At 60.5% G+C, this 66,081-nt stretch overlaps 1 protein-coding gene across 2 annotated transcripts; it reads right to left on the bottom strand.

Annotated features, from left to right (window-relative positions):
• Positions 1-27,502: 27,502 nt before the first annotated feature.
• Positions 27,503-65,320, bottom strand: FGR (FGR proto-oncogene, Src family tyrosine kinase). 2 transcript variants are annotated; one of them, XM_067543281.1, is made up of 13 exons: positions 65,101-65,320; positions 42,952-43,012; positions 39,602-39,873; positions 38,507-38,608; positions 37,849-37,947; positions 36,557-36,660; positions 36,049-36,198; positions 34,566-34,730; positions 32,450-32,629; positions 31,991-32,067; positions 31,528-31,681; positions 30,944-31,075; positions 27,503-30,388 (listed from the first exon to the last, which is right to left on the bottom strand). In XM_067543281.1, the coding sequence occupies exons 3-13, from the start codon at positions 39,859-39,861 to the stop codon at positions 30,180-30,182; spliced, it is 1,632 nt and encodes a 543-aa protein (XP_067399382.1). In that variant the 5' UTR covers positions 39,862-39,873; positions 42,952-43,012; positions 65,101-65,320; the 3' UTR covers positions 27,503-30,179. The 2 variants fall into 2 exon arrangements, with proteins under 2 accessions (XP_067399382.1, XP_067399381.1); XM_067543280.1 differs by lacking the exons at positions 34,566-34,730; positions 39,602-39,873; positions 42,952-43,012; positions 65,101-65,320 and adding an exon at positions 33,304-33,459 and having other exon boundaries at positions 38,507-38,729.
• Positions 65,321-66,081: the final 761 nt, after the last annotated feature.

Here is a 66,081-nt window from a genome sequence, read left to right as displayed (position 1 = left end):
TTCCGTACGTCTCGAGTGGCTGCGGTCTCAGGCAGGCTGAGGTCACGAACCAGGACCACTTCTCAACACGGGGCCTTTAGCGCTTCCGTCCATGGCGAGGGACAACACACACGAATGCACACCAACACCAGGCCTGGAAACAGGGACATGCCCAGCAGTGCCTGCACCCCATCCATCGCTGTTCCTAGGGAGACAACTCTCTGCAGCCTCCCCCCGCCCATCTTCCCGGAGATGCATAAGGGGCTAACGGGAACTCAACTCACCACGGGCCTTGTTTCCCTCTTCCAGACTAGTGCTGTGTCAGCAGCCTCAATGCGGGGCTAGGTTGCCACCTTGTGGCTGGTTTGGCTGGCCGTGGCCAGCCCTCCCCTGCTCCTGACTTCGAGCACAGGTCAGTCGCACAATAAACTTTTGCATAAGATCCAGGATTTTAGTTTAATCTTTACCGGCGCTGCAGGGATCCTTCCATCTGTAAACCTTAAAGGAAATGGACTAGAAAACCGGGCTGGAACAGCGAGACGTCCTATGGCCTAGCAGTACAGCCATGCTCCGCCATACATGTGGTACTAAAGTGAGAACATGCACAAGGGTAATTATCTGTATGCACTGTATTTATCTTATTATATTTATAGACAGGCTTGCAGGACTGGCCTCCTGAGATACACACCTCATTTGTAGCAATGTATCTGCAAACCTATTTTGTTCCTGCTCGAAAAGAACCCTCCATCGCATCTGATCACGAGTGGGGTTAGGGCAGGTGGCAAGAGCCAGGTTTCTGTGGCCAGGGGCGGGTGGGTTCAGGGCCCGGAAGGATTCTGTAGCAACAATAATCATCAGAGGGGCCAGGATTTTAACTGGATTATTGCAGACGTTTGTGGAAGCCTACAAGTCTGAAAAGCAGGAAATCGCGGTGGTCGGTTTGATTCAATTCCCGTGAGGTCCATGGTAACTCAATCCTTGAAACGTCCAGATCTGGACATCTGGCTGCACTGCTGGGCTCTGGGTGTCACAGAGGGGCGTGGGTTCGCCCAGCATATGCTATCAACGTGCCTGTCTCTAAAACACTGACTGTGGGTGTGAGAGAAATCTGAATGTGTCTGTGAGAGCATATGCACCATAGGCAGAGACTTAGGGGGCCTGATTCTCATCAGACATGCTGGCGTAAATCAGGAGGAAAACCACTGAATGCAAGAGAGTGGCATAAGCTGTGAATCGGGCCTGTTGGCATGTTGTCCTTTCTGCATGGGGAAGGCCTTGGCTTTGCTCCTTTCTCCCCTGGGTTCTCTGGATCAGGGAAACAGCTCCCCCTGGTCCACCCAGAAGCCAGCACCGATAGGGCAGACTCAGACAGCACTTGTGCCTCGGCCAGGAGTCACATCAGGAAACTTTGACAGGTGTCAGAAGAATGACAGGATTTTAGGACATTAATAACCAGACCTTTCTTGTGGTGTCAGGGGGGAGGAGAGGACTGGTAGAGGAGATCACAGGAGATTACATTTGTTATATTATAGGAACACAGGAATTGGCCTTCCACCTGAGACCAATGATTCACTGATCCTGGTATCCCATCCCCCAGTGACTGATCCCAGCTTCATCAGAAGGATCCCCACTTATAAAAAGGTATAGAATAACTTGCTCCTGGAGGAAGTTTCTTCCTGACCCCAGGCCAAAGCTCATACCCTGAAGCATGAGGGTTTGTGCCTTACATATTTTACCCTAGCTAATGTAACTGCAGCTATTCTCATCTGGAGAAATGGTTAATCCTCTCCTGAAACCTAAATTCCATGCTCAGTCTTATGTGGCTGGGAGTTCCCCAAGCTAATCACGTAAAAACAAACAATTTCCTTTTATCAGATGAAAAGGCAACAAATGTGTCATTGGGCGTCCCCTTGTTGCTGCTGGGTAAACAGGAGTGCCCAGGTTACCTTCTCCATAGTCATTTGTCCCCTCTCTACACTGAACAGCCCTGCTTTTTCACTTGCGATCCTTCCTGTGGCTCTAATCACTTTTGTTGCCCTTTCGCTGGCTAATGCTGCATTGTGTAACACACAGGACACCTTAAAACAACAGGCCTGTGCCCACTGATGCTTCCCGGGGGGGGGAGTTCCACATGGTGACAATACAGACGTGATCACATGCCAAGGGGTGGGTTTTGGAGAATGACTGTCAACCTTGTCAGGAGGGCAAAACGCCATCCCCTGCCCCAAAGCCCAGTTCTACACCTCCATTGTCAGACTTCCCGGCAGAAGGAAGGAATCGTCCCGCAGCAAGAGCTGTGGCCCTCCCTCCCAGTCCCTAGCCCATGTGTCTTGTGCCCACATACACCAATGTGGTTTGGAGCAAACGGCGAGCAAAGCATCACGGAGGCTTTTCAATAATTCATCAGCTTCTTAACGTGCAAATCCCTCCGCTGAGCCGGTGGGCCTGATTCGCCTCTAAATCCTGCTGCGCCGCACCCACCGCCTTAGGGAGCTGGGCTGCAGCCACGGGGCGCGCGGCCATGAGCAGCAGCTGCTGAAAGAAGCAGCGGGTGCATTTGTACCCATGAGAAAGAGGACGGCCTAGTGGTTACGGCGCGGCGAGGGGGCGGGGATGACGCAGAGCTCTAGGCTCAAATCCCAGCTCTGGCCCAGACTTTGTGTGGGTGACCCTTGCCAAGTCACTGCACCCCTCTGGGGCTCAGTTTCCCCTTTGTAAAACGAGGATAACAACAGTTCCTTTCTCCCGCCTTGTGCCCCTCCTGACTCTTTGGATAGCGAGCAGGGATCCCAAGGTGAATGCACCACATCTGGCACACCGGGGCCCCGATGCCAGGGGCGTGGGCCGCTCAGCGCCGCTTTAACACAAACAAGCAGCGAGGACTCGTTTTTGCCGGCTCATCCTTAGGAAAGTCTAGCTCTGAGGGAGGGAAGATGTCCAGCGCCCGCACTGCAGCACAACCTCCCCAGACCTGCCGCTTTCCCAGAAGAGCAGGTAATTGATCAAATGCAGCATGAAACACGGAGCGAAGCTGGAGCAGAGCTGCAGGGGTAATGCATTTTAAACCTGCCATTGGGGGCCCCTGCCTTTCCGGTGCAGACCCGAGTGCGTACCTTACACCACACACACGCTTCCTTCGAGGCTCTGCCAAGATGAGTCGCTCTCCAGCATGGCTGGATCAAAATCTGCAGGTTCCCCAGTTAGCTGACACCCTCCCTCCCAAGATATTTCTGCCCTCTGACCGCGCCTGCTTTTCCAGGTCGCACGGTTGCCTGCGTATGTCACAGCAGAGCGCGTTCCATCACGGCTCGCACCCAGCTGTCCCGGGGAGCACGCTGCATAGCGCTGACCGCTGCACCCGGCTCGTCTGCATTTCTCTGAGCCCGGAGCGGGGTGTGTGTGTGTGTGTGTGTGTGTGTGTGTGTGTGTGTGTGCGCGCGCAGGAGCCCGTTCCCGGAGGGGCGCAGCCTGCACCCATGCCGACGGGAGGGTGGCATGAAAGGTCACAGGGCTCCGAAGCCCCTTCGTGCTGGTTAAACACCTCAGCTCCCCTTTGGTCAGCGCCAGCAGAGCGCGCCGCAAAGGGCTGGGCTGCTAGCGGCCACTTCAGTTTGATTCCTGCCCCCTTCGCTCCCACCCGTCCACGTCCCGCGACTGCCAGATCTACCTCAGACCTGCTCGGCGCCAGGAAAAACTCCCCTTTCCTGCCTGGCCCATTTGCCAGCCTGACTCAGACCAATGCGGGAAGGGGGTAGAACAGGACACCGGGCCAGCAGCAAAGACTCTCCCACGCCCCCATCCCAAGGGAGTTTTCTTTGTCATTTAGAGGCTCTCTGCTCCCGCCAACATGCTCAGCATGGCCTACGAGCCAGCCCTCCTGTAGCAGGCTGGGGAGGGCAGACTCCTCTCCTCACCTGATTGCTGCGTCTGGAGAGTTTCCCTCAAGACCCTCCTCCAGCTGTCACTCCTCAGCCCCCCTCTGCTCACCTGTGGGCAACCTTAACAGAGGGGTTAACCCTGAGAGTGCGGGTGACCTGGCAGGGCCTCTGCCACCCTTCCAGCTAGCCTGGAATCCTGCCTCTGGCAGCAGCCAAGGAGACTTGAAGGGAAAGCAAAACAGCCAACTAAGAGCGCCATGCTGCACCTGGGGGAGGCGGCATTCCTTCCTGACCCAGGGAGCAGGCGCTGGATGCCCTGAAGCCTGAGAGTGGCTTCCTGCCTACTTATAGAATTCCCCAGGCCTTCCCCATGGTTCCTGCTGCACGTGCCTCTGAACTCTCACTCCCACAGCTCCGCTCCTGCCCACGGAGCTCCCCAGTGGCAACTGCCCTGGCTGCAGCAGGTCGGCCCACCCCCCAAACCCAAGATCCCAGTGGTCCCTTCAGGTGGCTGCTCCCTGCTGGGACAGGCCTGGAGGGTAACGTGTAGGGCAGAGGGGATCAGAAACACTCAGACACACCTCGCTCGGGAGTCTCCCTCTAACACAGTAGCCGTGTTGCTCTGCTCCATGCCGGCGGGGCTTCCAGCCACGGCCACACGCCCTCCCATAGCCCAGCAGAAGCCGCCTTTGCCAGCAGAAGCTCCTTGCTTCAGTCCCTGCACCAGGAGCTGGCTCCCCTATTAGCATCAGTGAGGCGAGCAAACACCCCGGTGCCCCCCAGCTGTGCCGAGTGACTAATCCCCAGCGTGACGCGGTGATAGCCCGGCAGACACAGGATGAGCCGCGTGCATGGAGCCAGACCTGGGGACTCGGCTTCCGAGCCTCATTATTGGGCCTCCACTCCCTTCCCTTCCCCAGCACGGTGCGGCGGCTCTGCTGCAGATGACACTTTAATGAAAGCAGAAGGGAAATCAAGAGCCTAAGCGTGAGATTTGCAGCCTGTTGTTCAAGTCCGTGCTGCTCTCTCTCAACCCCCCCAGCCCCCCTCCCATCGAGCTCTCTGCGCCGTAGCTGCCGTTCAGAGATAGGGTAGTCTAGGGCACAGGAGGCAGGACAGCTGACCTTGGGCAAGTCTGTGCCTCAGTTTCCTCTTTGGCTATTTGCATTGTAAGCTCTGCGCGGCAGGTTTGTCCAGCATCTCGTCAATAATAAAGAGGGAGCTGTCAGTCACCCACTCAGCTGCCCCTCTGTATTCAATTTTCATAGCCACCCTGCCCTGCAACCTACCCTCCCTGGAGGGCAGTGCCCCATGAGAGCTCAGGCAACAACACGTGGGGCTGGTATCCATAACTAGGGAGCAGATTCGGCGAGGACCTTCTGACACTGCTCCCCACCACAACCTGGAGGACTTGCATGGCGCTTCCTGGAGTCCTCTGCCCTGCTCATTCGGTCCTGGCATCAAGCGTGGCTATGCCAGGTTTCTGGGCCACGCAGCAGCAGCTGGTGCAGGGGATGCTAGGGCTCAGAGAGGAGCTGAGGAGCTCTTTAATCAATAAGGAGCCCGGGGGTTGAGGGAGTCGCCCTGCGACCGTGGCAAGAGATCACCAGGCCTTAGCAGAAGTCTCCTGTCACGCGAGCTGTGTGGGTCTCCGCTCTGCGCGTGCCGGCAGCTCAGAGTGTGGCGACTTTCCTCCAGGACAGCGGTGACCCCCTGGGCGTCCGTGGCAACGTCCGTCTGTCCATCCCGGGATCCCAAAGCCTTCTGCACACTGCACTGAATCTAGCCTCCCAGCCCCTGTTTTACAGGTGGGGATCTTCAAAAGTCCAGCTCCGCAAAGAGATTTAGGTGCCTAACGCCCGTTGATTTCATTAGGATTTAGACGTCTAAATACCTTTACAAAGCTGGCCCCAGGTGCCTGGCCCAAGATCGCCCAGTGAGTCGGGGAAGAGACCCATAAGTCAGAGCCATGGGGAGTGGGGAGCCGGGTACCAGGAAGAGGGGTACATAAGAGGGGGAGGGCGCCTTTCTATAGCAGTGATTCCAACATGGCCTACTAGTGAGACACACAGCGGGGCCAGGGACAGATTTCAGGGGGTCCTTGGCCAAAGGGATTCCCCGGGGCCCTTCATTCCCAGCAGCCCCTCCCCAGAGCGTGGCGGCCACACCGGCGCTTGGGAGGACCCCCCGAGCGACACCAGGCAGTGCAGCCTGCGTGTGCAGGAGCCAGAGAACCACAGGGTGTGGGTGTGCCCGGGAGCCCCAGCCTCTCGGCTTTGCAGCTCCGCACCTAGCCCCAGCCCAGCAAGACAGGAGCTGGCCCACTGACCAATCGCCCCAGCCGTGAGTCGGCAGAGTGGGGGACGGAGAACTCGGTGCCTGGGACGGCCCCCCTCCAACGTTTGTGCCCGGCTCACAGGGGCCAGGTCACAGTTTTAGGAAGCAAGAGACGCCAGCCTTCTCCCTGCTTTCCGGGAGCAGGGTGGGCAGGTGGTCCAGGGGAAGGGCAGCTGGCTTGTCCCAGGAGCCCTACGTCACACCGTCCTCCCTGGGAGCTAGCGCTGATAACACCGAGCCCACCAGGGGCCTTTGAACTGGAGACTCGTCAGAGCTAAAGGCAGAAGCTGCAATCCTGTGAGCTACCAAATCAAGCGCCCTAGGGAGGAGCAGGAGTGGACACAGCCCCTCTTCTGTGGCCCAACTTCTAGCGCGGGATAAAGGCACCCTCCCGGCATGTGCCACCCCTCTTAGCAGGCAGCACTGCCCTTGGTAACCCAGCCTGGTGTCTGAACCCACCACCCACCAGAGAGTGCCCCACGCACTGGTCCGTCTGGGGGCTGAAGCTGGAGCAAGCGGAGGGAAATACAGCCAGAACCGGGGGCGTGGGGTGAGGCTCAGTAAACAAGACACAAACAAGCATCGCCCGGGAGCCTCCTCCAGAGAGCTGGGCGCAGACAGGGAGGCTGCATTAGCCCGGCAGCCAACTCCCTGACATGGTCTCCTGGCTCAGACCCGCACCAGACTACAGATCCCAGGAAGCAAAGTTCAAGTCAAAAATAGCCTCCCTTCCCCTCCCCCCTCGCTTTCCCGAGGCAGAGCTGGCCTGCCACCTCGCACAGCCTGTGCTAGGAGAGAAAAACAACCTGGCTCCCCCCTGTTCCCCTACCAGCACCGGCGAGCCGGATCGGCCAAGTTCATTCCTCTTTTCAGCCAGACCTCTTTTTCCACTTCCCCCATTGCTACATTTTCTTCCCCGCCTCCCCCCCCCAACCCAAACTCATTCTATTCCTCCCTTTCTATCTTCCTCTGCCAGAAAAGAAACAGCCTTTAAATGAGAAAGTCTCTTTGAGGAATCTCTCACAGATCCTGTCTTTGGTGTCGAGAGAGAGAGCGTGCTCAGGAGGGACTCCAGGGAAACCCTCCTGGCAAAACTATTTGGCAATCGGGAGGGGGCCCAGGCCTGGAGGAGGGACCAGGGACCTAGACACATACTTAGCCTGACTTTAGCCCAAGTTACATCTCTGGGGTAAATTCTCCTCTCCGTTACGCCAGCGCTATCCAGCAAAGGAATTAAAGCGAGGGGTGAAAGCCCCTCTGGGTGGGGGAAGCATGTGTCATGCCAGATTAACCCAGTGCAGAGAGGAAGGATGGCCTTGGGGTTAAAGCAGTGAGTTAAACATGGAGAAGCTGAGGGTTGAATTTTTTACTCTGTCCCAGCCTCCCTGCATGACCCCCAACAAGTCACTGAATCACTCTGGTGCTCGGTTCCCCACCTGTGCAGAGGAGAGAACAATCCTTTTCTCCCCCCTTCTGTCAGCGCATGGAGACATCATCTGTACAGCTCCGAGCACAGTAGAGTCCTGCTCTCTTGGGGTCTCTAGGCACCACGGTTATAATAATCACCCTCTGCCATGGCACAGCCAAGGAGCGAAATTCACATATCCTAGACATGAGAGAGAGCAACTCAGAGACTCTCCCCGCCCCCCCGTCCAGTCCATTTCTCCAGGGGCCAATGCAGCATCGCTCCCTTCAGTAGATTTTCTGATGCTTTATCCACTGAGTTCTGATTTCCCACGTGAAGGTGCCTCCATCAGAGCCCATCCCCCTGCTGTTACTGATCTTCCCCTTCCTTAGTTTCATCCCTTGGAGCAGCCTAAGCAGTTCCACTCCCTCCTGGTTTTCAACATCCCTGCTCCCTTCCCACGCCTGGCATTGCACTCAGCTGGGTGCTGCAGTTTTTATTCCTTCATCTGCCCCCCTGGGCTCCCTCCAGCCCCTCAGGCAGTGTTATTGCTTGCCTTGGGACCCTCCCACAAAATCCAGGAGCTGAGCCCCGGGAAATCTGTCCCCGTCTCTCATTCTGCCTGGTCACCAGGTGCCCAGAATTAACTCTGCCTCTGGGCCCTGGTTGACAAGGAGCTCAGCCCTGTGTCAGTGAGGGCAGGGGAACATGAAGGCAGTGGAGTGTCCCTGGGAGGAGGGGAAAAGAGAGGAGGTGCTAAGAGTTCTCACCTGCTGGGAGGAAGAAACACAGAGCCTGCAGCAGCCAGATGCAAAGGAACAGCTCTAGGGCAGCTGGTTGTGCCCCTTCCCCGCCCCCAGATTTAAAGGGCCAGCTGGCAGAAGCCCATGCTGGGAAAGGTCCCTCTAAGAGAGTGACCCCTGAGTGGAGACTTCTCTGGCATCCAAGCAATTGCATGGAAAACAGCTCCCAGGGAAAGGGGTTTTTCCCTTTGGGAGATGCAGAGGGAAGAGGCCTCGAGCAGGGGCCCTGTGTGGTTTAGCTGGTTCCACCTCTGTGCTTGGATTAGGTCTCTCTCACAGAGCCAGCTGCTTCTCGAACATCATCTGTTTCCCATGCTCACCTTCCTTCCCACCCCCAGCAGCGGGCACGTGGCAAAGAAAAATGGAGGGACACGCAGGAGAAACACTGGATTAGGTCCACACCCGAGGCTGTAGCTGCTCATTGGCTCCGTCCACACTTGGGGGAGGCGGGGGTGTGATTCCCGGCTCCGTGCAGACATACCCAGGCTGAGCTCTCACGCCACGTATGCTAGCGTTAGCCGCAGCACTTTGAACAGCCGCAGGGGCTGGCTGCCCCACGTACATACCCACCCCCAGCGTCCGGGCGGGCTTGCACTCAGGGCAGCGGTGACTGGTTAGCACAGCTGTGCTGCTATTTTTTGCACCGGCGCTGGGGGAGAGATAGCGGAGGTCTCCGTGAGCTGGGAATCGCACCCCCAGCTCCATGTATGGACACAGCCTTAGGACAGGTTCATGGGCGTTGCGTGACCGTGATGTAACCCCCCGAGGCCCACTGGATTGGCTCAGGGTCGAGCTGGCTTCGTGCTGGGAAGCTCCCCCAGGGATGCTTGCCTGAGCCCACCCTGTGTCTGGAAGGCATTTGGAACACAGGCACCGCCAGGCCAGTCAGCTCAGTGGTCCACCCTGCCGCGGCCGGGGCCGGCTGCTTCAGAGAAAGGTGCAAGAAAATTCTCCCTGCAGTTCTGGGATACTCTGTCCCCAGGGAAGATTGTTCCCTGACCCACACTTAGGGGCTGGCTCATGCTCCTTTAGCCTTCCACTGGGGGTTGCTTATTTGTGCCCCTTCTAATGCAGGTTCACACCCCTGCCTGAGGGCAGCAGCTGGCCCCCTGCACGATGGCTAATTAAAGGGGTGGCCGGGGGTGCCGTTGCCAGCCAGGGCCCTGCCACGGCTGTGCTGGGCGTCAGGGACTGCACCTCACTTCCTCCCACCTGACCACTAGTCATTTGGCCTCATGCCAGGGGGCTTTCCTCTCCTGACCCCAGCCAGGTTATTCACCGCGTCTCCCCTTCCAGGGCCATAAAAAGAGACCAGGAGTGCAGTGACCCTAGCAAAGGGCTGACAGCCCCGGCCCATTACACAGTCCTGCTTTCTTTGCACCAAGGGGTTTTACTCCCCCCCCCCTTTGCTAGGGAGGGCAGGGGACCCCAGCCAGTCCTCTGGGTTCCAGCCCAGGGACCTGCATTTTGCAGCTGGGACCAGGTTCCTCACAGTCCCTACCTGCCTTCCCTCACCTTATAAGACATTTTCCAGACTCACTTTGCCCAACTTCCTAGACCTCTCCTCACCACGCTGCTGCTTCAGGAGTCCCTCCAAGCACCCCCTTTGCTCTGCAGCCTTCTTATCCCCCTCCTTGGGGCTGGGCCAGCAATTAGCCGCAGCAAGCCCCTTAGTGGCCAGGGCAGGCTGGGGTCTATACACACCATCACAGGGAGGCACAGCACCATCATAATCCCCACGGAGCGGCATGCCCACACCAGCCACGCTGCTTTACCCCACATCCCCACTGGCACCATGCATGGCAGCAGTTTGGCTGCCTGGACCCCTACCGGGGCTGGAAGCCCTGGATTGTGGGAGGCTTTGATAGGCTGCCTCCGCAGTGACTGGTGCATTGGGGGCATTTGCACCATTGTCTGGTGCTGTTACACCAGCAGTTCCTGTTCAGGCCAGCACTGCCGGGGGCTGGCTCTGGCTGGCACACCGGTGAGCTTGGCGGGAAGCAAATGCAATCCAAAAGGCGATGGTACCCCCGTAGGGGAGGGAGTGGTCAGGGCACAGATGCGCTAAGGGCAGCGCACAGCGGTGTTAAGTCGTCACTCCTGGTTCCATCCACACTGGGATAACAGACCCACAGCACAGCTGCAGCCAGCCTGGGGTCAGCTGCTTTGGGCTCGCAGGGTCCCAGAGCTCAGGCTCCAGCCTGCGCCCGAATGTCGTCTACACAGCGATTTTTCAGCCCTGGAGCCTGAGCTCGAGTCAGCGGCTCCAGGCCAGTCGTGGGTCTTTCATCCCTATGTAGACGTACCCTCAGTGCTGAGGGTGCTGCCAGAAACCGCCTCGTTCTGCGTCCACTTCCAACTAGCCCCGTGAGCCGCATCACAACCCAGCCCCGCCCAGACTCAATGTCTGGGAAGCTCAGCCCTTAAAGGCACAGCGCCCCCGTCTGATGCAGGCGGTGGGTAGCAGGCTTTCTCTCCCTAGTGTAGATGGGAGCCTGCCTGTAAAGGGCAAGCCAATCACACCGGGGAAAGGTGACTCACCGGCCAGAGCGATGTGAGGGGAGTACTAATTAGCCGAGCAGCCGTGTGGAGCGTGGCGGTGGGAGGCAGAGGGTAAAGTGATGCCGTTGCAGGGAGAAGCTCTCTAACAGAGACCGTGCAGAGCACAGTGCCAGCCAGTCCACAGAGCTCGTGACGCCTTTCTCCTCAGCGTCACCCAGAGGCGTGCACGAGGGGGGGCAAGCTGGGACACTCCCCCTCCCCCCCCAATAATTGGCGGGGGGACCGAACTCCTCCAGCCCCAGGGCCACGGCAGGGGCACAGAACGTGCCCCTCCACAAGGGGGTCACATTTTTATTCCTGCGCACGCCCCTCGCGTCCCCGCACCCATCCTTGGGCTGGCAGCAGGACTGCAAAGGACCTGACCCCAGTTGGCTCCCCCTGCCTCTGCGGCTCAGCGTTTTTCCTGGCAAGCTACCGGTGCAGGCGCCTTTGAAAAGCTGGCTCCTAACCAGCCAGCGAGGAGAGAGGGGAAGGGTCGAAGAAGGGCACCTGGGACGATGTGGGACAAGGTGGCGGAGAGCCTTGAGACTACGCCTCAGGAGGTGAATAGAAGGGGATCCGATGCCTGCAGAGCAAAGGAGAGGCTCCTGGGTGGGGGTCCCACGGGATAAAACGCTTCAAGGAGATAGTGGCAGGGGCAGAGACAATGACATGGCACATGGAGCAGACAGGATGCAGGGCGCCTGAGTCGGGCAGGGCAGGGGATGAGGCTTTCCCAGGTCCATCGGGAGCTCAGGCGCACACCAGGATCTCAAAGAGCTTGGCAAATATTAACAGATTAACTCCCCTGCGCACCCTCTGCTAGGGAGCTAAGGCGCCTTCCTCCCCGCCCCCCACCCCACTTTGCAGATGGCAGAGAGGGAGAGGAAGCAGCTTGCTGACGTCACGCGGCGAATCCAGGAATAGCACCTGGCCCTCCTGAGTCCCAGCCCTGCTGCTCTAACCACTGGATATCGCTCCCTTCCTGGGAGCTATGGCAAAGCCGACGGAGGGGCGATGAGCGGCGCTCAGGGGGAACGGCGTGCAGGGTCTCCCCTGCCTGAGGCAGAGGGCCGGACTGGGTGCCCCCAAGAGAGGCTGTCTGAGGAAGCAGTAAGCACGCGACACTTCTGATCAGGCGCGAGGGCTGCCCCTGGGAATACAGGAATGGAAGCAAACAGCAGCCGGTTCGCTGCAGTGTCCTTTTGGAAGGCAGCTAACCGCGTTCGATTTCACAGCTCCAGCCTCCAGGCCCAATCAGCAGGCCTGTCGTTAACATAAAATCAATCCCCCAAACAGCAGTGCTTGTCTGCAGTCTGGTCCCGGGGCTGGATTGGAAGCCATGCCAGTTCCACGTGTTTACACCAAACCCTTTGATCCGCTCCTGTCTCCATCGGGGACTCGGAATGGGCTGGCCCCAGGCCGTGCGGCAGGGACGCCGGCAGCAGGTTGGCGTTAACGCTGCAGCCGGCAGGCAGAGAGAGGGTCCTGGAGACAGCACAGATCTTCCTGCCAGCCACAACCCATTTGGCGTGGGTGGAGATAGATGGCCGGGTGCCTGGTGACTGCAGGGCAGGCGCATGTTCCGAGTGGGGCCGCATGAGAGCAAGGTCAAGGCGTGCCTGCATTCCACCGCCTGCGCGATTGCTCTGCCGCGTGCTATTTTAGCGTTTGATATCACTCCGGTTGCTATCCGTATTACAGTAGAGCCTATCAGAGCCTCGTGCTAGGTGCTGTACAGAGCGTGCAGTCTAAATAGACAAGCCAGACCAAAGAAAGTCTATTATCCCTATTGGAATCTGCGGCAGACCCAGGAATTGAACGTAGCTCTCCTGAGTCCCAGAGCAGTGGCCAGGGCTTGTTTGCATGCAGAGTTGCACTGATTTAACTAAGGGTGCGATTTTAACCGGGTTCAGTCCAATCGGTGCAAACCCCTGTGCGCACACTCAGATTTCAGGCTTGCTTGAATTTCGTTTAGGCCAATAGGAACAGCTTGAAACTAAACTGAACTAAGCTGCTTCAACTGAAATCAGAGCGTCCACCCAGGAATTTACATTGGCTTAACTAAGCAGGTGTAACTTACAGCGGTGCCAGTGCTTGTGTAGGCCGCTAGAGGCTGGCTAGCTTTTGAATGCTTGCATGGCCAGCCCCATTCCTCCTCCTAGCCAGGCCAGTTGATGGCTTTGCATGATTTATTCCTGTTGAAGTGAGTTTCGTCGGGTGAAAGGTGCCGAACTCACAGCCCTGGAGAGTGAGGGTCAGATTCAAGTTTCTGTTGCAGGGTGTGAATCCGCAGCGTCACGGATGCCGGTGGAGACACGCTGAATCCAGCCTGCTCTGGGTGAGAGCAGGAGCCGGCCCAGAAAGTAGAACTTTAAAGCAGAAACGCAGCTGAGGTAAGCCCGGCTCTCTGGGCCGACTGGTCCTTTGGCCAGAAGCTAAATAAGCTACAACTAGCCTTTCTGGTTCAGCTCCCACCTTCCCCCCAGCCCCATTGGGACCACCCCAGAGATCCCAGAATGCATCAGGCTGTGCCATCACAGAGCTGCGGAGAGATTTCTGCCGCTTGCAATGTCCCATCCTGCGATTTCTCCCGGGACCCCAGAAATACCCAGAGAATTTCCTGGAACAAATGTCTACGTGTGTTTCCGGGCTGGGAGGCTGCTTGATGGGAGCGCTCGGCCCCCCAGCCGGCGAGGGCTGTGTAATCTCTCCTTCCCTACGTTGGAGGGAAGCTCTTTGGAGCACGTATTTGTACAGTGCCTGGCACAGCAGGGCTGGGGCCTTTAGCCGCTACCGCAACAGAGAGCCACAATCATTCAGGATGGTCTCCTTCATGCCGCGCAGCTCGCACTGAAGTGTGCTGTTGTGGAAGTTGGACCCCTACCTCTCACGGGGGCAGCTGATCGTGCGAAGTGCAGGGACTACGGAGAATCAGACCCCGCGAGCAGGCACTGCATCTCCAGCTGGCGCTCAGCCGCCGGCGGTGTCAGGCCCTTTGCTCACGGAGTTGACGTTTCGCTGGCGTCCCCTTCCCAAAGTACCTCCGCACTGACCTGGAACGACCTGCTCCAGGGGGCAGAGGAGAGTTTGGTCTGTACGGCCCAGCCAGCCTCCGGCCTCCGTGCTCCAAAAGGCATCAAGGCCGCCAGAGTGCTGCTGCAGGGCCAGATGGAGGCACAGACGTCCCGGGGCCCCAGCTCCTGGAGTCATGTGACTGCCTCAGGATGAAAATGAATCCAGTGTGAAAAGTGTACATTTAAACTGGATTAGTTAAAACCAGATTAAACCCTGCTGTGGACCCGCTCATTCGGAATAAAAGTGGCCTTAAGTGATGTAGTTACTTCCGAAGTGAGTTAGGCCTCGTCCACACCTGAAATGTAGGTCAACCTAACCCCCAGTGTAGACGTGGCTTGGTTGATGGGAGGATTCTTCCGCTGACCTAGCTCCTGTTTCTCAGATAAGTGGATTTATTATAGCGACGGAAAACCCCCTTCTACACTACACTACAGCGCTACGGCGGCATAGCATGTAGTGTAGCCATACCCTTCCACTAAACCGAATTAAAGCCACTGTGATTCCAAATGAGAGCGTCCACACAGGGTCTTAAAGCAGTTGAACTAATCTGGCATAGCTACACTGGTACGGTAACGTCAGTACGTTTCTCCTGTGTAGACAAGAGCTAAGACTTCTAGCCCTCAGGCTGGCACAGAAAAGGCTGACACGCAGGGAATTGACACGGCCACGTCCGGCTATGCACCAGCTCCACGCGGGGGCTGAGGTCACGGGGCTGCGGCAGAGCCCCATGGGGCCCGGTGCTGTGCAGGATCTAGGACTCCCCCTTGCCTTCATCCCGTCAGGACAGGGCGGAGGCTCCGTCTCAGGATGACTCTGACGTGTGCTCCCGTCTAAGCCCATGGGTCTACGACTGCACGTGCGCTGCCAACGAGCCAGCAGCGGGTCTGTGGCTTTGGGTCACAGCTGATCGGGGACGGTTCCCACCCCCTGGGCCGCCCAGTCTCCTCGCAGCCTGCCTGCCCCTCCAACCTTGGGATCACTAGGTCAGAGAGGCCCCGGGTAATAACAGGGTCTGCTCAGCCAGCCGGGGACAGAGGTTAATGCGCTCACCTCATCAGCTAAGGGAGGAGGAGCCAGAAAGAATAGGATGAGGCCAATATACCCCCCACCACTACCACCACTAGGCTGTGCTGTTACAAAGCCCCCTCCCAGTCTTTGTCTCCCCCCAGCTCTCCAGGGATGGTGGGGGAGGAGGGGCAGAAGGAGGAGGAAAGGGCTGAAACTGACCAGTGTAGACTGAGCCTAGAGCGATGGGCTAGGTCTGAGCCCCTGCTTCCACCTCCCCACCCCATCTGGGCTCTGGGGGAACTCTGATGTGGGCCAGCGCGGGCTGGGACGCTTCCCTGCCCCTGAGATCTATGGGGCTGGGAGAGCATCCACAGAGAGCTCTGCAGGCCGTGCTGTAGGGTAGGATCGGGTCCTGCCCTGCCCGGGCTGGGAAGGCAAAAACCAGACAGGGTCTGTGATTGCAGAGCATGGCGGGTGCGTTCGCAGGCAGCACACAGGCCTGGCATGCAGGCGCCCAGCACGGCGGCCGTCATGGGAGCCTTCCTCTCCCATCATCTGTCTGCTGCCTGAGCCCCGCTCGCTGCTTCCTCTCTGCCTTCCTTTATGGCCCTTTTTACAGGTGCCCTGAATGGCTGCGCAGCCGAGGTACAGATGGGAACAGCATCGATTTCCTCTGCCCCCTACCCTGGAAGCCAACCACCCGGCTCTATAAATTCCTCCATGCAACAGGAAACCGCCAGCCGCAATTAAGCAGCCCAGACTGTTTGAGACTTCAAACAGCAGGGCTGAGCCGCAAATGGCTGCATGCCCACTCCCTCCCTCCGGGTGTGACGGTGGGGGCAGCGCGGGAGGGGGGAGACAGCAGAGAGGTCAAAGGTTCTCTTTGTTCCTCCAGGAGATGATGAGAGGCAAAGGACTGGGCTGTGCAGAATTGGGGGGGGGGGAGCTGCAACGGGGGGCCGTGGGAGGAGGACACAGGCAGAGCATAACAGCAGCGCCCTGGGTCTGCATGCCCCTGGGATGGGTGGGGGATCTCTACCCCCTGGAAGGGCTGCTGAGGGTGGGGCACTCCCCCAGACTGGGATCCCGCGTAGGAGGACCGCGCCGTGCTCGCTCGCTCCCAGAAGGGTACATGAAGACTCAGCAAGCCGGGGCCGGAGGCCAGGGCTAGCCAGTGCATCGCATGCCTCGTGGGGATGTGTGCACGAGACAGCCGCGTGGGCGTCGTGCACGTCTGGCCACTGGGCAAGCGTGTGCGCTTGTGTGCCTGGTGAACGTAGGCCCGTGCGCACGCCTGTGTGTGCTCTCGTGCGCAGCGTGTATACCCGTGTGCGTGCGTGCATGTGCACGCTTTGGGCTTGGGTGCACACACGTTTACTGCGCACACGTGCGCAGGGTATGTCGCCGTGGCTGTTCACCCGTAGGCTGTGCATGCGTGCACACTTTTGCAGTGTGTGTAGCTGGGCACATCTCGAACACGTGACTGCCCGTGTATACCGCCTGTGTCCATAAGCATGCGTGTCTGTGTTGGTGATTACTCGGGGGCACGCACACAGCTGTATGCACTACGTGGATGACACGCTCATTGCTACAGGGCCCACACGTGTATTCTAACGCCCTCTGAGTCCATTACTGGCCCTCAGTAAGCCAGGAATAACAGCCGTGCCTCTGTGCCCCCCCATGTCATGCACACAGGAAGGTACGGCAGGTGCACCCTGGTGTGTGTGTGAGTGTGCATGTGCACGGCTCGACGGCTGTGCGTGCACTTGTGCAGACGTTATTAGCGCGTGCATGCATAGCTGGACGCAGGACTGTGTCTGCATGGAATGTGCTGACGTGCGGGCCGGTGTGTCTTTGTGTGTGTTTACAGCGCTGCAGATCCTTGGCAGACCTTGGCCAGCCTGCTCCCCTCACGCCCACAGACGTGGCTGCAATGAGCCGTGGCAGTCCTTCTAGCCGTCCTTGCAAGACAAGCCGCTTTCCTAGCCCAGCCCCCTCGGCTCTAGGCCGTACGCTGGTTCCGCTTTCGGAGCCTTCCCGGGCAGCCGTGCCTGCAGGAGCCGGGTGCGAAGGGGGCAGGGCAGAGCTGTCAAGCAGGGGAAGCTGCAGGGATTTCGTGTCACTCCCAGGCGGCTCCCCCGTGCCTGTTGCTCCTGGGATTTTGCAGAGCAAAGCCGGCTGGTTGGCACGCTCCTCCCCCAACTGCAGGGGCTAAGTGCACTAGCTCCAGGCAATGCTGCTGCCACAGGACAGAAAGCAGGCAAGCGAGATGCTGGCAGGCTCTGGGAGAAGTTTCTTTGCCAAGCCCAGCCCAGCCCAAGGGGACACGCCGCTCTGGGGGCTCCCGCTCGCTGGAGGCGTCGGGCAGCCGCGGCAAGAGGCCAAGATGCCCTTAGCAGCTCAGCTGTACCTGGCGTCTCCCAGTCCAGCGATTCCTAGGTGGTTTATTGCCCAGCGCTGCGACGCCCCTAGTCACTAGGCAGCCATGTGGCCCCAGGGCAGCAGGAAGCGCTGGCCCAGCAGGAAGGGGGGGGCTCAGCAAGGGCATTGGAGCCGGTTTGATCAGCCAAGATCCCCTCTGTTACTCCTCAGAAGGCTCCAACGGGGACACGTTGCGGGAGGTGTGCAGGGTGAATTGTTACCCCCGGCTTACAGCCCGGGGGAGTCCTGCCTGTGCCCCCCCGGGGGAACTTTTCCCAAAGCTACCAGCTGTGGGCAACACCAGCACAATCTGCCCTGAGCTACCGCAAGCCCCCCTTCCCTCTGCAGGCTAGCAGTTTACACCCCATCGCGTTACACTCCAGGGCCCCAGCCCTTGCCTTCTGGAGGCCCGCAGTGTACCCCGATCCACGGCCTGGGGGGAAGCAGTGCACCCCAGTCTGCTGGCTCCACCGCAGTGCAGCACTCGCCTTAGCACAGGCACTTAGAGGTGCCTAGAGCGAAACCGAACAGAAGTGCATTTAACCGAGCCTGAGCGAAAGCTGCAAATAAAAGCAAGCGGAAAGGAGTGGGAAACACAACCAGAGGCGGCGGGTGTAATAGGTTGGGGGAGGCTAAGCCTCCCCAGACAGCTGCCACCAGAAGCTCCCATCCCATCTCTCCACCCCACCCATGCTCCACTCCTAGCCCCACTCACCCCTTCCCCCGAGGCTCCCCCCCCCTCCCTGCTGCTCCCACCTCTTCGCCCTCTCCCCCAAGAAGCGCATGTGCTGAGCAGTGGGGCCTCAGGGGAGGGGGCGGAGCAGGGGCGGGGCCACTGTCTGAGCCCCGGTGCCCCCACACCCAGCCTCCCCAAAGGCAGGAGTCGTGCTGCCCATGAACATAACGTTACAGGTCAAAGGCACCATCTGCAGCCTGTATTTAATGACAAGGTGCTGTCCTGGCCCATAAGGTGTCTCTCGCCCACTGGTCAGTCCATACAGCACTTGTCTGGTCCAAAGAGCCGAAATCCACGGTTCACGGGCCATTCCCGCTGGCAGAGAATCTCCTCCACACTGGGTAACGTTTTGTGCCCTTTTCCCTCCTCTGAGACAGCCCCAGCCGTTTGTCTCATTTTGTACTCAGGGTGTTTCCTTAACTCCAGCTCGGTCCCGCTGGGCCCTGCTCGGGGTTTGGCTACCCTAGAAACGATGCCATGACGCAGCAGAACATTTCAGTGTAGACACGCCCTGTGCTGTACCCCGCCCGTCGCTTGGTCAATGAAACAATTCTTCTCTTGACCTAACGCTGGCTAAAGTGGGGCTTAGGTCACTTGAACGCCGTCTCTCAGGGGTGTGAATTTTTCAGGGGGGGTGTGAATTTTCCACACCCCTTGAGCGACAGCGCTGGGTTGCCCCACCTTTGAGGTGCAGACCCAGTCTGAGTCTTTGCTTGGGGTTCTTTTGTCTATGTCGGCGCTCAAACCTGCATCCGCTCCAGGCTGGAAACACAGGTCTGTGACCACGCCAGGGCTGTCAGTTGTTCTCAGTGTTGATTGAATCAGCTCTGAGACACCCCGACCCGGTGTCGGGCGACACGTTTCACCTCCCCAGTGTTGGAACCTCAAGTCCTACACGTGACATAACCCAAATTCTTTCCCATTGTCTCCGACAAGAACCGTGATAAACAGCTAGGTTCTCAGCTTTCGGTAGAGACCCCCAAACCCCCTTCAGTGTAACACTGGGAGGATGGACAGACACACCTGCCTGGCAGGTCTGGGTCACACTCATCCAAGACATTTTCCTTTCCAAGTTTTACAGCCTTCTCCGGGAGACGCTGAGCGCAGAGCCCCAAGGTCCTTCCCCTGCAACCGCTAGGTGGGCTCTTGCACCCCCAGGGCTGGGAAGAAGCTGGCAATGGGCGGAGGTGGGCGTGAACCAAACTCCAGTGGAGTCCTGCCCCCATTCTAGAGCCAGGGGCCAGCTGCAAAATCTGAGCCTGTCCAGATCTGGGGAGGGGGTGTCCAGTCCAAGACTGCTCTGTAGTTACAGGGCGAGGACCCCACCCTGCCTTCCTGGGCCACTGGTCTGTGCTGGCCAGCCGCGGCCGGGAATGCCCAGCTGTCTCACGGGAATAACCCTGCTGGCTGTGGCAGCCTTTCTGCTCTGTGAATATGCCCACCAAGGAGTTTTGCTGAGGGCAGGCACCATCCCCCCCAGGCTCTGGCTGGGTAGGTGCTTCTTGCTCAACTCCACCTACTTCTCCACTGTGACGTGGCTTGGCACCTCCACCAGTGCCAGCTTCCCCTTCGTCCCCAATCCTTCCTCACCCACCAGCTGAGGCTGAAGGTGAAAATCTCAGCAATCGCCGTCCGGTCGCTGCGGGCCAGGACTAGGCGCGCCCTTGGACCGTCTCCCGGACGGCCGTGTGCCTGGGGCTGCCGCAGTTCATTGCAGAGCGCGGCCCTGCCCGCTCGGAGGACTGGGCAGCTTGGGCATTACCCCTGTGCCCAGCGCCCTGGCGGAAGTGGCCACAATGCGGCAAAGGCGAAAGAGCAGCCTGGCCTATTCCGCCTGGCCTATTCCGCCTGTACCGCCTGGCCTATTCTGCCTGGCCTATTCCACCTATACCGCCTGGCCTATTCCACCTGTACCATTCCGCCTGTACTGCCTGGCCTATTCCACCTGTACCATTCCACCTGTACCGCCTGGCCTATTCCACCTGTACCGCCTGGCCTATTCCGCCTGTACCGCCTGGCCATGGTCAAGCTGGGCCGTGCCCTGCAGAGCAGGAACAGCAGCGAGCGGCTGGCAGGGTCCAGCTAGCTGAGCTGCATGTAACCCACGGGGCAGCCCTCCGTGAACCACTGGTGGCTCGGGCATGTGGACCACCTGCGGCAGCTCTGACTCCCAAAGCCGGGCCTTTCAGCTCAGGCAGGACTAGTTTCTGCTGCTGGATGCGGAGGGCCCAGGTTCAATCCCCAGCGGTGATACACCCGCCCCGCCCCACAGCCGCTTCAGCACATCCCCAGGGTTTCAGGCAAGCCTCTCACCACCCGGGCAGCCGAGTTAGCTCAATCCAAAACTAGTTTGGCGTGGGCTGCCGTGGTGACCTACCGGTGGCGTGGGTGCCTGGGCGTCTCTCTGTGCGCGCACGCGGAGATCCGGGCGAGCAGGGTGTGTACCCGGGAGCACGTCGCTCGTGCACAGGTGCAGAAAGCGAGGCCACTGGGGTAGAACCACAGAGGTTTGCAGGGTCCTCCGGAGGTCACTAGTCCAACCCCCTGCAGGAAGCAGGACAATCAGCAGCGCTGGCGCTAGGGGCTTTGCCAGCCGCTCCCCTCATTCCTAGCTGCTCATGGAAGGCAGCCTGGTGCCCTAGCCTAACCCCATCAGATCCGAGGCTCTTTCATGCCAGGCCTCAGCAGAGGAGGGAGCGGGGCCCAGTCTTCCTGCTGCCCCTCTCCTAGAGAGGAATTCCAGCCCAGCCGCCTGGCGAGGCTGATATAGCAGAGGTTAGTCCTGCTTTGAGCAGCAGATGACCTCCTGCCCTTCCAACTCTAATATTCTATGATTCTATGATTCTATGACTCTTGCTGACCAGAGCTGGGGTAGGAGGCAGCAGGCGGGTCAGAGCTGGGCTGACCAGGTCTGGCTGCCAAGGGTTCAAAGAGCTGGGAGGTGGGTTACAGTGTAAAGAAGCCAGAACAAGATCCCGCGCCTTTAAGAGCTATGCCCAGCTGGCCTACCGAATTTCAGGGAAGCGTCTATTGAGCCACGGGCTCTGAAAACCAGGCCAAAGTCCCTCTGGGCGTCCTCCAGCCAGCCAGCATCCCCCCAGAGCCAGCCCGGCTCCCGCCCGCAGCTGCAGCTGAGCCTCTCAGATGCACCCTTTGCTCCAGTGCTGCTGGGGAATGAATTAACCGGCCACAGCTGGGCCCGGGTTAACCCTTTCCCCTCCAACCGTGAGCCAGGCGACCTGGGGCCCCTTGGCTGAACTGTAACAAACGCTGCCACCCCCGGGAAGGTGACACGGGTCAGCCTTTTCAATCCCACCCCCACCAGACTCCGCTCAGCGCGCCCAGGCCTGGTTACCGGCAGCATTTCAGATGTGTGGGGCGGGGGGCAACTTTAACCGTGATTCCAGGGGCTACTTAGGCACCTGACAACTCTTGGGGTTTTGCAGATGATAACCTAGAAACGAGCTGTCTGGAGCACTGTGTCTGACTCCTAGGTAAAGAAAGAAAATGACATAAATATTAGACCCACTCACCTGTAACATGGACACGTTCTGACATCTTGTGTCCAGTCGCTGAAGGGACACTGGATAGGTTTAAAACGTTAATGTGTTTTCCTACTTGGTTACAAACTCTTGAATACAAAAATTGAAACAGGGGTAGAAGAATCCAGATTCCTTTCTCTCATTTAGGCGACTTACTTTTTGCAGTTCACCAAACTTGGACTGGAGCAGTGGTTCGCCACCCACGGCTTGTGGGCCAAGAGGTCCGTGGCTCCCCTCCCGCTGGCTACAGAAGGGCGCTGCTGCCTAACTACCCAGGCGGAGCGCGCTGCAGGTGCAGGCTCCTTGATGCAGCCAAGAGGACGGGAGATCAGCTGCTCCCCTCCCCTTGGCCATAGCATGGAGCATGGCAAAGCGCTCCACCTGGGTCCCTAGGGGCTGCGGTCCCTGCTGGAGCCAGAGGGAGGGGAGCACTGATCTCCTGTCCCTCTGGCTGCAGAAGGGAGCCACTGACTAGGGACCCAGGTGGAGCGCACAGTTTCCCTGCTGCAGCCAGGGGGACAGGAGATCCTCCTCGCAGAACTCCTTCCCTCTGGCTGCAGTGGGGGGAATGGGGGCTGCTGGCAGAGACCGGTGACCCTTCAGGTTCGCAAAAATTATGTTTGTGGCCCTCGAGCCAAAAAGGTTGGGAACCCCTGGACTAGATCATTTCACTTTTGGAAATATCCAAGGCAAAGCCCCGTGCGTTTACACTGCACCCGCCTGGGGCTAGAAGGGTGCTACCATAGGACAAATAATAGACTAGAAACTGACTTTAAACCAGAATGAAACTGACGTTTTCAAGTCACTTTCACAGTATTGCCAACCTGAGGTATTAAAAAATAATGAGTCTGACTTACCAAAAATCATAAGAATGACTTAAAAATCACGAGATCACGTACAAATAATAGATTTGGAGTTCTTTTTATGCTTTTTGATCCTTTAGGGTGCACGGGGGGTCACACTTTGAAGCTTTCTCCACAGCCACAAGGGCTAGAAACTTACTTTTCCTTTAAGAATGAAGACTGAAATCATCACATGGCCACGTGACTCCAGGAGCTGGGGCTTTAAGGAAAATAATCAGTATCATGAGACAATGACAAACTCATGAGAGTTGGCAACACATCTGCTTAAAGGCTAGCTACTTTCCAGAAGGCTCTTAAACACAGCACTACAGTGATTGAGTTGCCGTGCTCAGAGGAGAATATTCAAAACCAAACACCAAGAAAATTCCACATTTTAAAGCTGAGAAAAAAATGGAGTCTTCCGAGGTATTTCAGGGCCACTGCAGGTAGGAAAGGAAAAGAAACAGGCGCAGGAGCTCTGGGCCACTCTTCCTCGTGAAAAAAAGTTGGAGGGCCAAATCTTCCAGCCCTTAATCAGGTAAAACTTCTATTGCCATCAGCACCTCCACTCATAGATATTAATATGTGCTCAATAACGATGCACTTAAACATCTGAGCCATCTTAACCAGGGCTACACATTTTATATGTATTGGCTCTGGGTCTACATTTTCTGACACGTTCTGACCAGTGCTGAGCACACAGAGGGAACCCAGTGAATAATACAAATCATGAAAATAATCGCCAACTTTACGGGCTCCGTGGATGCAATTTCTGTCCTTTGTTCTGGAATTGGCCTGACTGCAGCTGAAACCCTAAGAATTTGAGGCATAAACACATCTGATACTCAGACAACACTTCCACATTCCTTCCTTTTCGCAAACGGAGAACAAAAAAAATGACAAAACAAAATGGTTTTCAGTTAAAATGTAAAATTGCACAGCGGCCACGGCTTTACAACCCAGCGTGGGACAGAGCCTGCCACGCCTGGGGGGGCCAAGTGATCTCCTCTCCTCCGATTCTCATTCTCTCTCTTTCTTCCTTCAGCCTTCCTGACCCCTGTGCTGCTTTTCATGCTGTCAGCCATGACATCCTTCCCCAGTCGCCTGGGACCATTTGCTCAGAGAACTGGCCTTCTTGGTTTTGCTTGCATCTGTCACGGTCCTCTCTTTTTGTGCAACGTGCAGCAGAGAGATCGGCTGGTCCAGTGGCTGGGGAGCTAGCCCTGAGCGACTGGGGGTCTACTCCCCCCCAGGGACTGCCTGTCTGACCTCAGGGCCACTGCCTTAGCGACAGAGTTTCAAAGCTTTCTCGGCACCCAAAGATGCACTTAGTGCCGTTTACAGAGCACCAGCACTTTGAAAATCCCATTCGATGCCTAAATACCTTTTGGAAATGTGGCCCTTGGTCCCTGTGTGTCTCAGGGCCCCGCCTGTACAGAGGAGCTGTGAGGAGACACTCTGCAGTGCTCAGATACTACGGTGATGGGCCACGTAAATGCCATCGGCAGAGTGGGACTTTAGACCACTGCTATCCCTTCTCTAGGTTTTGCCCCCTTCTTTTCGCCTATCTCCCTCTTTTCTGAATGTAACCTTGGCTGTATTTCTTCTGAGTCCCCCCCACTGTGCAGGACAGGCTCATCTAAGGACTTCCAGCTCCTTAATGTACTCACCAGCCCTTTCTTATCTTAATCACCCTGCCTCTGTTTGGAAACAAAATCCTGACTCCCAGCCCCAGGGGGCACAAGGTGGGAGCAGCTCAGACTTCACATTCCACGCACGGTGAAGAGCCAGGACGTGTCATGTGGCGGGATCAGACTCCTGTACAAAATTGGGGTGGGGGGCCTCCTGCCCCCCTGAATGGCATTCCTGTTACCGGACCCCCGTCTCAGTAGACATGCCCCAGGCTGGCTCCCTTCCCCTCCCACCGCCCAACAGACCCAGAAATACTTTCCATCCCTGCCCTGCCCTTTCCAGAACTGTGCTCTTACTCACCCCGGGAGAGGGTGGCCGGGGGCCTGCCGGCTGCCCAGGATGCTCTGGCCGCTTGCAGCTGTTCCTGGGTGGGGCCGGGCCAATGCTGCTCACACCCAGTTTGTGGCCTCAGGGGCAGCTCAGGAATTAACTAAACGAGGCCACGGGAAGGGGGAAGCCTGTGGGGAGCAGCAGCGAGCCCACGGGCCTGGCCCGGAGTGGGGATGAAGGTGTGATGTTAGCGTGAACCAGTAAACGGCTGCGAAGTCTAGTGTAGACGAGACGTGTTCATTCATGCCAGGGGAATCTAGGGGGGAGCCATTTAGCCCAGGGTGAGGCAGGGGGCTGTGTCTGCAGAGGACTGAGCATGTGCCAGCTACCATCCCACTTCGAATCCCACTCTGAGCAGGGCCAGAGAGCGCCACAGGGACTCCAGAGCGAGCGTACGGGCCGGGGTGGGGTCTGGCTCCAAGCTGCAGAGCCCGTGCTCCTTGGGGGGGGGGGGGGGGCAGAGCCCCATGCCTGGGTGCTGCAGAGTCCGGTGTGCTGGCTAAGCATCAGCATTCGTTAGCGCTTGCCTGAACCCGCCGGTGAAAGGCTCTGGCTCTGCAGGGCTTCCTAAAGGGGAACAGCCCCCTCCCGTCCCGCGCGCCCTCAGCAAGCTGCAGGGAGGGCAGCCAGCTCCGTGACGGAGCCAAAGCACCCGCCTCTGAGTCCCGGTCATGTCACACACACACCCCCCCCCCCAACTCCGCCAGCAGATGCCTCCTGCAGCGCTTTGACCCTGCTCCAGGATCCTCCATGACCCTGCTCCTGGGGCGGTGCTGCGGCGGGATGAGAGCCGCAGGGAAACGGGCGGGAGGAGGCGGCGGAATGGGGCCGGTAGCTGGCAAATAGGTGCTGGGAAGGGCACACGGCGGGTGGCTAGCGAGAGAGGGGCCTGCAATGGATGGCTCGAGCCACGCTGTGGAGATCTGAGATCAGTTCCCTCCTGTCTTTTCAACAGCCCAGCCTGACAGCGCAGGGCAGCAGGGGGCTGCCTTTGCTGGGGGGGTGGCCCGTTGCCTGGCCCCGCCTAGCCAGGTTAAGTTATTGATTGTGGGCCTTGTTTGCTCACCCCCCCCCCCCCGGGCCTGCGCAGCAAACCAGACACGATGGGGAGGGGGGGCTGTGTGATTATGAGGATTAGAAGGTGCCCAGGGCCGCTTCCTCCCTTACTTTGTTATGAAAGACACCGAACAGCTGTTTTGTGGCAGGATGCATCTAAAAAAAAAGCTTTTACAGTGTAAATCTGAGCAGAGCCACTGGGGGAGGCTCCTGCCAGACAGGCTGGGGGGGGGGGGGGGCGTTCTTCCGCATCTCCCTCCCACGCACATGCACGCGTACACACACGAGTGTGTGTTGCACAGGCCATTCTCTGCTGACGGCTTGACTCCAGCCCAGAAGAAGGCTGACGGGTCACGGCCTCCGTTAGCCCGGCTTCTCAGCTGGCATAAAGCGGTGTTTTCTCCACGGGGGGGGGGGGGGGGGGGTCGCTGGCCCAGCACGGGCACAGGGAATCACACAGCCGGCTTCACAAGCGGGCCACGAACGAATAGTAAACCTGGGCTTCTTTTGCTTTGCCTCCCTGGTGTCTGAGCCGCTCGGCCTGCGCGAGTTAAAGATTTTTCTCCCCGGGCTGGAGGGCCAGAAACATATTTTTTTTAAAAAGCAGCGGAGATGCTCCTCTCTGCCCCTGCTGCAGGAGCTGGGGCCTTAGGGAGACACCGCCGGCAGCAACGCCAGTGGTGCAAGGCGGCTCTACACCAAATCTCCCCTTGCAAGCCTTTGGCTAATGAAAATCCCTTGCTGCGAGGGGCAGCTGGGCGGGCAAAGGGTTCGGGAGCCCTGTTACAGCGGCTAAACAAGCCTGCCTGACCGTGCGTGGCTCTCTCTGGCCGTGTTAGCTGCCTGTACCGCACACGCTCTGCTGCATTTGGCCCTGCCAGGAGCCACGTGGCCTGAACTGGTTGCAGGGCCTGGTTCTGCTTTTCCCTTCGCCAGCCCCCTCCCCTCTCACCTGGGGATCTAGCCATTTGTATTCCAGCCTGCGAAAGCCCCCCCCCTTTCCCCCCATCCGGGCCCCAGCAGCAAAGCCCAGCTGTCTCTCCAGCCAGGACTTGTGTGAACCGCAGCTCAGTGGGAAGCGGCTCTGCACCAAATGGCCTCTGCAGATGGTTTTCAGAGAGGATTTTAACACCCTGGCAGTCGGGGGAGGCGAGAGAAGCTTTATGACCCGCTCCTCTGAGTCACGGGCTGCCGAGGCCGGTACCAGAGCGCAGGGGAGGAGGCTGGGGCAAGAGGCGCAGCAGCTGGGAGGAGGAAAGGGCTGGAGATGGGACGACCTTGCTCCCAGCTGTCTTCTCACTTGTGCAACGAGTTGTGCCGTTCTGGGCGCAGAGCCTCCTGCAAGCTGTTTCCTTCGCTGAGGGGAACGGGCCTGCTGCTGCGCGCCTTGGGCCAGGGGAGCGTGCCGGGGAGCCAGAGGAGGGGCTGTGGCAGAGAGGGAGTTCAGACCACCCTGCCATCTCTCCAGCCTGTGGAGCCACGGCCTCTGCTGTTCCAGCTGGATCCGCATCTGCTGGGCTCTCCCGTCAACGTCCATCAGGCCTGCCAGTTGGCAGCCCTGCTATACCAGGCCTGGGCTCCCCCCCCAGCTCTGCCGCTGCCCCTCCTGCGGGACTGCAGCCCACCTGGCTCTGCCAGCCTGGGCACGGGGGGGGACTGGGTGAGGCCAGAGTCCCTCTCCTGCAACGCAAGCTTTTAAAGTCTCAGACTTCGACCTGAGCCCCCGGCTGAGGTGACGGACCGGTCCTTCAACCCCCACAGGCTCGGAGCGTCCCTTTCCTTTCCGAGGCCGGCAGCGCCGCACGCCCCTGGCCCCCCCGCCTGCCCCCTCCCCCCCAAGGACCAGCGCCATGCAACGCTTCGTAGAAAGGTTTATTTCTCTTTATTTACAGGATCGATTTAAAAAAAAGAAAAGAAAAGAAACCCACCACAGCCCGGGCAAGGAGCCTCCGCGGGAGCCACGCACGCAGGCAGGGCCTCGGCCGCTCTGACGCTCAACGGGCGGACGGAGAGCCGGGCCAAAGGCTGGCTCGGGGTCCACCTCCCGCTCCAGGGCCAAAGCCTGCTGCCGGCAGCGTCAGGGAGCAAATTCCCACGGAGGGCTGTGGGAGCCAGGGCAGGCCCCGGGGCTGGACGTCGTCCAAGGAGAATTAAAGTTAACGGGTATAAATTACACCCGGGAATAAAGAGGGCTCCGGTACCACGGGGCCTGGCTCCGTGGGGCTCCACCCGCTGGGCCCAGCCCTGGCTCGAGGCGGAGCTGCCGGAGCTCCGTCTCTGGGCGACACAGGCCCCATGGATGGCTCCCCCGTGCCGATCGCTTTCACATTAGGCGCTTGCCCCCCCCAACCGCTGCTGGACCAGAGATTGTATCTCACGCTGAAGTGCCCGGGTCCAAGGGCTGGGCTCTCCGGGGAGAGATGGCTTCCCCCCCCCGGAGCACCTTCTGGTGGGAACAGAGCCTGGGATTCCTGGCTGGGGGGGACACGCACACTCCTGCCCCCCCCTCGCCCCAAGGGCTAACTCTGGGATCACCCTGCCTTCCCGGGGGGGTTGCCCCCCCCCCCCCCAGTTTAAGAAGCATTTGGCACTGCCTCCTCCCCTCCCCCAGGCAGCAGTTTATGGCTTTAAGGATTTGGCTCTGGCGAAGGAAAAGAAACAAAAGCAAGAATGACTAGTGGGGGGGGGGAGGAGAGTAAATACAAAATCCCCCCCCCAGTACACGCTCCCAGCTGGCTCCCCGAGCCCCAGGAAGCAGCGGCAGGAGGGTTTGTTAAAGTCTTATAAATAAACAGCTGGGCAGAAAGTCACGTACAAAAGTGTGCAAGGGCCCCGGGGCTGGGGGCCCTGCTGGTGCCATCTCCCGGGGCAGGGCCACCCCGGGTGCCAGCCTCAGGGGCTGCCCTGCTCAACTGGGGAAGTGAGACGACAGCTCCTAGCCCCCCGCCCTCTGCTGCGCTGTGACCGGGGGGGGGGGGTGGGCCTTGGCTTCCCTCTGTCATAGAGGGGGGGCCGGGGGCCGTGCAAAGAAATCTGACCCTCACCAAGCACAGAAGCCAGCGCTGCACCACGCGAGCTGGCTGGCCCACGGGAACGGCCCTTCAGCTGCGCCCCACTGGCCCTAGACTCCAGGCTCCCAGGGGGGCTGGCGGGGCCCTGGCCTCAGCGGCTCTGACGGCAGGGGGTGCTGTGCTGTGCTATTCCCCCCCAGGGGAGATGGCTGGAGAATCAGGGCTTGGCTGCCCCCCCCGCCATCGTAATGCTACTGAGGGAGCCGGGAGGACAGGGACAGGGGGTGGGGCAGGCAACGGGCTTTCGCCAGCGGAGGCGCCATGGCACATCGTTCCCCGGCCCTCTGCTAGGACTGGCAGCCAGGGGCTAGCGGCGGGCCACAGGCTGGGCCCCCAGACATCAGAGGGCAACAGCCTCCCCTCGTGCCCACCCGGGACCTGATCGAGACGTGGGGTCCCCCCACCTGTGAGCAGCTCCTTGGGCCCGCTGGTTCCCGCCCCTCCCCCTCCAGGGCAGGGACCCCCTAATGGGTTGGGAGCCAGGGTCTTAGCCCCAGACCCCCCCTCCCCGGAGCGCTGCCCCCTGCTTTCCTTCCCCCCAGAGGCACAGTTAGGGCTTTCCTTGGAAAGAGTCACCCTGCAAGGCACCGGCTCCTCCCCCGGGGGCTGGCAGTGCTTATTCTGGGGGGGGGGGGTTACCTTCCACCTGTCCCCTCCCCCACCCCCGTTCCAGGCCACGCAGGGCAGGTGGGTAGCTTCTGAACCACCCCCATGGCCTGGCCCCTCCTGAGCTGAGTCAAAGACCCCCCCCCCCATCCCCTGCCCCAGGCACTTACGCTGCAGATGGCGGCACTAACTCCAGCGAGTGGGGGGGGTGGGCCGGAGACGGGGAACCGACGTGGGCCCAGCAGAGAAACGCTCCAAAGCCACAGAAATCCAGGTGGGTGAGGACGCCCCCGCCCAGCCCCGCTCAGTCACCAGGCAGAGGCCCCCTTTGAAGCCCAGGGCACCCCCGTGGGCACCCAAAGCCTGGGGGGGTGCACAATGTATCTGCAGGCTAGGCTGGCCTCGGGCCCTCGGGCCAGCACAGCCTCCTTGGCTCCCCGGGAAAACAAAAGCTCTCGGGGGGGTAAGAGCGAGAGGTCGAAGGCAGCTGTGGGGGAGCGCGAGATTTCTCCGTGCACTGCGGGGCCTCCCTGAGCTCCCCCCGAGAACGGCCCTGGGCTGGGGGGGGGATCCTCATCAGAACAGGAGGGATTGGAGCAAAGCGCTTCCCTCCCCCACAAGGGCGAGTTGGGGGGGGGGCGGCACAGACGGCAGGAAAGTAACAAAAACCCCAAAAGGGGACTGTAAAAAAAAAAAAAACAACAAAAAAAGAAGGGTCTGGCCCAGATCGTCCAGAGGGAAGTCCTGGCCCAGGGCCGCCTGGGCGCGGCAGGCTGGCATGGGAAATCCTGGCCCCGTGCAGCGGCTGCCGGGAAGGGCCCTCGGGCGCGGGCGGCTGGCTCAGAGAGTGGGGCTCACTGGTTGTCCCCCGGCTGGTACTGAGGCTCTGTGGCAGTGAAATAGTCTTCGAGGAAGGACTGGAGGTATTCGAACGTGGGGCGCTCCTCGGGCTCCTTCTTCCAGCACTGCAACATCAGCTCGTGCAGGGACGGCGGGCAGCTGCCGGGGCATTGCATGCGGTACCCCCGCTCCACCTGCTCCAGCACCTCCCGGTTATTCATGCCTGCACAACAAAGACAGCCGCTGAGCGGGGGGGGTTGGCGGTGCTCTATGGTGGGCATTAACAAGCAGAGCTTCCTGGGGGGGGCCCAAGGCATGGAGCAAAGTGGTCACATAACCAGTGGCAGTGAGGGGAAGAGAACCAAGGTGCCCTGACTGGCCAGGCCCCTGCTTCAACCACTCGTAACGCCAGCTTCTTCCTCTCTGGCGCCTCTCAGCAGCCGGTCTCAGAGCACTTTACCAAAGATCAACATCCCCATTTTACAGCTGGGGAAGCTGAGGCACAGAGAGGGGACGTGACTTGCCCAGGGTCACCCCACAGGCCAGTGGCAGAGGCGGGAATAGACCCCAGGTCTGCAGGAGGCCCAGCCCCGTGCTCCACCCGCTCCGCACCACGCCCCTGCCAGAGCTGGGACCACAACCCAGGCGTCCCGATGCCTAGACCGCGGCTCTAACCACTAGGCCCTGCTCCCTCCCCAGGACCTGCACACACACTGGATCGCCCCCCGCTGCCAAACACAAGCCCCGGTGGCTGCCTCTCCGCGCCGGATGGCCGTACCTGGGTAGGGCACACGGCCCTTGGTGACGAGCTCCGTCAGGAGGGTGCCAAAGGACCACACGTCCGACTTGATGGTGAACTTCCCGTAGAGAGCGGCCTCCGGGGCCGTCCACTTGATGGGGAACTTGGCGCCTGCAGGGAGGGGAGGGATGAGCCGGGGGTGAGAGCAGGCACCGAGACCACCCCGGGAGGCAGGCTGCCCTGGGGAGGCATGCCTGCCGCCAACGGGGGTGCAGGGCTCCTCGGGGGGACCCCTGCCCCCCTTCGCCTCCCCCAGCGTTGGCGCATGAGTCAAAGGCGTGGCGGGGGCTGCCCAGGTCATTCTGCCCCATGGCCCAACTGGGGTACAGGGGACCCCAGCTGCAGCTGCCACAAGCGATGGGGTGGGGGGAAGGAAAAAGGCCCCGGTATGACTCCCACCCACTCCACAGCCTCACCGTGGCACCCCCAGCCCAGCACGGGCTCACCTTGGCGGCCCCCCCCCCCCCCAGCGCGGGCTCACCTTGGCGGCCCCCCCCCCCCCCCGGCCCAGCGCGGGCTCACCTTGGCGGCCCCCTGCCCCTCCCCCCCCAGCGCGGGCTCACCTTGGCGCGCCGTGTATTCGTTGTCCTCAATGAGACGGGCCAGGCCGAAGTCGGCGATTTTACACACCAGGTTGTCGCCCACCAGGATGTTGGCGGCCCGCAGGTCCCGGTGGATGTAGTTCATCCGCTCGATGTAGGCCATGCCGGCCGCGATCTGCACGGGGCGTGCGGTGAGAACGCCGGCGGCCTGGGAGAGCCCCCAGCCCCTGCACCCTCAGCCTGGCTGGGGGAGAGGGTGCGGACCCTCCCTCATCTCCCTGGGGTTGGCCCAGCCCCTCCCCACTCTGGACGGGGCTGGGCTGAGCAGGCTGCAAGGAGTCTCCATCCCAGGTGTGACCCGGCCAGGTGTTGGGGGTCTGGACCAGGCCCCATCTCCAGCACTGGGAGGGGCTGCTGATTCCTGCTCCCCCCCCCCCCCCCATACACACACACACCCTGGGGCCCGGCCTGCATCCCCTGGTACCTGGGCCGCCATGTCCACCAGCTGGGGCAGTTTCAGGAACCGGCCCTCCCCGTCCTTCAGGAAATCCAGCAAACTCCCTGGGGGAGGGAGAGACGGAGCATCAGGACCTGAACCTTGGCTGTGCCCCCCTCCCCAGCCCACTCCCTCCCCAGCCTGGTCTTCCATCGCCCCCGCCCCCCCCCCCTCGGCTAGAAGTCACCGTGTCCTCCATCCAGTCCCTTGCCCCCCACGTCCGCCCTAGGATGGCAGGGAACTCTCCCATCTGCGCTCGCTTGCGGCTCGCTAGCTGGGCACCCTAGAAGGCTGCCCTGGCTGGGCCTATAGCCGTGTCGTCCAGGGGGCAGAAGGGCTGAGGGCCAGGCTCCCGCCCTGGTGCGGACACAGCTGGGGCAAGGAAGCCACCAGCCAATGCCCTCTCCGCCCCCCCTAACCCCGCCCAGGGCTGCAGCCGGCTCTCACCCTGGCTCATGAACTCTGTGACGATGTAGATGGGCTCCTCGGACACCACGGCGTACAGCTGCACCAGCTTGTCGTGCCGGAGCCGCTTCATGATCTGGGCCTCCTCCAGGAAGGCCTCCGGGGACATGGTGCCAGGCTTCAGCGTCTTGACCGCCACCTTGGTGGTGCCGTTCCACGTGCCTGCAGCCAGCAAGGAGGGGGGCGGCGTCAGGGTGCGGCCGCCCTCCTGGCCCTGGCCGGCAATGGCGATGGATGGAGGGTCCAGGTGGGGGGTCAGAGTGGAGCATGCTCCAGGGAGGGTGAAGGGGGTATGCAGGGGGGAGGGGGGGAATGCCTCCGGGATGAAGAGCCCAGCAGAGAAGTCCTCGTCACTTCCCAGGCCAGGTAGCAGCCCCTGAGTCACACTCACGCCTTCCATGGAGAGATCCCCGCATCAGCCCCTCCCCAGGGGGTGGGCAAGGTATGCCCGTGTCTCCCCCACCCCACCTCCTCGGGGACAGGCAGTGGTTGCCCAGGTCTCACCCCATTTTAGCCCCTCCCCGATAACAGGTTCCAGAGCCTCCCCCAGGATGGCTCAGGGTCGGAGCCCCACTTGGAATGGGGAGAATCCCCTCCCCGACCCCCCAACGGGCTGGAAAGCTTCAGTGAGACCTCCCTGAGGTCCCCCTCCACCCAGCTGACACAGGCCCTCACTCCCGCCCCATAGGGGGATAATTAGAGGTTCCCCGCCAAACGCACAGCACAGGCTGCTGAACTAGTCGCCCACCTGCCCTGGTGGGGACCAGCTGGGCCCACCCCCCTGCGGGACTCTCCCAGCCCGCACCCAGCCCTGCCGCTGCGTGTGCCGGCCTTACCCTTCCACACGTCTCCGAAACACCCCATGCCGAGCTTCTCGTCCAAGCTTATGGACTCCCGCGTTATTTCCCACGCGTCTTTGGCCAGGCCCATAGTCTGGGGCTTCATATTGGGGCAGGCCCGTGTTAGTAGATGGCACAGACCGTCATTGAACTCTGCAGGGGGTGGGATGATGGGGCAGGGGGGGCAGGAGAGAGGAGGGGGGAGTGGAGAATGGGATGAATTCGGCATGCACATGCACAACGGCCGAGGAGGAGGAGGAAGGGGAGGGTGGCCCAGGCCCTGACTGATCGCCTGCCGTGGTGAAAGCTGACTTGTCCACCAGCTGGCGCTGTTCACCTGCACTCCCGAGATCTGTCCTGTCACCGCCCAGGTGCGTTACCCAGGCCACTTTTGTCCTGCGAGGGCAGGGTCTCAGCTCAGACAGGCAACGTGCGCCCCCTGCACACCGGCACCGCTCTGCCCTGCTGAGAGGACGGGTCGGTGAGGGCTGCACGGATCCGACAGCAGGCTCGCACTCCGGACAGGTGCCCGGAGAGGATTTACCGCCTGTCAGACAGCCGGACCTGGAGGCTTAACGGGACAGAGCCAGGCGCGAACGGTGATGCCCAGTGGCTGGGTTGGTTCTGGATTAATTGATTTGTTCCCTCCCTCCACGGATTCACTGTGCGATGGAGTGACTCGGAGCAGGCGATCAGGAGCCCCCCATTGCTGGGGGAGGAGAGGCACTACGGCAGACTGGATCCAAGGGCAGCTCCCCGGCTGTTCAGCTTTCGCCAGCATTTTCCCTTTAGCGAATTCCCGGGTGTGAGATTGAATCTGGTGCCGGAGCGACAGCCTGGGGCCCAGCCACAGACCAGGCACAGCTCGGCGGCAGCAAGGAAGTGGTGCCCCCCCCACCCCCGGCCTGGCCAGCCCAGCCTGAAGGGCAAGACGGGACTTCAGTCTCCACAGCTCTGTCCAGCCTGCTGAGATTGCTAACCAGCTAGTGCCAGTGGTGGGGGCTAGGGACACCTGTGTCCACCGGGAAGTGGACCGAGACCCAGCGAACTCGTTTCACCCTGCAGACGACTCATTAAGTCTCCTGCCAATAGCACGCCCCGTCTCTCCCGGTGGGGTTTCCACCCGCCCTGTCCCTGGGATGCCCTCGATTGATCCAGTCTTTGGTTTGCCTCCCTGCCACAGCTAGGTGCAGAGCCTGGGGCTTTCCCCCTCCCTTTCCTCCTGGCTCAGCCTCTCCCGCTGGCCCGGAGACTCCTACCCATCCACACTTCCCCAAACTGCCCATTGCCCAGCTTCTTGATCAGCTGCAGCGACTCTCGCGGGATCTCCCACACGTCTTTGGTTTTGACAGACAGGTCTGCCAGCTTGGGCATCCCCTTGTGGCACGGCACGGCCAGGCGGCAACACAGGCCCGCGGCTCGCTCTTGCGGAAGGAGCGAGAAGAAAGAGAGAGAAATGAGAGCACAGAGGAGGGGCCAGGTCAGAGACAAGGCGCTCGAGGTCAGGGAGGGAGGAAACACAATCACAGGAAAAACAGCCCCGCCGCTCGCCTGCCCCACACGCTGCGACACGGGGGGTCAGGCCTGGTCACGGGGGGTGTCACCGCCCAGCAGGCCTGTCCTGCAGACGCAGCAGCAGAAGGCAGCAACGCCATCCGAAGGGGAGCTTCTTGCGGGGGAAAGCCAGGGGATTAAACCTGGGTCTTGCAATCCTGAGACTCCCTCCCGCCCGGACGCCCCTGCTGCCAAGGGAGGGCAGCGGAGAGGGTCGTGGAGGAGACCGTCACAACAGAGAAAGGACCGACCCAGCACCGGGGGTGTGTGCCCCATGGATCCCTTCTACACGCCAGCTTGCGCTGCCCCAGTCTGGCTCCCTGGGCCGCCCGGCTCCAAGACGGCTCCCAAGCAGCGGGTTTTCCACCTGTCCTGGGCCTGGCACGGCGGTCAGCACCAAGCGGCGATGCTGTCCTACCTGCCACGCGGCGCTCGGCCGCCTCGTGCTGGGGAGGCCTCGCTGTTCTCACCCCCTTGGTCCATGCACGGCTCCTGAGGGCTGGAGTCTGGGATCGGTGCTGGGGGAACGGGGGGCAATGCCCAAAGGAGACCCCTTCCTGCTGTTGCTTTGTCTGGCATAGCCCTTGGGGCAGCTGGGGGGCTGTTCCCACCGATGCCATGGGGCAGGGGGTGCTGCTCCCCGAGGAGCAGGGCCGGGTGGGGGAGAGAGGGGGCGGCTAAGACAAGTTTCATTTGCGACACAGGGAATTTGCAGAGGCCTGTCAAGCCAGGCAGAGATTCGCCCCGGGCTCATCCCGCGCAGGACGGCAATCCCTCCCCGAGCCCCAGCTGTGGGGCAGCTGAGGATCCTTGCCTCTCAGCTCCGAGCCAACCCCCCTGCTCCTCCAGCTGCCCCAGCGTAGAATTCCCCCGGGGCTCGGATTTGGGGGCTTCTCTCCAAGGCCTGGGGATGGGGCGAAGGTTTCTCTTGAAGGCCGGGCCCGCGGATTTCATCGCGGCTGCTAGACAGGCTGCAGAAAGGCCAGCGGCATCTCAGAGGCACCCAGCAGGCACCCTCCACCTCACCCCACTTTCCTAGTTCGGTCTGGACAGGCCAGCGCCAGAATTACCGACCTCAACCCGCCCCCAGGGCCTTGGGGCTCCCGACTGAATGGGCCCCTCTGGCTGAGCCCCTCTCAGCACCACGCTCCCCCCCGGTGCCATCCCAGCTCGCCCGCCCCCCCTTACCTAGGTAATGCTGGACCAGCTCCTGAATGGTGTCGAACTGGGCCCGCGTGGTGATGTAATAGCCACCGTTATCCAGCTTCCGGATTTTATAGTGCTTCACGTGGTCGCCCTTCAGCTCGTCCCAGTCCCGGATGGACAGGGAGTAGGCACCTGGAGAGGGTCAGCAAAGGGGGCAGGCTAGAGACAGACACAGGCAGGGCCCGGGGAGGGGGCAGTGGGAGCAGCCAGTGGCACCCGGACACCAGCAGGGGGCACTGTGCTGCGAGATGGGAGATGGGAGGAGGATGCGGGGCCAGGTGGGGGTGGAGAGGAATCTCCCGGGAGTGGATCTGGGTTGTCCCAGCTGGTTCTGCCTGCCGGGAAGGGCATCTCCCTCCGCTGTCAGCCCCGTTCCCATTGGAGCCAGGCTGGCAGGCTGCCGGTGGGGGAAGCATCCTTGCCCCCAGCTGCCGCCTCTCGCAGACTCCCAGCCCCACAGCCCCGGGAAGCAAAGGGGCACGGCTGCTACCTTTGGTGGTCTCGCTCTCGCGGATGAGGAAGGTCCCTCGGGGGTTGCCGTGGCACAGGAGCTGCCTCTCGGCATCCTTTCGCCCCATCTTCCCAAAGTACCACCTGGCACGAAGCGCAAGGAGAGGGAGGGTTAGTAGCATGCCGGGGCACCTGGCAGCCACGGCTCACCCGGGCCTCTGCCTTCCAGAGGGGAACTCGGAAAGGGGCGGGAAGGATTTGGGACTCTCTAACAAAGACACAGAGGATGAGGGGGAAGGATGGCTCCAGCCCTGCCCTGAGACTGGAGAGCTGAGTCAGCTCCTGGCTTCCTTAGAGCCCTTGGTCAGGTCACTGACTGTCCCGGAGCCTCAGTCCCCCATCTGTAAAATGGGGATAACGTAACATCCCTTCTCCCAGCTGTGTCTCTCTAGTTAGACGGCAGCTTCTTTGGGGCAGGGGCTCTCTCTTACTATGTGGATGTACAGCACCTAGCACAACGGAGCCTGGCTCTTGGCTGGTGCTTCTCGGTGCAGTTGAAATACACACAATAATATGGTAGTGGGGCAGAGGATGTGCGCACACGCACTGGCGGTGCTGAGGGGGGCGGAGGAAGTATGTTTAAGACTTAGAACAAAAATCTGGGCATTAGGATTCCTGGGTTCCATTCCTGGCTCTGCCACTGTCCCTCTGAGTGACCTTGGGCGAGTTGCGGAGGCCATATTTTTCAACGTTGGGTCCCGGCCGTTAAATAGGAGTTCGGGTGTTCGATCACAGGATGAAAGCGTTGGCCTTTGAGCCTCTCTCTGCCTCCGTTTCCCCTTCTGCAAGCTGGGGATAATCAACCCCACCCGCCTCCCAGCAGGGCTGAGAGGATGAATTTAACAACGGGTGCAAAGTGCTTGAGGATCTGGGAGCAGAAGGTCCTACAGGAATATTCATCCAGGCGAAAAGCTAGGGGTAACCCAGTCTCATCCTTTAGGGCAATCAGCTGATGTGATGGGGACCAGGAAGGAAACACTCCTCCCACCTGCGGGTGAGGTGCATCATGGGAGAATCCACCTCCTCAAGCATCAGGGACCAGTGCTGCTCAAAGCAGCTTATCAGACTAGGATGACCCAGCTGGCCCAACATGGAGAGGCGAGACGCCTCAGTACAGATCCCCCATGCACGTGGGCGGGGAGGGAGCATCTCTTCATTCTCTCGCACGTCCCTGTGATCACTGGCTCCCTCCTCTGTCCCGAGCTAGTACACCCAGTGCTGGTGGCACAGTGGGCTCCATTCCCCCAGCTGCCCCGGCGCTGCCGTACTCACTCTTCCGCCTGGATGGAGTCCACCGGGGCCACGTAGTTGCTGGGGACGTAGCCAGTGGTCCCTGTGCTCAGGGATCTTGCCTCCCACCAGTCGCCTTCGCTGTGGAACCAAGAGAAGAAGTGAGAGTCTGTAAGGAAGCCTTCCCCCCCTCCTCCCCCCCAACAGGCAGCCAGCCTTGGAGACCCCAGTGACCCCCCCGTGCCACTCCCATGTCAGTGCACAGGGCCAGCCCGCTCAGAACCAAGAGCAACGTCTTCTGCAGTGGTCAACGGGCCTGAGGCCGAGGGTTGTCACCTCTGCCCCGTGGCCCCTGCACGGGGGGCCAGGTCCCCGGTGGGTTTAACTCGGCCTAGCTCTGTTGGCTGGGCAATCCACCAAGCACAGGGGTGTGTGCTGAGGCCACCCAAACTCGTGTCACCCGCGACCCAGATTCAAATGTTGACCCATCAAGCATCCAGGCGCCAGTTGCTGAGCCCGTGGGAGGAACCCCCTGCTGGTTGGACACATTGGGTGTGGTGCGAACGCCAACGGCCTGTGAAATCCACCAGCCAAGCTGCTCTCCAAGCAGGGCCACATGGGGCAGGGAGCCCTGGTCAGTGTCACACCTGGGTGCGTTTGCACTTCAGGGGATAGGCCCAGCCCTGGCCAGGATACTCACGTGTTGTTGATGATGTGGAATTTCTCCCCCTTCAGGAACGTTAGGTCGTCCTCCGTCCGGGCTTCGTAATCGTACAAGGCAATGAAGAGGGTCACCCCCCGCCTGCAAGACATGGGGGAAGGGCAGTGAGGGATCTGCAGTGGGCAGGGGAGCCTGGGCGGGTGGCTGTGAGCTGGCTCCATCACTGTATTGCAGTCGTGGGGTGAGGTCTCGCCGTGCCAGACACAGACACACAGAGACAGGCCCTGCCCCGGAGAGCTCACAGTCTGATAGACATAGGGTGAGAGGGGAAACTGAGGCACGGGGTGTGGAAGTGACTGGACTAGGGTCACTCAGCAGGCCAGGGAATAAAACCCAGGCCTCCTAACTCCCAGCCCGGTGCTCTGCCTGCTCCAGTTTTTGAGTGGCATTGGCGTTTCACCAGGGCCGCTGGGCATTTGTGCCGGCGGGGAGAAGGGGCCCGGACACAGTCAGGCAGCATTCTCTCGAGAGCAGAGGCTCCCAGCCTTTTCTACACCAGGACTACTCCAGAATCCGCCTCCCATTTAGCAGCACGGGGAGGCCACTAGCCCCTAGGACCGGCCTGCAGCCCGCCACCCCGCACCAGAGAACTGAACTGTTCCTAGCAGAACCGGCGGGACACAACGGGCCTCAGCACAAAGACTCGTGGGCGTCCACAGCCCAACACAAGCGCTCTCCTCGCCCGTTTTATCGCAATGCCCCCCGGGAACCTACCCCACAGATCTCAGCTTAGCTCCCAGCAGCAGCGGCTTGGGGGAGATTTTGAAAGCCCACCGGTGGGACAGGAGAAAGTTTACAGTGCGTCCCCCCATCCTGAACGGGGATGGGAAATCTCAGGTTTCGCTCTACAAATGGACCGAGAGCGTTTGGCCAAAGGGTCGCAGCGCCCGTCCCCTAGTGCCCAGCACAACCCAACCTCTAGTCACTAGTGCATTGGTGCAAGGACTCACATTGCCCCCTGCTGGGTGGAGCAGGACTCACATCCCAGTGTGCTAAGCGCTGGGGGACTACTCTGCCGGCAGCCCCAGGAGTGCAGCCCTGAGCCCTGCCCCGTGGCAGGGGCCCCCGAGGGACTGACCTGTGATTCCCCCTCCCCGCATGGGCAAGGTGTTGGCGGGGTAGAGGCCGGGGCTCATGAAGGCAGGGGCGCTGGCGGTGGCGACGGGCGTGCCGTGGAAGTTGTTGAAGTCAGGGATGCGGGTGAAGCTGCTGGCGGGATTCTGCGGGGTCGGGTCGGGGCCGTAGCAGGATTTCGACGCCGGGTTGATCGTGCCATCGACGGTCTCCGTCTGGGCTTTATTCGACCCCTTCTCTTTGCAATACACACAGCCCATTCTGGGCAAAGCCTGCAGGGGGGAGAGAGAGCACGTGCCTGGGTGAGACGGGGGGGCAGCTGCTCAGGTCCTGCTGAGGCCGTTAGCGATGCAGGGCGAGACCCTGGCCCTTTCTCCAGGAACTCTGCTAGCAGCCCCGCAGGCTGCGCACCGCTGCCCATCAGGGACGCCTAGGCACTGCTGGACTGGAAGGGATCACGCCTGCCCCAGCGCACGGAGCAGAACAGGGGTCCTTCCAGGCCAGGATCCTCCCCCCAAGCAAACCAATGCACCCTCCACCTCTGCCACAGCATGTGCATCCCGTACGAGCGCCCCACCTTCCTGCATCAGAGCGATGGGCCGTGTAAGTCAGGCCCCCCCCGTCTCTCCCCTGCACGGGGGCGCCCAGGCTGGCAATTCCATGGCTCTCACGCCTGGCTCTCACGCGTGGCTGGGTGCGTGTGACGGCACATGCGTGACCACATGGCTCCATGGCAGGGGGGGCTTGGGGAGGAGGGGCGCTCCCTGACTTTGCCCTCCTCCCCAGCTGTCAAACTCTGCTTCCTTCTCTCGCCATCTGCCACGGACTGGTTGCCTGGCAATAAAGGTCGGCCTGTCGAGCTGGGGGGAGGAGGAGATATGGGGTGAGGGGTGGGGGGCGCAGAGATGTGCCCAGCTGCCAGGGGGTTACGGAAGGACCAGCAGGGCACAGGAGTCCAGCCAGAAGGGGGCAGGGAGCTGGGCTGCGGGGGGCCAGACCCGACCCCTTTAATCCAGGAGCTAACGTGCTGGGAGGGAGCAGGATCGGAGGGGCTCTGACAGCATCCCAGAGCTGGGGGCTGCCACACCGAATGGCTGGTGCCCAGGTACTCTAGTGGTGGGCACGGCCGAGCAGATAGACGTTCACTGTCCCCCTCGCCCCCCAGCCCTGCTGGAACCACGGCAAAGCGAGGCTGGGGACTCAGTGGATGCCCCAGGGAAGCTGCTCAGATCCTTTCTGCTCACGGCGAGAGGCTCCCCGTGTCCCGGCCCGTGGGGGACCCCGGCTACTCCAGACTCAGCCTTCTATGCGGACTGCAGCCCACGCCAGCCACAGCCTCTCTCCTACAAAGCACAAGACTTGGCCCTGGAGAAGGCCAACAGCAGAGCCGGGCTGGGCGGGTGCGTCTCAGCACGCATGGCAGTGGCTAGGGATCTGGCCCAGAGCAGCTAAGACGGGGCCCCAGGCGGAGGTGTCAGATGGGCTGGGCTCCCTCCCACACAGGGCAGGAGTGAGAGGCTGGACACAGCCACAGGCCGGGATCAAGACCCTGGGCAGAAGCGGGCGTGGGGAGCCTAGGAGGGACCGTGAAGGGTGTCTAGGGGTGCAGGCCAGGGCCGAGGTGCGTTGCAAGAAAAACAGAGACACGACTTGGTTTCTACCACGTCTGCAGGCTCAGCCGAGCCCTTCGCTGCAGTGACAGAAACAGGAAAAGCCCTGCACAGCCGTGGTCGGACTGCGGCTCCTAACGCGCCTCTGCCGAGACGGGGGCTCCTCAGTGGCGGGGTGGCTGCCCCGGGCCGGCTCTGCTGTAACCACACGGGCTGGGCTGAGATGAGTACACGGGGGACGTTGCCGGAAAGTCTCCCCAGCGTGACTAACGCGGGGCCCGGTTCCTCCCCCGCAGCAGGGTCTGGACCCAGCCGTGGGGTCTGGGGTTCTCTCCTGGCCGGATCAGACGGGAAAGCAGTTTTGGAGTCAGGAGATGGGCAAAGAGCTCCCTGCGCTACTCACCCCCCGGTGCCCTGCCAGCAGGGGCATGATGCGGGGTCAGATCGAGAGAGGCGAGGGCCCGGCCTGTCCCCACGTAGCTCAGGAAAGTCCCCGCCCTTCAACTTCAAAGGAAGCAGGACCCTGCCCTGCTGCGTCCGGCTGAGGTCTCCAGCTGGGGTGGAGCTGAAGGGGAAGCGGACTCTCCCGCTGGCTGCACCCGATAACTTGCAGCAGGCATCCTGGCCCCCGTCGCAGCCTGCGTGGCCCATGCCCTCCCCAGCCCACCCGCCGTCCTCCATGTAGACATAGGGACCCAGGACCTCCGCCTGCCGCCCGGCTCAGCCACCCTCCGGCTCAGCTGCACCGGTGCTGGCGGAGAGGAGACCTCTCCCGGCCTCGCTCGCTCTGCTGCACGGCCGCCTGCCCTCGCTCAAGCCCCAGGCACGATGGAGAGAGGCACGGGGCCCCTGCCCATGTGACCAAGGGGGGGGGGCAGTCCTACACCTGGCAGCCCCACCTTGGCGCAGGATCAACACCCAGAGCAGAGGATCAACTCCTAGGGCCTCAATGGCAGAGCTGATGGGGGCCTGGCAGGAGGGACCCTTAGGAGGGCGCTGGGCAGGGGGGGCTCTGAGCACGATTGTTATTCTCCCTGCTTGCGGGGATGGACGGGGGGAGCATGGCTGCCTCCCCCTCTGTTCTCCCAGCACACAACCGCGCCGTGCGCGCGCCGGCATCGTCCAGAGGCAGAGTCGGGCGGAGAGGCAGGTGCCCTGAGTGGCGGCGGCAGGAGATTGGCGGATGCAGGGGGCGCGCAGGCTGGCATCAATCAATGCAGAGCGGCAGAGCCGGCGCAGACACCTGCCACCCGCAGCGCTGGCTTAGAGGGACAGCAGAGAGCAGAGGGAGGGGGGGGAGGAGAAGGAAGAAATATGAAGCCCCAGTGGAGACAGAGGGAGATCAGAGACCCTCTGGGGCCAGGCACTCGGCCCCGCCCGCAGCCCCGCAGCCGTTGATCCCTCGCTGGGGCATGCTACATCAGGCTCCAGGTAACGCCCCAGCTGGAGAGAGGTGATAAATGCCACCTGCGGGGGCCGTCCGGCCTGCTGTGCTGCAGCTGGGGGGCTGCGAGGGACAGCTGCCCTTTGGTGGGTCCACGCAGCTGCAGGACGTCGCCGAGAGCCACCCACCGCGCTCTCCCTCTCCCAGAGGCTCTTCTCCTTAGGTGGGGAGGGAAGCCCGAGGTGCCAGCCCAGGCCTGCTCTGCACGAAGGGGAAAAACCACTCCCGTGCTGCAAAACCTTCCCGTTCCCATTGACTCACTCACCAAAGTGCTGCCCCCCCCCCTTGACACTCACTGGGACAGCGCCTCAGGTCAGTTCAGCTGCTCCATGTCGCCCGCCCCAGGAGAACGATCACCTGGGAGAGAAGAGAGAGGGGGAGAGATGAGCGGCTCCCCTAGGCCAGCCCAGCTGCTGACAGGCCACCTCAAAGCAGGGCCCGACCCCAGGCTCTGCACCAGACCAGCCGTGCTGGCATGGCCGTCCGTCCCTAGCGCGCCGACCGGAACCGTGAGCGCCACCTCCCTCTGTCACCACGCCCGCCCCACCTGCTGCCCAGCTCCCGTGGATGGGGGCTGGCGGTCAGCCGGCCAGTCCCGGCGGAAGGGGAGCGCGGGCTGGGGGAGAAGCCTGCACTCCTGGTTCGTTCTGCAGCCTCGTGTCTGACTGCAAGTAAGTTATTTTGCCCCTGACGTGGGCTTGCGAACCCCCACCAGCCCCGTTCACGGTGCATCTCGGTGGGGGGGCTGCAGCGTCCTGCTCTGCACTCTGACGAACACCCAAGCTCCTGGCAAGCAATCCCTGGGCAGGAGCATCTCCCGCAGGACACCCCAGCATCGGCTGCTCCCCTCTGTCACGGGCTAGAGACCGAGGGTGGAAATTTCAAAAGGACCCAAACAGAGAAGCACCCAACTCCCCTGGGCTAGCAGGAGCCTCCCCCTGAAGCCCTATTGACATGCTGAGCCCAGAGAACTGGTGGAGGAGGGTACGGAGGCGGGGGTGTCTCCCGTCCTCACTGGGTGAAGGTTTATGTTTAAGAAGGGTATAAACTGGAATAAAGCACGTCCAAGGGGAAACCAGGTTAAAACCTTAGCAGGAAATGGGGGAAGGCCCCCAGAAATACCCACCCGCACGCCCAGCTTGGCCCTCCTTTGTGACGACCCGCCGCGGTTCCTAGAACTGAGAGTTACTGTGTGACAACGCCCCCCCGCGCCGGCTTGCCAGGACTTTGCCAGTCCAAACCTGGCCTCGCAGGTAAGAAACCGCGAGCCCCAACTGCCGCGTTCCCCAGCGACGTCTCCCAGCAGCGCCAGCCCCCTTTCTGAACACGCCCGGACATGATCAAGTTTGTGTCTCCTTCCCTTCCACCAGGGCACTGGATGCATTTCAAGGACATGATCCTAGCCCATCGCCAGCCACACACGCACACAAAGCACACCGCGCTTTCCAGCACCAGTGTCTTACCACTTCCAGGAGACCTTTGAGCTATTGATTATGACAATCGGGTATTAGGCGTAGTGAGTTTGCCAGGCCTGACAGCAGTAGCCGACCCACAGCAGTGACCCACCAGTAGGTCTCTGCGTCACACCCTTGCGATCATCAAAAGCAGGGATCCCTGCAGCCTCTGCCGGATGGGGAAGCTGCCCCCCGCGTCAAGTCCAGTGTTTCTTTGATAGGGGACATCCGCAGGTGCAGGGGGGTCAGGCACGCACTGTAACAAGCCTCTCCCATGCTCACCTCCAGCCCCTTGTTGATTTCCTTCCAGCAGAACAAGCCCTGTGCAGAAGGAGGCAGGGCTGCACCCTACATGCTCGCTTACTGCACTCAGGGAATTCTCTCTGAGGGAATAAAGCCCAGGCTGCCCCCCCCCCCCATGGGTCACAGAGCCCAAGGGAAAGAGACCTTGTACCCCAATTGTGGCTTTGCCCAGTACTCCCCTTCCAATGCCCCCCAACTCAGCAGCAGGGACATGGCCAGTGTCCATCCCCCCCCTCAGGCCAGCGTGTTAGCTGCCATCTGTCTCTGCGTCTCGACTGAGTTCCAGCCACCCGGCCGTCTCCCCGCATCCTCCTCTCCTGCCAGCTGGGCTGTGAAATGACTTTCCATGGAGCTTGGCTGAGCACAATGGGAGAGAGAGACAACGGCCCCCGACCGGGGCCCAGCTCAAGGATGCTCCATGCCCCTCGCGGCAGCTCCAAGAGGGCTGGGAGGTGGGGAGCCTTTATTTGGGGTCGGGACCCACGAAGCCCACCAGGCTCTTTAACCCTTTACTAGTTGGCCCTGCCTAGGCCGCCAGCTTACCCGATTCTTCAGCAGGCAGCGCGTGTGTCTCTGCAGCATCCAGCAGGTGGCATAGGGACCCCTCGGAAAACGCCAGCGCTGGGGGTGGGTTGGATGGATTGAAAGAGCCGCCATAGAGAAGCTGAGCGAGGTAGGGGTTTTCCCAGGCCCAGCCTATGGAGGCAGGGTCCCCTCAAGAGCTGAGGTCCCCAGGATCCACATCCCATCGCCCCCCCTTTCCAACCTCCCCCCACAGCACACGGGCACACCGCAGCTCACAGTATGCAGACACAGAGGGGACAAAACAGATTCAGTCACACAAAGGCATGTAAAACCCCCCTCCCCTGGGAGAGCCATGCCGCCGGAGTGCGACTCCGACACCGGTTCTCCTACAGTCAGGATAGGAACGAGGGGAATCGGATGCGGTCCAGTCGCTCCGTCCAAGGGTCCCGCCCCAGCCGGGCAGCCCGTGTTCCTAAGGGGCGCTTCGGTCAGGGGGGTGATGCCGGTCGTATCACAGGGGAGCCACTGCTTGAAGACGAAATTTCAAAGAATCCTGGGGTGTTAAACACAGGGCACAAGCTCTGTGCATGCCAGGCGGCATGGTTTACTGGCAAGGACAAGGGAGCGGGCTCAGGAAAAAGTACTTCCTCTGTCTGTGCCTGTTTCTTTACCCACCCCCGGTCTGGTCCATGCAGAGTGGTAGCTCTCTGGGTCAGGGCCTTGCTCGCCCTGTCTGTACAGCGCCTAGCACAATGGGGCGGTATTTGCTGGGGTCTCCAGGCACTTGTGGGCTAGGAATGTTAAATAGGCATGAAACAGGGATTCGGGGGCTCTAACAGTGAGACATGCTGGAGCGATAGTCATGGAGCCCTGTCCTTAGCCAGCCGGCAGGCGCCTCGCACCGCAGTGCTCCGTGCGTGTCGCACGGCCCCGTGGCTGCTCCGCAGAGGAGCTGATCCAGCAGCAGAGCTTTGTGCTTTACACGCTGGAGGTCCCGAGCTCACCTCCCCGCCCCAGGACAACGGCCAGCAAAGCAGCCTCCAGCACCACAAGCAGGCCAAGCCTCTCTGCCCTCCAACCACATGCCACCCTGCCCCAGCCTAGGCCAGTTCTCACCCAAGAGGAGCGTCCATCCGCCGCAGCCTATTCGATGCTCAGCCCGGCAGCGGCAGCTGCCCACCCGTGGGCCTGTTGTGTGGGGATAGGAAGACGGGCTCTCTGGGAACTGCGCTGAGTCCTGCCACACCCACTGCACCCCAGCCACCAAACAGCAGCGGCGTTTGTGATCGAACCAGCTGAGCTGAGTTCAGCCTGGCGACACCGGGGCCGAGGGTATTCCAAGCCCCAGCGCCCACCAGCAACGCTCGTCACTGAAATAGGCTTCTCTGAATTCCTCCCAGGGCGCAATAGCCAACTAAGAAGGGCAGAAGCAGCCCCGGGCTGTCTCAGACTCTGGGTATTAACCATCCATCTCCCCAGCTCCTCACCTCGGCCCACCCATCAGCTGTTTGGTGAGGATCCGCTCCCAGGGGCCGGATGCATCCCTGGTGTTACTGCACCAAGGCCGGTGAAGTGACACCGGATACAGCAGGGACCACGGGGCTGCTTTTCTCCCACTCATGGTGGTGAGGGCGCTTCCCCATTCCTCGGTCCCTCCCCACGCACTTTGCGCGCTACGGAGAAGTCACCACCAATCAGCCTTACGGGAAAGAACCACGAGTGACCCTGTCTGCCCCTGTGGGAAGTCAGGGATTGCAACACGCAACGAGAACCACCACATCGATCACACAAGACAAGCTGAGCTTTCTGTGGTGGGTAATGATCCCATGGCCTCTTTCACAAGACAGGGGTGCCCTGAACTCCAGCGCAGCCGGCCCACGCTGCTGGGTATGACTCTCGCCTCTGTTTCCTGGCCTGAGCTGTTGTGCAACGTTGCTGCGTATTGTTAAACAACTGCGGTGCTCCACCCTAGAGCTGGCTGCATTTCAGCTGTAGGTGACGCAATCTCTGTTCCTTCCCCCTGCCCGCCTCTTGCAGCTGGGTCCCATCCCAGCCGGGGTCCCATCCCAGCCCCTTGCACTGCACCCAACCCCAGCCTATTCCATCAGCACATCCCTGGATGATCGCGGCCCGATTCCTAGGCACAGCCTCCCACGCCACCCACTTCCCTGTGCCTGGAAACCCTCGCTGATCTCTGGCAACGGATTTCCCCTGCAAGCTGCTTCCCTGCTGTGCCAGGAATCCACGCCAGTCCTTCCCTCACATTAGTGCCCTCCCAGCCCTTGCCCAGGCCCACGCCTGAGTGCCACCCCCGGGCACCTGCCCGGTGCTTAAAGAAGCCAGCAGCTGAGGTGAAGCAGGAGCAGCTGGACACCGGCCAGACTCTTGCTTCTCCACTGCCCCGAGGACAGCGAGTCTCCCACCGGACCCAGCCCCCTCCCTAGCGCCCGCGCTGGCTCCGCGCGGTTCGTCCTGAGAGATTGCTGGCACTAGAAATACCCGCTCGGTCTGCGGCGACCGGACAACCTCCGCCTTGACGCCACGCCGCTCGTGGAGGCGGAGTGAAGTTGGCGCAGTTGAGCTTTGGGCTGCCCTAATGGGCTCCCCCCAGAGATTCTGGCTCACCCCAGCACCGCACGTCGAAGCCAGGCTGTCCAGATTACCACCCCATCTGCAGATCACGCCCTGCCGGTGGGGGGAGAGGGCACAGGGCAGGCTCTGGGAAATGATCCTCTGGGATCAGGCTCTGGTTACTCCAGCCCTCAACCAGCCTCCTCTGCTCTCAAAGGCAGCGTGTGGAGTCAGGCCTCCAAGCGAGTGGCATGGGGGGGGGGTGACATCCTCCCAGGTGAGCCCTGGGGGCACCAAACAGAGCAGCACCTACCGACGCCCACCCTGGCTCTGGGACTCACCGCTGACCCCCTCCAGCGATGCCCCACGGCCCGGCAGATCTCGGGCTGGTTCCTTCCGACTCTCTCATGGACCGTCTAGCATCTGGAGACCACAGCTGGAGAACCGCAGCGCTGACGCCCAGCCAGGCCTCGGGTGAAGGGAGGCAGAGAACGGCACTGGATAACTTCTGAGCCCGCCTGCTCTTCGCTGGTGCTGCCCTCCGCTTACCTACTGGCCCAGACTCATCCAGGGAACCCACCTCCCTCCCCACTGGGAATCTGCCTCTGGCCCTACCGCGGGGAGGGAAAGAGGGCCAGGCCAGAACTGGGGAGGGGTAGGGGGAAGAGGAGAGAGAAGCACAAACCTCAGGGAGCACAAGTGGCAGCATGAGAGGAAGGGAAGGATCATGGGGGGAAGAAGCAGGCCTGGCCATGGAGAGGGACTGCAGAAGGAAAGCAGGCGCAGGGCATGAGCTCCGGGGAAGGGGAGGCGGTAGGACACACGTTGGGGGGGAAGGGAGGGCAGGAGCGCCCACTGGGGCAGCAGAGGATGACAGGGGGCAGATTGCGGTAAGTCCTCGGCTTGTGCTTGTGGGAGAGGAGGAGCGGGCAGGTGTGAGCCGAGGGCACCGCCTAGGAAGTGGTTCTCAACCCGGGGCACAAGTCTCACAGGGGGTCCATCCACTCACCCGGAGCCGTGCCTAGTTTTACGCCAGGCTACCTAAAAAGCACCGGCGAAGTCAGTACAAACTAGACCGTGGTCGCACAGGCCGTGCCTGGTTTGTACCACGCCACGCACTCTCCACTGCAATGCCAGTCCGAGGTTTATATTCCAGCTGATTGATTTCAGAACGATGGGGTCAAACTGAGAACGGCCGCAATCGCTCAGTGACGGTGTATCACCTGCATGTCTGGGCAGGTTTTGTAAGCAGGTGGTTTTTAAGGGAGGTGAAACGTTGGATGCGCAGGACAGATCAGTCTGCTGAACGGGGTCCGTCATCGGGAGAGGTTGAGAGCCACTGGCCAAGGGGTACATCCTTTGCGAAGGGGATGCCAGCCTCGGACACGGCTCGCGAGGGACCAGCCCCGCTGCGCCGCCGGGAGGGTATTTATTTGTCCGACCCAGGAAGAATATCCCGGCGAGGTCCCTGCTGTCATTGCTTTCTCTTCCCCCCAAGGCCAGACAAAGGCAGGACCATGCAGGGCCAGCTGCGGAACGAGATCCTGCAGGCATGGACACTTCAGAGTAGGAGGCCAGGAAAACATTGGGGGCGGGGAGCAGGGGCTCCAGCCGTCAAAGCCCCTCCGGGATGCTAGCTTGTCTCCCGGCTGGGTGACTCATCCCCCCCCAACCACTCAAAGCTGCTCCCTGCCTCACTCCACGGATCCGGCCTCCCCTTGGCCAGGACTGGCCAGGAGGCGGAAGCACAGAACAAGCAGAAAGGCCTGGCCCCCAACAGCAGGGGTGAGGGGCACAGTTTGGCCCCCACCCAGCCCCGCACACTGGTGGGTGTGAACTCTAACGGCTGGGAACAGAGGAGAGGTACCGAGGCCAGGCCCTGCCATGCTGCTCTGGGCACCTCGCAATCCTTAGGCTCTACCCTCAGGACACCCCTGGGAGGGAGGGACCCCCCTGCACTGATGGCACAGAGAGACTTAGCCAAGGTCCCGGAGAAAAGCTGGAGTGAGTCAGGGATTTGAACCCAGGTCCAGGCCCCTGGCTGTGCTGCTAACCACTAGGTCATCTTCCCACCCACGGTCCGGGAAGCAGATTTCTCCCTACTGTCACCGACTTCTTACGATCAGCCTCTTTTCCACCCAACCCAGCGCAGCCAGGGCTCAGCTGACATGAAACGGCCAGGGGAGGGTGGCGCGGGAGTCCTGGCCCCCACCGCGGGTCTGAGGCTCCATTGCCTTGCACTCTGCACTGTCACTCATCAGTCAGCAGCTGCACAGCAGCATGGGTGGGGGAGGAAGTGGTATAGCTGGGCTGTGGAAGTGGGCATTAGAATTGATCAAACACCCCCTCCTTCGAGATCTGGGGGCGTTCTGCCACCCCTCACTGGTGAAAACGAAGGGACCCACCCCCCAAGCTCCGTTCGGGGCACAGAAACCGTCCCTTGCGGCGGGGGAGGGAGCAAGCAGCTAAACACGTGATGCTGCAGACAGCTGACCCCCAGGACTCACCCCTGAGGCTGTGGTCACCTCCGCGCCTCGTTTCAGCCGCTGGCTCGGGGCGCCCGGCTGTGGCGGAGCAGCACTGGGAAGCCCCCAGAACCAGTGGCCGGTTTATTCCAGCTCCCACTTCTGCATGCCCCTACGGCTGGCTGCTCAGCTTCGCTTCTCAGAATGGAAGAGGAAGAGGAGCCGCGGCCGGGCGGCGTGACGCCGCGGCGATGCTGAATCTGCAGCAGGAGTCACGGGCAGCCTGCTCTTTTCACAGGGAGGCTCCCAGGCAGGGGAAGCAGGCAGGGAGATGCCGACATTTCTTTCCCCATCAGGACAGGCTCCGCGTGGCTGCCTGCGGAGAGGACGGAGCTGCTTTCGGGAGACAGGGACCTCCGACAGGTCGGGCTCAGCTCCTCCGGCCCGTTCTGCACGAGGCCAAAACGTGTTGCCAACCCCTCCCCCAAAGCCCTTCATGCCATGGACAGCCCGACGGCTCCCTTCTCAGCGGGCATGCTCCCCCTCTCCCGCCCTCCCAAGCATCTTAGTGCACGAAGGCCTGCCCTTGTATCGCCTCTCGCCCAGGCCAGAGCAACCTGTCCTGGATGCAGGCTGGGCGGAGCTGCTGCCTCACCAAAGGAAGTGATCCCAGAGGCACTGCGAACAGGTGGCTGACAGCAACCCACGGGGCCATGACTCTTCAATATCCTGGCACCTCGCCTCCCGATGGTTACTATTAGTTGTGTTACAGTAGCGCCCAGAGACGCCAGCTGAGATCAGGGCTACGAGCTGACCAGACACTTACTAAGAGAGTCCCTGCCCCCCAAGAACTTATGATTGGGTAGGAGGAGGAAAACCGAGGCACAGAAGCGACTTGTCCCAGGTTACACAGCAGGGCAGTGCGTCACAGCTAGGAACAGAAGGTCTCCTGAGTCCCAGGCCAGGGCCCGATCCACTAGGCCCTGAAGAGTAGTAACGATAGCAGACACGGCTGTAGTGCCCCAGGATCTCAGAATGGCTTTGCAGAAATATACCGACAGGCCCACTGAAATGCAGCCACGTCCAATACTGCCAGGAGGGAGCGTTCAGACCAAGGGCACCATGCAAAGTCCCTGTGCGAGTAGGGCCAGGGGTCTTCAGCATCCAGCAGAGCAGACAGGACCAGGGCTCCAAGGGTTCATCCCCAAAGGGCCCGTGCGGAGAACTGTTCACCCACCGTGGGAGGAGGAAGGGCTGAGTTGCCTCTGGTAGGATTTGAACCTGCCTCCATAGCAAGCATGATCGCTTGATGCTACCATGTATCATGCACAGGAGGAGCTGTTATCTGCACCCCATGCAAAGGGGGTGTCTCAGCCCACAGGGGAAACAAGCCTCAGCATCTCTGCCCCATTAGTCTCATGCTGTCCAGCCGGCTCCTCGCTGGGATGGAGGGGTCATTCCCTCCTCCGTACGTTACCCCACTTCCCCATGGCAGTAGCTTGGGGGATTTTTTGATGGTGGGGAGGCAAAAGAGACCATGCAGCTCCCCACCAAGCTGTTCTCACAGGCAGCAATTACCGAGACAGAAAGCTGGGGGGCAGGAGAGGGAAGAGACAGCCCCCAGCCCAGTCCATAGACGTTTGTCTGTAAGGTGCGGGGAATTGTTCTAATAAAGGCCCATCCTGTGCCAGGGGAACGGCCTGTGCCCCCTGCCCATCCTGCCCCCTACACTGCCCTGTGCCCCCAGCCGGTTCAAGTCCTCACTGATGACAGCCCGGGTGCTAAGGTGGCACCCCCACACGGGCCACCATGAACATGCAAGAGGGAGCCGGTCCCGAGAGCCGCACGAGGGCTGCCATTGAGCCAGCTAGAGTGCCCTGAAGAGGCTCTGCCCTCTTGACCCTGGCGAGGGGCTGGCCTGGGGCCAGAGCTACTCCACAGGCGCGCCCATGGCTGGGGAGGGACCTGCCGGCACAAGCCAGCTGGAACCACCCCCCCACCTGCCCCCCCCCAGCGTTCAGTTCCGGCAGCTGAGCCGGGGGCGGGGAAGCTGGGCTCCCACCTGTAGAGGACACGGCGAGATGGAACCACCGAGAAGAGGAACAAGAAACCGACTGTGGTTGGGGTGGGAGGAAATCCTTGCACCGGGCATCCCTCTGAACTAGGGCAGGGCAGTGCCTGGCCTCACCTGCCCAGCCCCCCTGCCCCCCCCACTCCTTAGAGCCCCCAGAGAGATTAGGAGCAGCTCCCCTGCACCTGTGCCCATCCCTCACCATAGGCAAGTCCTCCCCGGGGTGTTAGCAGAGCCATCTCCCCAGAGAGCGGGGGGCGGGGGGGGCCTCCAAACAGCCTCCTTCCAAGACAGGTCCAGCCTCTCCACGTTGTCCACCCCACCCCCAGGACAGGGCGGCAGAGGCAGGTGTCCCAGACACACCCCCAGGCGGTGCGTGCTCCCCTTCCGCTCCCCCAGACGCTGCTTCTCTCTGCTACATTGCCGCCAGCTGGCTGCCCCCACTCCTGACCCGACCGCTGCTCCAGCCTCCCCTTGGGCAGCTCACATCCCTGCCCCGCTGCATACGATGCAGCCAGAACCAGAAAGCCCCACTGGGGCCCCCCTGGCATCATCCTCCCGCCCAGAGGCTGCACACGGCCGGTGTAGGACAGAGCTTCATTCACTGGGCGGGAATGAAACCCACGACCGTGCCACCGCACCAGCTGCAGACTGTGGCCTGTCATGCCAGCCCATCTGTCTGCATCACAGCTGGGCTTCCCAGAGGCCAGCCCTTGGCAGCCTACAATAGAGAGACTGGAAATGGTACATGGGGCGGCTGGTGGGTACCAGAGAGATGGTCAGGAATTTTCTGACAAAACGGTGCGGTTCTTTGCCCCCCAAGTGCCAAACCTAGACACGGCACTGATGGTAGGACCACTGTGGTCTAACCTTGCCACAAGAACAGCCCTACTGGTCCATCTAGCTCAGTGTGCTGTCTTCCAGCCGTGGCCAACGCCAGGTGCTTCAGAAGGAATGAACAGAACAGGCAATCAACAAATCACCCATCCCCTGTCGTTCATTCCCAGCTTCTGGCAGTCCCAGGGCATTCAGGTTACCTGTGCTGACAGGATTAGCACCCCTCTGTGGGGAAAGCCAGGAGCTTTTTCAGCAATCAGGACCCCCCGTTTCCGGTCTGATCTGCAAGACCCTGATTTCCAGGCAGGGCAGGCTCTCTAGCCTTCTGCTCAGGCACTGGTTCAGGAGAGACAGATGGGGGAGTGCTGCTGACTGAGTCACCAACACTTCCAGACTACCTTCGGTCTCCCAGCCCAGGAATAACCAGCCCCGGCGCCATTTAGCTCGTCGCTGTCGCTTCTGGCAGCTCTCAAGCGGGGTAACTGTAGTTCATCTCTGTGCCAAGGCAGACCACGCCAGTTTTGAAACCATCTCCCCACCTTCTGCAGCTTCCTCCGCGGGCGGTCCCGCTCGTTCACATCTTTCCTTTTAAATCACGCCTCCCTCTGATTTCCCCCTTACCATCGGCGCTTGCACACCCTACCCTGATGCTCAGCGCCTCGGGTCAGTCACCACACACAAAAGAATCCCCCCGTGCCCCATCCACTCTGCTCCTTGCACTGACAGAGGGGGGTTTCCCTACCCCGCACACACTGCAAGGGGATGGTCACGGGTGCCAGGACTGGGAACTGACCTAGGAATTTCCTGCACGTTGGCCTGGAGCATGGCCGGCCCACTTCATCTCTCACCTTTCTGGGTCAGAAGCATTTTGCCTGTCCGAGGATCTTTGTATGCCACAGGCTGTCTGGAGCAGGATGCTGGTGAAAGCATCTCATCTGGCTGGTGAACAGCTTACCCAGGCCTCTTTCGCTGCCTGGTCTCTGGGTCCATTTCAAGTTCTGATACCTTGCAAAGTGCCAGGGTCAGAAACACCTGCTGGGCCCTATTGGAAAGCTGGCGCCTTTGTGCTCTGCCGCTGTTGTTCTTGCACACTGGTTGGGCCCGGCACTTGCCCAGTGGCCTCCTGGCTCATGGCCAGTCCATCTCTGCTCCAGGTCACGAAGCTTTCGGCCTCGTTCGTGGGCCGGACGGGGAAATCTTGCCTCCCGCTTTGAAAGCAGCACATGCCGGCTGGAAAGTAAATGGGATCCTCTTCTCCCAGCCCCTGCTGTGAGGAGAGAAGGGAAAGCCCGAGACACCATGCTGAAGGGCAGGGGATTGCTATGCACACAGGGTGCCATGCACCTGCCCTGCCGTGCCGTGCCATAGGAGAGACCCCCTCGCAGAGGCACGTCTTGCATGGAGGCAGGAACCATTCGTCAGACTCCTGCTCCTCCGAGCGTTCTGTCTGACAGCATCTCCTGCCGTCACGGCCCCTCCACACGCTGCTAATCCCACTGCCGGCGGCTGGGTTTGCCCAATAATTAAGGTAACAGTAATTGGAATCCGATTGAAAGCAACAGAAGGCTTAAAACAGCCGGCACCGGAACCGATTATTCACGCTGAAGCCATGACGGGAGGAGGGCCTGACTTCCACGCACCCCCCCCCTGCACTCCCCTTTGAGAGATCCCAGCAGGCTGCTGTCCCCAGCGGGGGCTGCCTAGCCACAATATTTCCTGGGCACTGCCGCCGCACAACGACCGGGGAGGGCTGCTCAGCCTCCAGGGGTGGACTAGGTGCAACAGCCACCAAGAGGCAGCCTGGGGCTTTGGCTAATCATTGCACACCCAGTGTGCCAGGAGCTTCCAGACAAATACAGACAAGGCTGGTGCTTTGCCTTCCGCCGCATCCCAAGGGTGACCGAGCGCATGGGACGGCCCAAGGGACCGCAGGTGGAGGAAGAGCCCTTCGGCTCAAGGCCGCTGGTTGAAATCCAGTTCAGCAGGGCCTACGAGCTGGCTCCGCTGGGTAACTGCTCCGTGGCAGGCTGGTGGGTCTCACTCCAGTTCCCTGTGAAAGCCAGAGCTCAAAAGGCGAGACGTGCCTTCCCACTGAGCCGCAGGGCAGATGGCAGCCCCTGGGCTGGCTCTCGTAGGGGTGAGAGCAGAGAGGACAAGCTCTTGGTCTCGGGGTTGAGTCCCGCCACCTGCACCGGCAGCTTTTGCCGCATGCACATTGGCGGCCGTTCGTCCAGGGATCTGCACTGAGACGCGCCAAATTCATTTCACACCTGCCACATCACCGCCACCGAGAGCCACTGCTGGATTTGAACCAGTCACACCAACATGAAAAGCCCTGCGTAGTCCATTACCAGTCCCAGAGCCACCCGCTCCCACTTCTCTCTGCTTTGATTATTTTATGAATTGGGAAAAGCTGCCCTGAGCCACACAGCAAGAAGGCAGAGCGTGGGGGAATTAAGATGCTATGGTTCAGTCTAAGAGAGAAGAACGCTGATTACTGGGGAAGAAAGACTCTGCCCTCCTCACCTTACCCCCCCATGCATTTTACTGCGTTCTGTCCTCAAGCCACTTCTTGGAACACCAGTTCAAACTGCATCAGGGTGAACTCCACCCTTCCTCCTTACACAGTAGATAATTTGAGTTCCATGCATTGCAGGGGGAAGTCTTTCGAATGAGACCTTTTAAAAAAAAAAAAAAAAGAGAGAGATCTTGTCTGCCCTGTATGGATTTTAAGATCCTGGTGTCCTTAATTAAATTTCCCCTCCACTTATTCCATGCCATGTTTAGCTACTGCCCCCCACCCCAGAGATGGCTGCCTTTTACTGATGCTGAATATTCTGTATAGTTCACAAGATGTTCTGAGGAGACCAGCACTATCTTTATACATTTCAGTATAGCCACATTGCGTGCAGGGGAAATAAAGATATTTTCTCTCTGTCATTTAAAACGGGGCACTGGTAGAACTAAGAGTGTAATAGATTGTTGAAAAACCTCTCATTTCATCGGCTACATGGACAGAAACGACACCTCGAACAGTGAAAGTAGCCTAGTCACTTTCACTTTTCTTTATAGTAAACTTCTAGTCAGTTTCCCTCGCCAGCTGTCATGCATTGGCCCAAAACTGTTGGACTTGGGTTTTCATTACTGCTAAGTAAAGCTAAAGTATCCAGTTAGCTCCAACTCAAAAGGCTAACAAACACTTGGTAAAAAGCACATCTTTGTTAAAGAAGCATCACTCCCCTGAGAACACACATCTGAAACCTCCAGGGCATCTCTCCCTTAAAGCAAGACTGACCACATGACAGCCCTAACATAGCAAAGTAACACACAGGCAAGTAACAAATACCAAAAGCCTAAAAAAAGCGGGAGCCTAAATTTCCTGACGCAGCGTCCCTTTAAGAGAGCGTCTAGCAGAGTGATTCAGACCATGCCACGGTGCCGACTCCGAAAAACTTACAGCTTAGTCAGGCACTTTCAAAACAACTTGGCTTAAGTGGCTTCCAGAAACCAATTGCAGAATTAGGAAAAGAACCCAGGAGTCCTGGTTCTCAGCACCCTGCTCTAAGCCCTGGAATCACTAGAAACAAATGCTTTTCTCAGTGGCACCAGTGAAAGCGAGAGCAAGAGGCCTGGGGACTCCTGGGTTCTAATCCCAGCTCTGACACAGACTTGCTGTGTGACACTGGGCAGGTTACTGCTAATCTTTGCCTCAGTTTCCCCATCTGCAGGGTTAATGATAACTCTTGCTCACAGCATCCCAGAGTAAGGCTTTTTGTAAGTACGAAATGTTCTGGGGTCATGATTTTCAGAAGGTCAGAGAACGAGTGCAAGCAAATCTGGCATTTGCTTATGCAAATTGTTATTCATTCATGCTTGCGGTAATGCCGAGGATCCCCAGTCATGGATCACGGCCCCACTGTGCTAGGTGCTGTACAAACACAGAAAAAAAGAGATGATCCCTGCTCCAAAGTGCTTACTCTGGTTAGGAAGCTAACTGAGTATTTGCAGGCAGGCAATGCATGAGCAAATCAGGCAGTGGACATTTTGATCCATGGCCCCAGGCACCGGACCTTTTGAAAATTCATTAAGGTTTGTTAAGAGCAAATCCTTCTGTCTCTCCTTCTCAGACAGGAATCCATGGGCTCCCTGCAAGACTTGCCTTCCAGCATTTGAATGCTGAACAGTGACCCTGATCCTTACCCACACGCGGTGGTTGTAGGGTGGGCGAAGCAGCCCGTTTCCTGCCGTGGGATGACGGGTGCTGGCTGGCGTGCAGCTCTGATTCCAGGGCAGGAGGAAGGAGCTGGTCAGGCAGTCAGACAGGTGTACATCTGGCCCCAGCAGCTCTCGGGAACCGTTCCAGCATCCTGAGTGGACGGCAGCTAGGGCTGCAGTCTGTGCACGCAGGCAGCCTGCTACGCAGAGAGCTGGCTCGGCGAGGAGCTGTCACAACTCCAGCAGGTCTCACCTCCCACCATCGCACCCTGGCTCTGTGATCTGAACGCAAATGCGAGAGCTCAGCGCTCGGAGGAAGGGAGGGTGCTGCTGGGGGAGGAGGGTGCACAGCCTGCCCATGAGTTGCTGGCTGAGTTTGGTCTCCTCCCCGCAGAATACTCCCCAAGCTCCATTCTCCTCGGGGAAGGCAGCAGGGCAATAATTCGAGGAGATGTTTCCCTCGATGCCCTGTGTCTTAAGGGCAGAGGCCATTCTGGGGCTACTCGGGGTGAGGGAAGGGCAAGGACAGGGTTAGAACAGGCACTGAGAAGCACCGGGCCCACCCCCCCATCTATAGAACCCCGTCACGTCCTCAGCCACGGTGTGCTACCCCATCTGCTCAGCATGCCACGGGGTGTCACCGCCCCAGCGCGGCTCAGGACACGCTGCCGCAGCAGGCCAGGCCTTGTCCCCTGCTGGCTTCCACAGAAAGGGGGGGGGAGGGAGGTCTGGGGAGGGGCAGGATGGAGAAGGGAGAGCCCAGTGAGTCCGTGCAAGCAGCACACCTTACTCCACGACGGGCGACCCCAGAGCTGCCTGGGAGCAGGATCGGCCGTGGGGTGGGAGGGTTTCGTTCTAGCAGCCGTGCCTCTGGGTATGGAGACAGCTCACCTCTCTGGGGTGGGGGGGCACAGACTCAGCTCCTCTGCACCAGCACTTTCCCCTCCACCTAGCAATGGGGATGGGTGACCCAGGGCGACTGGAAGTCACGTACAGGCCAGTGTGGACAGGACCGAGCTAATTCCACAGCTGGCTCAAGGGAGGGAAGGTTTGTGGGCGAGGGGCCAGTCGCTTCCCCGTGCGAAAGAGGCATGTGAAGTGAAAGGGGTCCGCGGCGCAGGGGGAGGGGTGGCGCGCTCGCTGCAGCGCCGTGGGGCAGAGAGGAAACCACACCATTCCGGTCCAGCATGCTCAGCTCGCGGAGGAAGCCGGGTGGGAACTGGCAAGCGGGTGGGGGAGGGAAGGCTGCAGAGCTGCCTGAAGAAGGGAATCCCATGTCTCCCTGGAGAGCCAGTCCTGAAAGATTGGGGGGAGGAGCGGGGGGGGGGGGGGGAGAAGAAGAGGTGCTTTATGGGAGATCCCAGCTTGGGTCATGGGTGGAGTGCGGGACTGGACCCGGGACTAAGTTCCGATCGAGCCCTCCTAAACCAGAAAGCCCTTCCACATTTGGGGGCAGCGGTTCTCGAGGCTCCGAGGGGGCTCTGGATAGCCCCTTCCCCCACTTTTCTGTTTTTTCTTTGTTTTCCAGTGATGGGCAGTCGACATGCTCAGGGCCCATCTGCCCCAGACCTCTGGGAACTGAGCCTCCTGCTGCACCGCCACCTTGCCCCCCTCCACGGGGACACGGGGGCTGACAATGGAGACGGGGGAAAACGGCGGGAGAGCTCCCTGCACCCCCAAGAACTCAGCTGGCTGAGAAGCTCTGCGGCTTTCTGCAGAAAGAGGAGTGGGCAGAGAAGGGGCTTTATGGAGGCCAGGCAAGAGAAACCATACACAGAGAGCTCACCGTGCCCAAACGCATCAGTTTGGCTTCCCACCCGGCCCAGGTAGGATCATCCCAGGGCCAGAGCCCAGCTGTCTTCAGCCCAGGTCTCACACTGCCAGGGCAGATTGAGAGCAACATTTGGCCCTGTTACCTCAGTGCAACCCCACCAAAAATCGACGCAGGAGCAGGAGGGATTGTACCACGTTTGGGGGAGAGAGAGTGGGACTGCCCCTCCTCCACCGCCTGCGCCCCACAGAGCCCATACTGTTTGGATCCTGACGGGCGGCTGGTGCCCCCAGGTATGTCAGCCCTGCCATAGGGCTGGGGAGGGAGATCATGCAATACAACCTGAAACCGACATGCCACAACCCTATCACACCAAGTCTGGAGCACCTTCCGCCCCAACACACAAAGCCCCATGACAGCGTTCTCACCCCCCCCCCCCACGCCGGCCTCGTCTCACGCAGTCACACCAAAAGGAAGTGAAAACGCCAATGAGCAGGGCCCGCGTCACTGTTCAACTCGGAGCCCACCAGGCTCCCTGGCCTCCTCCAGCCCAGCCATGGATCTCCACGGCCCGGACTTTTCAAAAGGGAAATGACCTTTCCAAGTCTGCCCTCGAGGGCTTAACAGAGCATCCACCAGCACAGGGCCCGCGAGAGGGGGGGGTGTCACCAGCCCGCTCTTGCCGCTGAGGAAAACGAGGCACGGCAAGTGAGACGACTTGGCCGAGGCCACAGAGTGAGCCGGCGGGATCGCTGAGAACAGAACCCATCGCCTTGTTACCCTCCCTTTTCCAGGGCAGCTTAGGGACCGGCCGTTCGGGTTTTCTTCCTGGCACCGAGAACCTGTCTCTCCAGGCTCCACAGCACGCAGCGCCACGTTCAGAACACATCAGACAGCCACATGGAGAGTGGGTGTTATGTTCAATATTTAGCTAGCAAAACGGATGGACAGTGGCCTGTGGGGTCAGTCCATGAGCGGCTGGTGCCCTAGATAGTGCCAGCATACGGATCCGGCCAATGGCGCAGGCTGCAAGCGCGGACATGTCCATCTTGTAACCAAGGGGGTTCCAGAAGGGGAGCAACAGGCCGGAGACCAGAACAGATCCTTTCCTGCAGGGTCCACATGGCTCAGGGGGGAAGAGGTCTCTTGCTGCCAGGTGTCCCAGTCTGAACCCAGCCTATAGTGACAGGGACCTTTGCCATCAGACGGCCCTTGGTGAAACAATGTGATCGCTGGGTCTCCAGCTGGCCCCTGATGGGCATGTGCCTGTATTGCACCCTTTGGCCTCTTGTTGAAAAGCCCCAGCAGACACGCTCAATGGCTGGCCAGCCAGGAAAGCCGGTCCCTGGCCTGCTAGAGGAGGAGACGTGTAGGGACAAACAAGCCATTGTTTTACAGCGGAATTCCTTCTCATGGGCCGCTCTTCATCCCCAAAATGCAACCTCCAGCCCCCGGGGGAGGCAACTGCCTCTCTTCCTGCACTGGGAACAGGGAGACGAAAAGCTGGATCTGCTCCCTTCCCTCGTCGTTCGCTTCCTCCTTGCCCCTAAACGGCCTGGTGATTTCTGAACGTGGCCCAGCGGGGAGCTGCGAGAGACGGCTGCTTGTTACGGTCACTGCCCTGCCAAGTCACAGGAGGGCACGAAACAAGCACTCATGTGAACGTAGCACAGTGGCAAAGTGTGGTACGGGCCCCCCCCCGTGATCCACTAGGCACAGCCGCCTGCTACCACACCCAGCTATTGTAGCTGGCCCTTTAGCTCAAATACGAGAGGCCTGGGCTTTGGGTCTCGATAGCCCAGGTTCAGTCCCCGCCAGCGATGTAAGCACGGGGTCGCCGGGCAGAAGCAAACACTCCTTCCGAGTCTACCACAAGCTGCTTTTTGTGGAGTCCTGACCGGCCGTTCGGTGCACGCCGGGGGAGGCCAACCACACAGGGCCAATCTGTCACAGCCTCCTCCCTACTGGCCCGTCCAGCATGAGCCTCAGGGCTGGAGGTGGGCTACGGACCAAGCCTGGATCAACAGATGGGTGGGACTCAGTGAGGAAGAGCGGGAGGAAGTTGTCCCGAAAACATCAAAGGGGGGTGGTGGGGAGGGAAGGGAAATCAACTCAGAAATCAACTCCGAAGTTGAGAAATCAACTCAGAAAAAAAACACAGAATTAAGACACGCAGGGAGTTTTACAGGCCAGCCCTGCCTTCCTCGCGCCCTCTGTGCCAGCCAAACCACAAAGGAGAAGCTGTGGACCCAGCGCGGTGCTCGGCGAGCTGTGCACACGCAGCTACTTCCATTTCCCTCAGTATAAATATGCCATGCCCGTGTGACAGAGCCTCCGTGAGCTCACAGAAGCTTTTTCTGCAGCATAACTCTCAAGTTCGCCCCCTGGTTGACCCAAAGATCTCACCACTCCGCCTACCCCCCAGCTTGGGGGTGGATTGTTATTGTTTGTTTTAGCAGCTCTGGACAGCACCGTTTGACTCCAGCCTACCCCCCCAAAGACTGGGGTGTCTGCATTTGGGACACATTTAAGGGAGCCGATGGTTTCCCCAAAACAGGGAGGAAGCCACGTTCCCTCTAAAGCCCTCTTGCTCCTGGAGCTTCCCATCACATCACTGCCCTCAGGGTCTCACACCTGAGCATCCAGACCAGGCTCAACTCCCACCGAAGCCAAGAAGTGTTGTGGCTCGGTATGCCACTCGGGACAGAGACCTTTCTGTAAAAGCAGCAATCCCTTCCTGGGGAGGGAGGCGGGTCTAGTGGTTAGGGCGTCAGGACTCCTGGGCTCTGCTCCCATCTCTAACCGTGGATGACCGAGTGACTTTGGGCAAATCGTTAAACTTCAGAGACTTGTTCCCCCAACCCCATAAAACGGGTGCAATAATCCCTGTCCACCCAGCTCCCAGAAGGGCCTGCATGGCTCAGTTGCTGCATGTTCATAAAGCGCTTGGAGCTCCCTGCTGTCAGCAGGTGCTTTTCCTAGGCTGGGCCGAGTCCACGTGCACATCCTGTTCTATCTAGATTCTTGTACCATGCTCGTCAACATAATATCAGAGTATAAAAATTACCCCTTCCCTGGAATTCGGCCCATGTGGCCATCATGACTCATGCACCTGTCTTTGTTGTTAGCTTGTCCTCCCACCTTCTATTTATTCACCTGTTGCACATTCACTAAAGCCTAGATCGTGAGCTCTCTGGGGTGGAGACTGTCTTTTTCTTGCTTGTTTGCAAGTGCCTAGCCTGATCGGGTCCTGGGACCGTGCCGCAACAGCAACAACAACAACAGAAGTTATCAGCAAGCTAACAAAGTTCCATGTAAGCCTTTGCTCCTGGAATTCATCCCTCCAGACTGCTCAGCCCACACCCAGGATCATCCCTGTCAAGAACTCCTTGGACAGGAAGCATGACATTAGACTGGGGCTCAGGAGCTCTGGGGCCAGTTCCCAGCTCCACCGAGGACCTAATGTGCGACGCTGACCAAGTGACCGAATCACTCTGGGTCCCAGCTCCCCCTCTGTAAAATGGGAAGATGCTACCGCTCTTCGGCTTGCGCACTCTTGGGGGCAAGGGCTGTCCCGCACCGTGTACACGCGCGTCCAGCACAACAGGGCCTTGCTCTCAGCTGGAGGTTCTGCAGGCTCTTGTTTCCCTCAGAGCTGCGTTCACTAATGAGGAATCTGCCCCCACGAGGCTCCTCCGCCCACTTTCCTTTCATCAGCCCCACTGACACCTGCTGCCAGAGGGGCCAACTCTGCCAGCCTCTTTCAGTCAGTCGGGAAGTCCCAGCAGCCGGGCGATTGTTTTACAGAGCTTCTGCTGGGGGGGGGGAAAGGGGAAGGCACCGGGTTGAAAAGGGATACAGACTTTTGAGAGAGGCAGGGCAGCAAATGGAATAAGCAACAAACCCTTTGAAAGACGTGGGTGAAATCTGGGTAATGAGACTTTGGGCCAAAGGGGAACAGTTCTCAGTGTGGAAATAAATTAGAGCTTTATTCACGGGCAGAGGGGCTCCCCACGGCCAGTATTTACCACCCCAGCTCCGGCCTGTGGGTGGAACTCTGTCCGAGCTGGCTGTCGCCACTGGCCAGCTGTTTGGTGATTTCTGTAGGACGTAAGGGGGCAGGTTCCAGGCTAGTTCCTCGTGTTCACCTGTCAGGCTGAGCGGCCCCTGGACAGGCATTACCTGTCGGCAGCCTGAACGGAGAAGCCCAGGAGCAAATGGGTCACAGAGACGTCCCCGCTCCCGGAGGGGATTCCGGTCAGGGCAGGGCACCGGGAGCTTGCCCTGCGCTTGCACCTGTCCCTCAATAAGCAAGAAGCATCTGCAGTGTAAACAGAGCGACTCCAGTGGAGTCATCGGGGCTACCCTCACGCATCTGAGGGGTCGGAGGTCCCTAGCTGCACAACTGCCAACACTGCCCCTTTCTCCAGCGTGACATCCTTGCCCGGAGGTGTCGGCCCTGTTGGACAGCAGCTGCCAACCCGTTGCAGCCCTGAGTCGCCACAAGCCGACCGATTCAAAGGAGCGCCCCTTCTGCGGGCCAAGAGATGGAGCACGCGCTCCTTTCGGACCGGGACCGTTCTGCGGGGGGCCAGAGCCGGATCAGACATGCACCAGCGTGAGTCCAGAGCAGCCACAAAAGGAACCAGCCCCGGCCAGCAAGGTCAGCATCTGAGCCCCTGCAGATGTCAGCCTTTTGCTCTCCGGGTCCAAGCCGGGCCTACGAAACGCGGCCGTGACACAGACTAATCCACAGGCGCACACCCTTCCCGCAAGAAAGAGGAAGTACACTATTAGTAACAGCCTAAAGGAAAAGCACATTACAGGGGTAGCCATGGTAACCTCTCATCCCCCCCCTCCCATCCCTCGCCTGCTGGCTGGGAAAAGCAGGATTTCCGTTGGAAGAAGAGCAATTCCCGGATCTGAGGGGCTGCAAAGAGGAGGAAATCGGCCACCTTTCGAACAAATGCCCGCCTAGGGCAGCGGGGCGGGGGGATGCACAAATACAATACAGAGCCGGGACCAGAGCGGGGAGGGGAAGCGAGCCTCCTTCCACAGAGAGCTGGGCTGAGCGAGCCAGGAAGCTGCAAGTTCCTGCTCCCAGGAGTTAGTGCAGAGAACTGGTGGCTACAGGGAAACGGGAGCAGAGGGGCGTGCAGGCCCCTTCCCCAGAAGGAAGCCCTTGGGATGCAGCTCCCGGAGCTAACCCCCCCCTCCCAGCTGCCCCCTGCACACAGCACAGCCAGGGGACAGTGGGCGTGTGCCGGGCCGGTTCTAAGGATGAATGGTCTCCGTGGGGGGGGGGGGGGGGGGGGGAGGATTTTCCAGGGGGTGGCGAGACAGCCCCCCCCCTCAAAAAGGACAAAATAATCTGAACTGCAAGGACAAAAGGGGTGTCACCTCCCCACCCCCTCCCCCGTCACAACCATAAACAACAGGGCTGCCACCAGAGTGATGGCTTGAAGCGACACCCACTTCAGCCCCCCCTCCCCCCCCCATCACAGCGGGTCCAGAGCAGGCAGGAAAACAAGCGGTTTGTTTGTGCAACATCCTTTTGTTGCTGCTGCCGCCGATTAATAAATAGCAAAGCGGGGAAGGGGGGGGGCAGCTCCCCGGGAGGGGGCGGCGGGGTAGCTCCCCGCTGGGCTAACTCCGCTGGCTGGGGGGGCGGGGGGTGACTCCTGATTTACACCAGGGCAAGTGGGGGGGGGGATCAGGGCGGTGGAGACAGGAAACAGACTAGGATGTGGGGCGAGACCCCCCCCCCAGCCCCCCTGAGTTACAAGGTCTCCTTCCTTCCCCACTCCCCCTGCAGCCAGGGGGGAGCCCCTTTGGCCCGGCCACTGGGGCAGGAAGAAAGGGGGAGACCGGCCCCCAACCCCCCCCTCCCCGGCCCCCATGGCAGCCTGCGCCGGGCCCTGACTGGCGACGGGCTCATGAAAATGACAGATGCGAGTTATCCCTCCTCCGCTCCGGCGATTCAGCCGGCCCCCCTCCCCCCGGCCCCCCATGCACACCCCGCCGGCCCCCCATGCACACCTCCCCCGGTCCCCCATGCAGGGAAGGGGGGAGACTCCCTCTCCCAGCTCGCTCGCTCTGCAGCTGGATTCAAACAAACGCAGCCTGCCGGGCCGGGCCGGGCCCCCCCTGCCTTTGCATCCCTGCCCAGCGCTGGGTCCCCCCCCCGGGGACACGGTCAGCCCCGAAAGCGGCCGCCCCAGAACTTCCCTTACCGTCAGCCCCGCTGCAGCCGGCATGCACCCCCGGGCGGCCGGAGCGTGCCCGGCCCGGCTCTCGGTCTCCCCCCAGCCCCGGGACGCTCGCGTCTTTGCACGGGCGGGCAGGGCAGCCAGCGCCGCGGGGGATGAACCAGCGAGTGTCCGTCCGTGTGTTTCTCTGCAGCTGTTCTCACTGGTGTGCGGCCCGCCCCTGCTTCGCTTCGCTTCGCTTCGCTTCCCCTCGCCGCGCCGGGCTGTGTCTGTGTGTGTGAGTGGGAGCGAGCGAGGCTGGGCTGTGAGCTCACCCAGCGAAGCCTCATCAGCTGGTGGAAGGAGCCGACCCGAGGTTCCACCCCTTCATTGATCGCTGCCTGCCGGCCGCGAAGGGTGCTGCCAATCAGCGGCTTGCCTGGGGCGGGGGGGGGGGGTGTTAAAGTCCTTCCCTAGGGGCTGGGACTGAGCCCAGGCGCACAACCCCCCCTCACACGCTGGGACATCACAGAGCAGGGGAGGTCTAGGCTGGAGATTAGGAAAAACTTTTTCCCTAGGAGGGTGGTGAAGCCCTGGACTGGGGAACCCCCCTCCGCAGAGGTTTTTAAGAGCCCTGGCTGGGATGGTTTAGTGAGGTTGGTCCTGCTTTGAGCAGGGCGTTGGACTAGTTACCTCCTGAGATCCCTGCCAACCCTCCTCTATGATTCCATCTTTCCACCCAGGGCGAGGGTAAATTGCAGAGTTACCAGAGTGGGACCCTTTCCTCTCCCCAGATTTCCCCTGACCTGCTAGGTCACCGGAGAGCTGCAGCTCTGTCTGTTCACACACAGATCCGTCAGGGTCCTGCAGACCTGGCCTGGTGGGTATCTGCTGAGGGAGAAAGGAATTCAGGCTACCCAGCTTTGGGCAGTGGCCACAGCTACTGGGGATGGTGGGAGTGTCTGCCAATCAACCCATTCCAGAGTGTGTCTATATAGGACATTCATAGCGAGGAGGGGGCTGAGA

This window comes from Emydura macquarii, unplaced genomic scaffold, assembly GCF_026122565.2.
Source record: "Emydura macquarii macquarii isolate MOO-44397 ecotype Brisbane River unplaced genomic scaffold, CSIRO-AGI_Emac_v2 contig_820, whole genome shotgun sequence".
NCBI classification, from domain to species: Eukaryota; Metazoa; Chordata; order Testudines; family Chelidae; genus Emydura; species Emydura macquarii.
This window is presented reverse-complemented; position numbering and strand designations above follow the sequence as displayed.

What these genes read in the sequence shown, in the direction of transcription:
- FGR (XM_067543281.1), bottom strand. Translation starts at nt 39,861, where the DNA reads ATGGGCTGTGTGTATTGCAAAGAGAAGGGGTCGAATAAAGCCCAGACG. An exon ending in GGAGGGGGAATCACAGGTCA is followed by an intron (nt 38,609 to 39,601) that starts GTCCCTCGGGGG and finishes CATGTCTTGCAG; the next exon opens with GCGGGGGGTGACCCTCTTCA. An exon ending in GTTTGGGGAAGTGTGGATGG is followed by an intron (nt 32,630 to 34,565) that starts GTAGGAGTCTCC and finishes TGCTGGCTGCAG; the next exon opens with GCACGTGGAACGGCACCACC.